The 60,948-nt window shown below is 39.2% G+C and overlaps 3 protein-coding genes and 1 non-coding gene across 5 annotated transcripts in view; 3 read left to right on the top strand and 1 right to left on the bottom strand.

Moving 5' to 3' along the window:
* Window positions 1-5,203: 5,203 nt before the first annotated feature.
* MRPL51 (mitochondrial ribosomal protein L51) lies at window positions 5,204-9,917 on the bottom strand. 2 transcript variants are annotated; one of them, XM_087954046.1, is made up of 4 exons: window positions 9,784-9,917; window positions 7,510-7,708; window positions 6,155-6,262; window positions 5,204-5,720 (listed from the first exon to the last, which is right to left on the bottom strand). In XM_087954046.1, exons 2-4 carry the CDS (start codon window positions 7,607-7,609, stop codon window positions 5,524-5,526), a joined length of 405 nt encoding a protein of 134 aa, XP_087810172.1. In that variant the 5' UTR covers window positions 7,610-7,708; window positions 9,784-9,917; the 3' UTR covers window positions 5,204-5,523. The 2 variants fall into 2 exon arrangements, with proteins under 2 accessions (XP_087810172.1, XP_026543817.1); XM_026688032.2 differs by lacking the exon at window positions 9,784-9,917 and having other exon boundaries at window positions 7,510-7,718.
* A 339-nt stretch (window positions 9,918-10,256) lies between these two features.
* NCAPD2 (non-SMC condensin I complex subunit D2) lies at window positions 10,257-43,665 on the top strand. The gene is given in 32 exon segments (XM_026688025.2): window positions 10,257-10,541; window positions 11,468-11,543; window positions 11,989-12,047; window positions 12,492-12,673; window positions 13,241-13,374; window positions 13,834-13,961; window positions 14,105-14,228; window positions 14,302-14,449; window positions 15,299-15,496; window positions 16,840-16,974; window positions 18,790-18,871; window positions 20,039-20,213; window positions 21,210-21,337; window positions 21,952-22,161; window positions 22,574-22,748; window positions 23,451-23,535; window positions 24,456-24,589; window positions 25,861-25,993; window positions 27,778-27,862; window positions 27,943-28,107; window positions 28,261-28,478; window positions 29,018-29,129; window positions 29,498-29,621; window positions 29,748-29,903; window positions 30,055-30,232; window positions 32,232-32,326; window positions 33,025-33,105; window positions 41,691-41,877; window positions 42,044-42,185; window positions 43,033-43,170; window positions 43,173-43,184; window positions 43,449-43,665. Coding segments are annotated over 32 exon segments (4,227 nt in total). The 5' UTR covers window positions 10,257-10,393; the 3' UTR covers window positions 43,529-43,665.
* Window positions 12,096-12,415, top strand: LOC113425783 (small nucleolar RNA U85). The gene has a single exon (XR_003372623.2). It is a non-coding gene; the product is annotated as a small nucleolar RNA U85 (small nucleolar RNA).
* A 13,276-nt stretch (window positions 43,666-56,941) lies between the features above and the next one.
* GAPDH (glyceraldehyde-3-phosphate dehydrogenase) overlaps window positions 56,942-60,948 on the top strand; it is a 6,313-nt gene continuing 2,306 nt past the window's right edge. The window contains exons 1-5 of the mRNA XM_087954045.1: window positions 56,942-56,994; window positions 57,671-57,716; window positions 60,066-60,165; window positions 60,332-60,438; window positions 60,537-60,627. Of these exons, the coding sequence (XP_087810171.1) occupies window positions 57,694-57,716; window positions 60,066-60,165; window positions 60,332-60,438; window positions 60,537-60,627 (321 nt within the window). The 5' untranslated portion in view covers window positions 56,942-56,994; window positions 57,671-57,693. The remainder of the gene's footprint in view (window positions 56,995-57,670; window positions 57,717-60,065; window positions 60,166-60,331; window positions 60,439-60,536; window positions 60,628-60,948) is intronic.

Raw genomic sequence — 60,948 nt, 5'->3', positions numbered from 1 at the left:
TCAAGGACAAGCCCTGATAGAGAGGACCAACTTAACGCTAAAAACAGCGTTAGAATGACATTTGATCAAAGGGAAAAGAACCCTTAGCCTCCCGGCGATGCAAGACACTTTTAATCTCTGTCTTTATACTCTCAACTTCCTCAATCTCTCCAGCACCCCTGCTATGACGGCAGCGGAGCGACATTTTTCCTCCCCCCCTTCCCCTGATTCTCCCAAACCACAGGTATACTACCGCCAACTGCCAGACCCTACTTGGAAGGGCCCTGCTGGTCTCTTCACCTGGGGTCGAGGCTACGCAGCAGTCCAACTTCCTGACAGAACTCTCTGGGTTCCTGCAAGGTGTGTCCGCCCATATCACCGTCCACAACCAGCGGAGCCATCATCCGAAAAAGATGATAACACTCTTCTTCTTCCTGCTTGGCTGTTCGCTTCGCTGGACTGATGGAACATCCACCAGCTTTAACGCCCATAGGCCATACAACATCACATGGATCATCAAGGACGCATATGGACAGGTATTGAATTCAACACACAATTATGCCAAAATTGACACTTATTTCCCACACTTACAATTTGACTTCGCTGAAATGATCGTGGGCAGAACAGCATATACAAAAAAGGACGGGGGACTCCACAACCAAGCCCAGAAGTAGTGAAAAAATTCCGCCTTTATGTCTGCCCAGGTCACGACATTTCTCCAAACCATCAACACACTTGTGGTGACCTATCGGACTACTTTTGCAAATCCTGGAGCTGTGTGTCCACTGGTCACATCTGGTGGAGCCCTCCCTACAAAAATGACTTAATCACCCTTTCTCGTTCAAGGGAGCAAATGCCTTGCGCTAGGGAAGGGGGACCACCAGGTGCCCGTTGCAACATGGTCACTGTGAGATTCACTGCAAAAGGGAAAGCATCTACATTATGGGACACTGGAGTAAAGTGGGGAGGAAGAGTGTATGACACCACGGGGTATGATTCTGGCAACATTTTTTACATACAACGACAAGTACACATACCCTCCTCTGGTCCTGTGGGACCAAGTGCCAAGGAAATTAAATCTTCCTTTCTACAACCTTTGCCAACAAGTTAATCCCTTGCTGCCACTTCTTCAATCTTCTTACAGTGTCCTGAATGCTTCCAACACTCTCATATCTAAGCATTGTTGGTTATGTTTGTCTCCCACTCCGCCATTTTATGAAGCAGTAGGATCCTCACAGGCCATAAGAAATGACACCTCGGACTCCCAATGTAGATGGCACGATAGTACCACCATCACTATCACTTCCATAATAGGCCAAGGCTGCTGTTTGGGCCACATACCTAAGAATTACTCGCAATTTTGTTTAAATGCCACCACGGGACAGTACTTATGTGATATGTACATACCTGCTCACCGACTCGACCTTAATATAGGGGATTGGACCCAGGTATTTACCACCGCAGGAGGCAATATAAACAAACGCCTCCAGGGTCAATATTTCATTCCTGGAGATGCTTCAATGTGGGCATGTTCCACGGGACTGACAGCCTGTGCCAGCGGGGATACTTTAATCAAGCAGAATTCCTTTTGTATTCAGGTACAATTGATTCCAAAAATGAATGTATATGACTCAGAAGATTTTGTTTCTCTACTAGAACCTAGACAATATAACCTTAGGGCAAAAAGAGAAGTAGTAACCGCTTTGACACTAGCTGTTCTGCTGGGGTTGGGGGCTTCTGGGGCGGCCACAGGTATAGCTGGCCTTGTTACCTCTGATCAGCATTTTCGCCACTTAAGCGCCACCATAGATGCAGACTTACGCCGCATTGAACAATCTATAGTTGCTTTACAGAACTCCCTCACCTCCTTATCTGAAGTTGTCTTACAGAATAGAAGAGGTTTAGATTTGTTGTTCCTCAAGCAGGGTGGGTTATGTGCAGCACTGAAAGAAGAATGTTGTTTTTATGCAGATAGTTCAGGAGTGGTTTTAGATTCTATGAAAGAGTTAGATAAGAGACTAAAAGAAAGGCAAAGAGAACGAGAGGCTCAACACACATGGTATCAGGGTCTGTTCAACTTCTCCCCATGGTTAACCACCTTAGTATCTGCCATTGCTGGTCCTCTTATTCTCCTACTTGTGCTCTGTACCATTGGCCCTTGTATTTTGGGCAAAGTTTTGGCCTTCTTAAAACGCAGATTAAGCCAGTTGGATTCCAACCTGTCACGAACTCAGAAACAGGTAAATACTCTCATATCCCATACACAAGAAAAGCGAGCTCTGTTAACATTCTCCTCGGATTCAGACGAAGATGAAATCATCAAAAGTGCTGGTAAGGACAAAACATGCATCCTAATGCACTTGCAAGCCTCAGACTCGGAGGAGGAGGGGGCAAGCAAGAATCACCATTAGGGCAGTGTTAATATATCACCTTCCAAATAAAATAAAGACAGAGGAGATGTTGCAATGTACAACAATAAATGGACGCTTAATGTTGCAATGGTCAACCTTGTAAAAGTGTTGGATGGACAGTCTAATGTTGCTACATGGTAAAGTGCTGACTGTGTGGAAAAAAGTTATATGGGAAAAGAAAGTAATTGGGCAGGGCTAAGAGTGGAGGTGATAAGACCCCAGCAATGGTATAGTTTTTTGCATTAGCATAATTATGTAGATTACCTTATAAGGAAAATTTCCTTGTTCCTGCTATGACGCTTGCAAGCAACCTAATAAAAGGAGGTACCTGCCTTTGTTCAAGTGCCTTCATCCCGAGTAAACATTGTGTCCGTGTGTTTATTTATTTACCATGAGAGGCCCAGGGCTCTGAACTCAGACCCTGCCGTCGCCAGGGTGCGGGCAGCAAAAAGCCACAAAAACTAATACAATATTTATCTAGGCTCTAACTACACTTGAAATTATAAATTAATTACAAGCATCCTGTTCGTTTTAATAGATGAAATGAAAATAAATTACAGAAACTTCACTGTTAAATACCATATCATTTTAAATACCTTAAGAATTTAATAACCACTGTAAGGAAGTTAAGTTGTATTAAGCAATTATGCTTGGGCAAATCAAAGATTTGCATTCTTGGTATGTAATTTAATAATGTAATAGTAATAATAGTAATGTACAATAATAATAGTAATGTAAAACAAACATGTAAATTCTGAATAAAACATGTTTCTTTAGGAAAGGCTTGTTTTAGAAAGCAAGTATATAAAATGTTTTATATTTGAATATATTATAAATACAAAATACTATGTTAAGCAATAAAACCAACCATGTTATATACCAGCGCTGGCTAACCTTTTTGGGCTCCTGTGCCAAAAATTGTATGCACGCTTGCACATGCGCACTTGCATACCAGCAGCCACAAGACAATGTGTGTGGCCCCCCCTGGGCATGCATGCACAACAACCCCCTTACCTGCACCATGCCTCACAGCTGATTTTCGGCCGGTTTGAGGCCTTTTTCGGCCTCCCAGAGGCTTGAAAAAAGACTCTGCAGGCTTTGCAGGACAAATAATAGGCTCATTTTGTCACTTCCGGTATAACAGGAAGTGATGAAACAGGCCTATTATTTGGCCTGCAAAGCCTGCAGAGGCTTTTTTCAAGCCTCTGGGAGACTGAAAAAGATCTCAAACCAGTCAAAAAATCAGCTGTGAGATGCATGCATGCATGCGCAGTGAAGTAAGTTTGCCTGCAGCTCCTGTGCTGGCACAAATGGCTCAAACCTGTGGCATGCGTACCATAGGTTCACCATCACGGTTATATACTAACTCAGCTAATAAAGGGTGAGCCCATCACTTAATTTCAGATGCATTCCTAGACAGCCAAAAACAGTGTGAATATAACATAAAAATAATGAGAAATAACACTTTGGCACTTGAAATTCTGAGACTTCTATTGTTTTTCATACTGCAGTCAACTGTAGCCTTTTGGGAAGAATTTCAGTTTCAGATATTACCAGTGTGTGGGTATAGTCAATTTGTGGAAATCACTGATATTCTTCCCAGGCAAAATACCCTTCTGAATCTTGACGTCATACAGCAGCCCCAGCATGACTTCTCTAAGGCTGTACAAGGTCTTCAAGCACCAGATTATTTTAATAAACTCTTCTGACTAGATATATATTTATAATTTTTTCCCATTTTCATTTGAAACAGAGTTTATGTCAAGGACAAGATCTTGTCAGTAGTGAAATCACAGACATATGTTCTTTGTGATGAAAGACAAGCTGCTACTCTCTGGTTTTAGAACATTAGCTTACATGTTTCTATTCTGTGTTTAAACTGTACACACACATCAGTTTTTTTATGCTGTCTCCAAAACGTATTACTTTTTTCCTACACTGATAGTTCATAATGTGGGAGTTGCCAATCTTTAAGAGTCACAGGGCTCACATTTACTTTTAAAATATTTTTGGGAAGGAACTGAAGACCATTGGAAATATAGTTGATAGTATATTGTCACTATAGTGAGTGAAGGCCAAATAGGGAATACATTTTGTTGGAACTGGTTAAGTTTTAAAGAAGAATATGAGTGCCTTAAGCATGAGACACCCACTTTGACTCTTTTATTTCTTCAAATCCTATGAAAAATGGATCTGATCTGATTAATCCTGCTTCTCCTAATCTGTTTCTTGGAAGAGTTTTGTTGTCATCTCTTATTCACTTTGACTCTCTTTCTACTCTCCCCACCCAGAGGTGATATTCAGCAGGTTCTGACCAGTTCTGGAGAACTGGTAGCGGAAATTTTGAGTAGTTTGGAGAACCAGCAAATACCACCTCTGACTGGAGTTTTTACAGTATCCTTCCCCTGCCACACCCAACAAGCCACGCCCATAGAACTGGTAGTAAAAAAAAAATTGAATATCACTACTGCCCCCACCCCAGAAAACTAAGCATCCAAACAACTTTAAAACCTACCTACTATCTGCCATTCTGGTTTTCAGCACACTAGCACCTCATAACTGAGGTAATGAAAATCTTTTTAAATAAAAAGCAGAAGAGACTGTGTGAAAAATTCGTACAAGGTATCTACTTGTGTCATGTTGAAGACCATTTGTATTTCAATTTCACTGAAATAGACCCCAAAAATTGGAAGTCAATCTCATAAAAAGAAACAAATACTATACTAAAACTCCTAAAAATATGGGTTGTGGGCATTCTACATAAACCAGTATGGAAAAAAATAAATGGTTAGATACAAAGCGGCAATACAATATAAAACGATGAAATTTATTATTTGCAATTATACGTTAGCCAGGTTGGCAAATAACCATATAATGTAACTAATTCTAAAGTACATGTGAAATCAAAATTGCTTGAAAGATACTTCTAAGAAATGACATATCGGAGCACTGAAGTATTTCAATTAAGTGAAAGAAAAATAACTTGAAATAGAAAATAATTCAAAAGATGGAACACAACAAGGATGATGTTGGATGGCTTCACAAAACCATCAGTTTCTGAGCATTAGAGCCACTAATAAATATTGTCCAGTAATCCACAATGTTTGGGGATAAATGTTACGGAGAACTTCTCTTAGCGATACAGTTTATAGCGATTATATCGCTTGTACAAGAATTTAATCCTCTTATTCAGATTATGGTAATCGTCAACAAACATTCGGTCACCCACCATCTTCTTTCTGCGAATGCATCTCTGCAGCTCATTTCCCCTCCATCCACGTAGCCATACCGGCCCCACAATCAGGTTTTTGGGGTGGGCCTTGAAATCCCCTAAGAAGAAGAACACAATAGATATATTTTAGAATTCTATTACTTCAATTTTGAAAAAGGAAGTTTCTTCAGTAATTGCCCCCCCTTTTTTTTAATCATAGAGTACTACCAACTTCAATTCAAAAGACATTCCCTTTCTAAATAAAGTAGCCATCTGAATGTTAAGCAAATAAAAATGTCTTTCTCTTCAATTTTCTTCTCAAAATCAATCACAGAGCTTTTCTCAGATTAGGAACTTCCATGACAATTTCCTTCTGCCAAGATTGGGGGAAAGGGGAGAGAAAAACAGAAAGATCTATTAAACACCTGCCAGAATCACTAAAAAAGTTTGCAGGGAACTTGAGGGATGATAGACTGCATGCATCTCTCCTATACATGCTGCTATTGGAAGACAGGTTGCTGTTAGTGATAATCTACTGTAAAGTAATATTTACCCAGAATTCCAATATTATCATAGACACCAAAGAGTGCTCGTTTCTCATTCCATCTGTCAACCACTTTTGGAGGAGGAGGCTCTTTCACCAGAAATGAGCCAGGGACTTCTAATTTAAACAAAGAAGGGGGAAAAATAGTCAATGTCACTTTAAAGATTGCTTTTGAAAATCTTATTATGACAAATCAGTTGGAGCTTTTATACAGCATATTTACAAACCAATGTTTATGTAAAATATAAAGTTAAATCATTTCTTTTAAAACCTTCTAATGGTACAATATCACTGGACAGCTTTAGAAACTAAATTTACTGGTCCTTAAACCACTAGTTACTGTATTTACAAAGAATATCTAGTCAACCATCATAAATGTAGTACAGGTAGTCCTCAGTTTATGACCAGAATTGGGGCAGAACTTCTGGCTCTAAGTGAGGCAGTTGTTAAGTGAGTCTCACCCATTTTCATGATATTTTGATTCTAGTTATTAAGTGAATAACACTGTTCTAATTAAATCTGGCTTTCCCCATTGGAACTTGGCTGGAAAAGTTGCAAGTGGTAATCATGTGACTCTGGAAGACAACAACCATCATAAATACACACTGGTGGACAAGTGTCTGAATTTTCACATGTGACCACGCTGCAACAATCCTAAGTGCAAGAACTAGCTGTAAAACACATTTTTGTCAGTGTAACTGTAAACGTGAATGGTCATAAGTTGAAGACTACCTGTACTTCAAGATTAGTTACAAAGAAGACTGCAACTAAACAACCTCTGGATCAAGTGGCCAAGCACAATACTGTACAAGGTAACAGTTTATGAACTAAAGGCAGTCCTATTCAGAACTCCTATATTAACTGAAGCTGGAAATAAGGACTGTTAGCCACATGGGTCACTTGAATTTCAGTGTCAATGATTATTTTAAGTGCAATCTTAACGTTCATTCGTGAGTGTGTGTGTGTGCACGCGCCTGAAGGAATTCAATATTTAGAACAGACTGCAATACCTGTAATGTATGAAATCCCACCCAACCACCCTAAAAGCTCCCCTTCTACCTTGTCCCCTTCTCGCTGCCTCTGAAAAAGAAGGGGAAGGCGTTATAATTAATGCATGCTCGAGATAGTAAACCAGGGGTCCCCAAACTTGGCAACTTTAAGACTTGTGGACTTCAACTCCCAGCATAGCTGGCTGGAGAATTCTGGGAGTTGAAGTCCACAAGTCTTAAAGTTGCCAAGTTTGGAGACCTCTGTAGTAGACAAAAAGAACCGGGGGCCGAGGTTTATCGCGCCAGTCGAAGCGCCAAGGCAGGGTTCAGGACGCTACGTCGCCCACACGACAGCCACCGGGTCCTTCCACCCACTTGTACTGAACAGCCGACGAGCTGTAGAGACGAGAAGGCTGCTGCTGCTGCTCGTCCATAAGCGCGGCGGGGTCGTTATCAGCCGCCACGCCGCTTCCATTGAACTTCGGCCTGACTCTTCGGCTAAGAGAGGGCAACGCAAAGGCTCCACGCAAGGCAGCCACTTCAGAAGCTTCCCAGAACACCCCGCGCCTCGCAGCTTTCGATCCGCAGGCGGAGAGGAAGGAGGAAAATCACAACCATAGAGATAAAAACAATGGAAGTTAGACGTGTCGATCAGGTCCTCAAGACAAGAATGGCTGCCTTGCATTTTTGTACACCGTTTTATTAAATACATCATTGTAGCCGATTCTTTTTTTATTCATTCCCCTCTTTTCCTTCTCCCCCAACAGCAGTTAGTTTCTCAGGGTTTTGCTCCACGGATAGGGGCTGCATCAATAAATCAGTGATTTTTAAACTTGGGAACTTTAAACAGAGAGACTCTGCTCTTCATGGCTGGCTAGGGAATTCTGGGAGTTGAAATGTACGCGTCTTGAAGTTCCCAAATTTTAAAAATACTGAACTAAATCTTCCATGTGAAACAAGATTCTTCACTGTTCTAATTAAAGTGATTACCCGGTTCAAGCTGGAATAATTTATTATTTCATCCAAGGCAGACATTGAGCACTGCCTGCAGAGATCCATGGAGAAAAATAAGGAGCTAAGTGTAATTATGTTCGTTCACTTAGAAGGAAAAGTTTATCTACCATGGAAGTTACCATGCTATAAAGTTTACTTTTAAAATGTATATAGATGTTTCACCCATTCAAATGCAACTGACCATTTCATGCACTGAGAATACAACTACTTGCCATTTGGAAATTCCATTCCCAGCAATTGCAGAGTTTATTTATTTATTTATTTATTTATTTGATTTGCCAATTGTTTACAAGATAATAAGCATAAGTGTATACATAGTTGTGAATACATGAAATGGGTACATATAAGAAAAATAAAAGAAGAATAAGAGAAACAATAGGGCAGGGACGGTAGGCACGTTGGTGCGCTTATGCATGCCCCCTACAGACCTCTTAGGAAAGGGGTGAGGTCAATAGTAAACAGTCTAAGGTTAAAGTTTTTGGGGTTTGGGGAAGAAACTACAGAGTCGGGTAGAGTATTCCAGACATTGACCACTCTATTGCTGAAGTCATATTTCCTGCAATCAAGTTTGGTGCGGTTAACATTGAGTTTGTATCTATTGTGTGCTCTTGTGTTGTTATGGTTGAAGCTGAAGTATTCATTGACAGGTAGGACATTGCAATGTATGATTTTATATACCATGCTTAAATCAGACCGAAGACGGTGTAATTCAAGGTTTTCTAGTTCTAGAATTTCAAGTCTGGTGGCATAAGGTATTCTACAACGAGTGGAGGAGTGGAGAACTCTTCTTGTGAAATATTTCTGGACTTTCTCAATTGTGCTAATATCAGATATGTAATGTGGGTTCCAGACTGATGAACTGTATTCGAGTATTGGTCTAGCAAATGTTTTGTATGCTCTGGTTAGTAGTGTGATATTACCAGAGAAAAAGCTACGTGAGGATTAGGTTAACAACTCTTAATGCCTTTTTGGCTATGTAGTTGCAGTGGGCTCTAGCACTTAGATCATTAGAGGTGAGTATTCCAAGGTCCTTTACAGAGCTTGGGTCATCAACAAGATCTTGACTATTCAGCTTGTATTTTATTTTCTGATTTTTTTTGCCAATATGTAAGACAGAGCATTTATTTGTTGAGATTTGAAGTTGCCATTTGTTTGACCATTCTGATACATAGTTGAGATCTTTTTGTAGGGTAGCAGTATTGTCTGTGGTATTGAACAGCTTTACATCATCAGCGAAAAGAACGCAATTGCTCTTAATATGATCACAGAGGTCATTTATGTAGAGTATGAAGAGAGTTGGTCCTAGAACACTGCCTTGGGGGACACCACTATTGACAGGTACAGAGTTTGATAGGACGCTCCCAATTTTGACCATTTGTTGTCTGTTTGCCAGGAATGCTTCTATCCAGTTATTCAGTTGTCCAGAGATACCATAGGATTTTATTTTTAGGAGTAGTTTGTCGTGTACTACTGAATCAAAGGCTTTACAGAAGTCTATGTAGATTGCGTCTATTGCTTTGCCCTGGTCGAGTTGTGTCGTCCATATGTTTTTGCAGTGTAAGAGTTGTACTGTACTAGTTGAAGTAATTGACAAGCTTATCTCGAACTACTGTGACTTCCAGCGTCATCACTTACCTTAAGAAATAAATGACATTGTATCTATTGAGAGCATTTAAAATTATTTCGGTAGCGGTTTTGTCAGGTTACAAAGCAAATGAAGCACTTAAGCACTTTATTTCAGACAGTATCTTGATATTGTTTTTTAAGATGGGAGCTTTCACTTTGTACCCAAAGAAATAAAAATAAAAATACAATGTACTGTAAAAAAATTCGGTCTTCAGTACAAATGTAACTCTACACTTTTTCATAGCTCTTCGCCTTCTGAAGCGCGCCTGTCCTTGCTGGACTTGATTGCGGACCACGAGAGAACGATCGACCTTTAAAGCGATTGGCTGCCGAGCTTTCAAAGAACAACCTGGTTGGGCGGGAGGACATTATTCGAATTTCTGGCGCGTCATTTTTCCTTCCCCTATTGGTCTGCAAGTGCGCGCGAGTGGTGCAGGCCAAGTTTGATTTGCACCCTCCCCCCTCGGTTCTGCCGCCGAACCGACCCCACCAGAGGTTGGGCCCGCCGGTCCTGCGTTCCAAAATCTAAGATGCTCTGAATTCTACCCGGCGCCGAGCTTCGGAGTGCGGGCGTTTGAGGCTCGATCTGCCTCCCATCAGGCTACGGATCGGGAGGGGGATGATGGCTGATCCGACTTCGCTTTCGCCTCCCTCGTGGGAGTTCCACTTGCCTCTGTCTCCGACCGACTTGCTTCGCAGCGCGGGGTCTCTGCAGTACGTGGTGCAGGAAGTGCTGCCCCTCAGACAGCTCCCGGGACAGCTGGCAGGTTGGTGGGGGAAGCGGGAAGCGGGAATGGTCCCCTGGAGATTCCTCGTGTTGGTGTGCAAGTCCGGGAAATGGGAAGGAGGAAGACGAGTAATTAATGTGAGTCGTGCCTTCCCATCAAAGCAGCGCCCGAGGCAGCCCCGATTAAATAGTGAATTCTAGGCGGTGCTATTGGGTATCCCGAAGTAATTAAGTAGGAGGTATAATTATTTCAGACATCCAGTACCAGCTATTTAGATGGTGGTGCAGTTAATGGTTATAATTCAGGGGTCTTCAAATTTGACAGCTTTTAGACTTGTGGACTTCAACTCCCAGAATTCCTCCTCCAGTCATGTTAGCTCGGGAATTCTGGGAGTTGAAGTCCACAAGTCTTAAACTTGCCAAGTTTGAAGACCCTTGGGTTACATAATAAATAGCACACTTTTAGGATGTTTTTTTTTAACCTTTTTTGAAATTATGTAACAGCATTTTATTACTCTGGTTATGTAGTGCATTTGTAATCTGCTTCAGAATGTATGGGAACTAAGCATAACAAAACAGTTCCACAAGACATGCTTTCCAGAAAATTGAAAAGACCGTAATCTCGTCAAGCTCCTCAAAGATATAAGCTAAGGTTTAATAATTGTCAAAAGCATGCAATGATGAAGCAGGTTTTTTTAAGTTGTTATGATTTATTTTTCTTTTAATGTAACTGCATACACCGCAGCAGTGTATAAACTGATTAAGCAGCAGTTCTAGTAAATTTTTCTAAGTGAGAATTAGGCATACAAGATCTGGATTAATAAAATCATGGTTCACTAATTGCAATTTGATGTCTAAATTCAAGAATTCTGAGTACCAAAAGTTTATCTGAAAATAGTTTCAAAGCTATCTTCTGCTAATTGATCTGGAGTTGGCATTTCTCACACATGGTCTTTCTTTTTGCAGTATTTCAGACAACATTCTGTACACAAGGAGCACTTGCTATCCTGCAGCATTTTGATACCCTTTTCAGTATTCTACAGTGAGTCTGCACGTTACTACTGGTATTGTTAGAGGGAGCTTTAATCTGAGGATTGAGAGTACATCATAAGAAGCCTTGTTCATAACTGTGGTAACAGCACTAAAAGAAGTAAACATGTAAAAAAAACAGAAAATGACTGGAGAATGCTTTGTGTCTTAATTAGTCATTTTGCTAAAGAAGCCATTTAATTTCCTGTACCCACATTGTTAAATGGCAGAGAGAAGGGGTTGAGACTGAAAATAATTATGTTTGATGTAAACAATTTGTAGCTGAGCTTTGGACATTGTATATGTGTTATAGGAAATTTCTTAAATGTTCCCAGAAGTTCTATTTCCAAAATTAATACAAGCTGAACAATGTACAATGATAACTTTAGATGAATAAGAATACATGGGATGCTTTGAAAAAAATGTTTGTGTTTTAACTTAATATTCATGCTTTGCAGCTACTTCAGGACTGTAGATAAGGCTGTTAAGGAAGATGCCCTAGAACTGATGGTGAAAGGTGAATACGTTCTCTTAATACTATAGAAAATACAAGTTCTTTATTGCAGCTAAATGATGATAACAAGGCAAATGTGACCTCATTGGCAGGTTGTTCCCTCAGCCTGTTCCTTTCATAATGATCTGTAATCTTGGTGGTCAATGCAGAGTAATGTGTGTTCACTGTAAGGGCAGACCAACAGGACATCCCATTCCTTCTGTCTTCCATCTTTTTGGAATGAGAGATCCATCATTTGCATAGTATTGCAGGAGGTGGTCAGAGGGGTGGATACAGGATAAGCATAGTGTGCCTGGGTAATGGGTTGCTGGGTGCTCCAGAGTTATGCTGATAGGATACTATGAGCACAAGTCTTTGGTAATCTGAAAGCTGTCCTGAAATCACATTTAGAACAAATATCTATTGAGAGCCTGTCTGAAGATGGTACCTTCTCACTTCTCCTTTTAGTTGTGACTAGTCAATCCAATGCCCTGACAACCATCCTGAATGATTCAGACCTCAGATCTTCTCTTCGGGTTCTCCATCTTAATGCTCTAAAGATGAATTGCTATATACTAGTACGGCTAGTGGAGGCGTTTGAAACAGAATCTGGCAAGACCAATCTAGTGGGATTGGAATCCAAGGGGAAGGTAGGTGGCTGGTATCTTATTTGCTAGATATTTACTTCTGGGCAGCTTTTTCCTCTTTAACCTGTTGCCCTGAAATCTGATTCATTTTAGTCTTCTCTTGAGTTAGAGGATATGCCAGTTAGAGGATATGTTATGTACCATATTGAAATTTATGTGATCTTTTAAAATATAATTTTGTATTCAGAGAGTAAAAGATAATCAAAAGCTTCTTTTTTTCTGCACTCTCTTAGCTCTTTATTAGTTTGTGTTAGTTTTTATGTTCTTAGTAATTCTAATATATAACCTATATTACATTGTGGGAATGGAAGTGTGAAATATTCCATTCTTATTTTGCTATCCCAAATATTGGCAGCTCGTCTATTCAACCTTTGAATAGGCTGTGCCTTACAGGAAGAATCTACAGGCAATCAGTTGAGAAAGTGTAAATATTTAACATAAGCAAATTTGGACACGTCCAGAGCTGAAATCAACAGAGGCAACTAATGTAATTTCTGAACATGACCTTCACGTACATAAGCTTTTGATGCATGTCTTCTCTTGAATTGATGTTCTGGATTTGTTTTGCAGAACAAGAAAAGCCATACTAAAGGCTTTGCTTGGGAGGAAGAAAGGCAGTCAATTATACAACTGCTCACACAATTACTTCAGTTGGATCTTCATCAGCTTTGGAATGGCTTGGTAGTGGAAGAAGAGTTTGTAAGGTATAGAAATGGAATGGAAAGCTTCTTTGGGCTGGAGGAAAGTGAAGGGTCAATCAGATAGGAAGAGAAGAAAATGGTATGATTCATGTGAGCCGGAAAGTAAACGTTGCTTTATTTTTAAGTGCTAAGTACATCTTCATAGGATTGTAAAAGATAAAAGGAGTCCTTGCTCTGCTAGTCGTAGCCAATTTTAGGGGGCAGTGCTCATCTCCGTTTCTAGGCCATTGAGCCAGCACTGTCCAAAGACATACTTGTTTATCTACTTGCATTTACATGCTTTCAAACTGTTAGGTTGGCAGGAACTCACTCCATCATGCAATAATAGGACTCAAACCGCTGGAGCATAGACCTTCTCTGGAGCCTTTTGAGCCACTGCGCCACTGTGATAAGATGGTAGTACATAAAATATTGCATTGCGATACCCTTTTGCTCTAACTCCTGTTTTGACTTTCTTTTCAGTTTGCTAACTGGCTGTTGCTACCGTATCCTGGAAAATCCCACCATTAGCCACCAGAAGCATCGGCCCACAAGAGACACAGTGATTCACCTACTAGGTGTTGCTCTATCTCGATATGACCATATGCTCAGTAAGTCTATTCCATTCTTTTAGCTTGGGCAGGCCAGATACTGAAATAGGTCTAATTTCTGAGCCCTAAATGGCTAATCTGAGCCATCCTAATTTCTCCCGTTACGGAAGAAGGTCTTCTCTTACCACAGTTCTCTTTGACAGGTGCCACTCTGAAAGTCACCCAGATGCTTCAGCACTTTGAACATGTAGCTTCAGTATTTGTGGAGGCTGTAACTGTGTGGATCAAGGACTATGGTATGAAGAGTATTGTGGGGGAGATACTAAGGTGAGAGAGGTTCCTTCTGTCTTCCTTACAATTCTCCGCAGCATCGATCACTGACTGTTCATTCATTGTTCAGGGAAATTGGACAGAAATGCCCCCAAGAACTGGCTCGAGAGGCTTCTGGGACGAAGAGCTATGCTGCCTTCTTGACAGAACTCACTGAACGAACCCCAGCTATTGTTCTGTCCAACATGAGTGTCCTGTTGCATCACCTGGATGGAGAGGTTGTTTCACAGACTGTATTTTCCGTATAGAAAGTATATGAGAATAAAATAAATAACATTCTATTTTTATTGGCTGTGAAGATCTTGAAAAAAGCTTAATGGCTAGCCCAGGTGTCATTCTGAACCATGTTCTAATTCTGCAGAGTTATGGAATGTGTAATGACTGAACCCGGTGCTTTCCTTTTTTTAAAAAAAAACCCTGAATCCTTCACGTGTTTGTTAACTCAAGCTTTTACAACTGATTTTGTCTTTGGGCTCTCTTGTATCTTCAGAACCATCACTTGTCCTCTCTTCCAAGTTGAATAAGCACTCGGATTTCTGCTTTTTCCCTTGTAATCCTGCTTGGCTTCTCAGGTGGATACTTCTACCTGATAACTTGTGAGAAAAAGCCTGAAAGTTTCAATGATATATTTGATTGCAAGTCTCTTGCTTGCAATGTCGAACTCTAGAACCTGTTTTTGAGTAAACATAACTTAAATCAAGATACAAGTCTACTGAAGTGATGCTGCATGTGGAACAACAGTGGCATTAAAGTCTGCCAGGCCCAGAAGCAATTATTGCAAGTATATATTTGGCTCGCCAAAAGCTCAGCATCGGTAAATTTTTACTTTTCATTGCCTTTTCTCTGTAGCACTTGGCAATTCATTATCAGTAAGTCCAGTCTAGCAGAGAGCTACTGTTGTGTAAAGAGCTTTGGGCCTGAAATTCTTACATAGATGAATCAATTAAGTCTGTTCCAAATTTAAAGCTTCTTTGGGATTTTGGCTTTCTGAGCATATCGTCTAGTTTGCAAGTTTTGGAAATGGCCAGCCCAGTTGTCATAATCTGAACCATGTTCTAATTCTGCAGAGTTATGGAATGCGTAATGCCATTTTGGCTGCTATGGCAGAGATGCTGTTGCAAGTGCTGAATGGAGAACAACTGGAGGAAGCTGCCAGAAATACAAGGGATCAGTTCTTGGATACTTTGCAGGCGCACACGTGTGATATCAGTAGCTTTGTGCGCAGTCGTGCGCTTCAGCTCTTTACCCGAATTGTGCAACAGAAAGTGAGTTTTGAAGAAAATATCAGGAGCAAACAACCACAGACCCACACTTGTAGAGTTCAAACTAGCTACTTTATTGTTCTCTTCGTATAGTTGTAAGAATCTCCCCAGATTGGTAGCTTTCCCCTGGGAAAGACCAGATAAAGCTATATGACATTCAAAGGTAGGGGGTGGAGCTGGGGAGTGTCAGACCTTGCCTCTTCTATTTACATAGGGAGGCAAGGCTAATTCCTCACTTGTTGGGGGGGGTATTTTTTTTCTATACTTTTTTTACTGCTTGTAAACCGCCTAGAGTCACTGAGAGCGAGTAGAGGCTGTATAAATTTTCTAAATAAATTATCAATAAATAAGCCCTCCTCCCATTTGGGATAGTTGTTTGCCAACAAATACTTTTTGAACTTCATTAGGGTAACTAAGATGCTACGAACGACTTGCAAATGCAACTGTTTGCCCCCAAAAATACATCATCAGCCTAAAATATAAAGTATACAATGCAGTATCTGAAGAATAAGAGTTAACATTTAAGAACTAGTTAAAATAGTAAAATTTGTAGTGGTGAAAACAACAAGAACTACATATATTCCTGCTCCTGATTATTGCAATGTGCTCTACATGGGGCTACCATTGAAGAATATTTGGAGGCTACAGTTGGTCCAGCAGTGTTGGCACATGTAACATCACTGTTATGCAAGTAAGGTGTACTTTTCAGCCTTCAGTGAGTGTAATCCTGGGATGGAGACCTTTTCATGTTTATGCAAAAGCTCTAGTGGAACAGTTGAGACTTACTTCTGAGTAAACACACCCATTTTCTGGCATCAAGGGGCCTGTTGCAGAATTATTTTTGGAAGTTCCAGCTCCCAGGGAGGATAGCACTGGTTTTGCTCCTCTTACCTGATGTCAGAAACATTCCAAAACACTATTACCTTTTTGTAAATTATAACAATGTGATATTGAAAAGCTTTTTGTAGCTTTCTTGGGACTGCTTGCCTTCCATTTTCTCTGTATCCAGTATGTTCATACTTTGTGAGCAATTCATATAAGGATAACAGGGTAGTTTCACTTGCTACTTGCTACCTAACAGTTATTATCTAGCAGTGAAAATATGTTAAAACTGTTCCTTCCATATTTTTCTCTGGCAAAGCCAATCACGCTGCTAGGGAAAATGAAAGTTTGCACTGTATATCTAAGTCTTCCATATATCTCCAGATGGAAGAAAATATTTAGCACAGCCAATGTCTGAGCAGAGTTGAGAACTTGTTAGGAAGGAATACTGGTACTGCAGAAGAAATACGTCCTTACTATCATGATTGTGTCAGTGTATGAAATAGCTTCTCTTTTTGCTGTAGGCTCTGCCCTTAACTAGATTCCAAGCAGTTGTGTGCCTTGCTGTGGATCGGCTACAGGACAAAGCAGTAACAGTGGTTAAGAATGCTATCCAACTGCTCTCTGCCTTCCTTTCCAACAATCCTTTCTCTTGTAAGGTAAGCTTTATAAATCTATTTCTTGGCAAATGTTTAACTGCAGTATTTTTCATTACTCCTCACCTATTCTGCAAATGGGTTATTGCTCATCTCGTTTGCTTTAAAAAAAAAAAAAAGTATAGCCCAAAATATATTGAATACAGAAAAGCAGAATGTAGCATAGAACAAAAACAAAACATCAGTAAAAGGGTCATTGCCAGGCACAAGCAACCAGAACCACTTGTGAAAAGCCTCAGGCTGAAACTTTATTGTTTGTCATCTATGTGATAAGAATCTCATCAGACTGCTTGCCTCCCCCTGAGAATAACCAGATAAGGCTTCATAGATTCTGAGGGAAGGTCATGCTTATGGCAGCTCCAAGCCCTTGCTTGACCTCTCCCTCCAGCCTAGCTGGCAATTCCCCCACAGTCATCATGCCATCAATCGAGACATTTTGTTCCACCATAATAGCAATAGCACTTAGACTTATATACCGCTTTATAGTGCTTTACAGCCCTCTCTAACCGGTTTACAGAGTCAGCATATTGCCCCAACAATTTGGGTCCTCATTTTACCCACCTCGGAAGGATGGAAGGGCTGAGTCAACCTTGAGCCTGATGAGAATCGATCTGCCAAATTGCAGTAGTAGCAGCTTGCAGTACTGTCAGCCGGTGCTCCATTCAAAATCCAAGAAAGAAATACTTAGACTCCATAAATTAGAGAAAAGAATTCTTTTACTGAAAAATGAAGTGGTAGCATCAAATAGGATTCTGAATCTGAGAATTTAGGCGCGCAGATCACATATACAAAGTGATGAAGTTGTTCCCACCCCCCATAGTTCAAAAGATTCTTCCAATTAAAAGTTCTGAATATGATCATGTGGACATCTTCAGGTGGTGATGAGACCTCTGTCCGTTGACCTTGGCATATTTTGATAAAGGTTTGCAGCTGCGCAGAGAAAAGAAAGCTAAGCGAGAAATAGAAACCTAAAAGCAGGAATTTATACTCCCCGCCCCACTCCTCATTTACACAACACAAGAATGTAACACCTCCAGCTCTCTTCCCAGACCATATTCCCCCCCCCCCCGTTACTTATGGCAGCCAAAAGATGCAAGGCAGTAGAAAAGATGCAAAGCAGTAGATCTTGAAGGCTGACAGTACTGCACTCTAACCACTGTGCCACCAAGGCTCTAATAATACAGTTAGCCCAACTTTTTCTTTGCTAAGCAAGGTCATTAAGTGGGTCACACCCGAGATTTACGACCTTTTGCGTCGCCGTTAAGCAAATCACTGTGAACCGTGGTTGTTAAGCAAGTCTGGCTTTCCCCATTGGTTTTGCTTGTCAGAAGCCAATTGGGAAGGTTGCAAATGGTGACCACATGCATAACTACCTGCCAGTTGCCAAGTGTCTGGGTTTTGGTCACATGACTATGGGGATGCTACAACAGTTGTAAGCATGAGAACTGGGCTTTTTCAGTGCCATTGTAGCTTTGAACTGTCATTAAACAAATGGTTATAAGGATACCTGCCCCCCTTTTTCCTCTCTCATGAATAAGGTCTTTCTCATTCTAAGCAGCTGATAAAAAAGAGGAGCTTGGCTCAGATTTGTGCCTTAATTTCCCCTTTGACTGCATTCAGTATATAGGGGGCAGGATGAGCTGCTCTGGAATGGGCAGCTACCATGTTTTCTTCCAAGATGGGTTTTTAAAAGTTGACTTTTCCTTGAATTTTCTACCAGTCATCCCATAACGTTAATATATTTGGTGATAAAAGAAATAAGCTCTCAAGAGAATATGAAAGTAGAAGTATTAACGAATACACCTCTCACATTTACAGCTGAACTGCGCTGACTTAACTGAACTTCTTGAAAAGGAGAAGCAAAAACTCCAAGAAATGAAGACAGCCAGGACCCCAGTTGGTAATGGGCTTTCATCTGTGCCATAGCTTTAGGGAAGGTGGATAAGGATAGGCGTTGGTTTAAAAGGGGGGGAGAAGAATTGTGAAGTTAAACTTAGATGTAACAGGTTCTCCTGCTTTGGGGGAGGGGGTTGGTCTAGAACAGTGGTCGCCAAGCAATGGGCCAGGGACCATTGGTGGTTCGTGAGAAAATTTTGGTGGTCTGCAGAGAAATGTCACCCCCAAAACAATTAATTCAGGAACACAAGGCTGTGCCATCTGCAGGAACACAAGGCTTAGGTTGCATTGCGAACAACACGAAGTAGTAAGGGGAGGGAGAAAAGGGCAGACAGGGGGGGAACTTGCCCCACGTGCCTGGCCTGCCTACCGGGCTGCTGCTTTCTGCTTCTTTCTTCTTTTGCTTTTGGCTGCACGCAAGGAAAGCAGCAAGTCTTTCTCTCCCCAAACTCCGCCAGAAATGAGTCTTTGGTACCCTGCAAGGCATTCTGCTCCAAGAGGCTGCGCCAGCAAAGACTCATTTCTGGCGGAGTTTGGGGGAGAGAAAGAAAGACTTCTGCTGCTTCTCCTGCTTTCCTTGCATGAAGCCAAAAGTCTCTCTCTCCCCCTGAGAACGGAGCTGGAGATGATATCCTGCGATCCCAAATGAAGAATGATCGATTGGTAGGAAAACAGGGTGGGGAATTTTCCTGCAGACTTTTGGGGGGATTTTCCCAGGGTCTCTGGTCTGCGGGATTTAAAATTATGAGTTTGGTGGTCCTTGAGGTCTAAAAGGTTGGCGACCCCGGACTAGAAGACCTACAAGGTCCCTTCGAACTCTATTAATCTGTTAATAGGACTCATGATAGCTCAACCTCCTGTAGTTCTATCTCCAAGAGCTACTATATCTAAAAGGATGCCTCATAGCCATGCTTGGACCACCAGTCCTTATGCCTCACTATCCTATGTTCTTCCTCTTTGCTCTCTCAGGACTACTTAGCACCTGTATTTCATGGTAATCAGTTTGTCTCAGTGAACAGATAGCTTTAGGGACCAGATGTTTTAGCCTGGAAGCAGTTAAATAGGGATAGTTTGAATACCATGTTTCTTGATGCTCCAGTATTCATTTGTAAGTATTAACAATCACAGTAGGAATGGGAAACTGTAGCTGATCCTTCCATTCACCTCACAGAGGCCGTGATTTCCCCTGAGGAAGAATGGGAAGCAATGCAACCAGAGCTCCAGGCCACTCTGAAGAATTGTCTAGATTCAGAGCAGTGGGAAGAAGAGGAACATGGCCTTGGGACAAGGGACCCAGCACAGCTAATCAACGATATTGTCCAGCTGTTGAGGAAATCCAATTACAAGTGAGTAAACTCCTGGGAGATGGATGCGCTTCTCTGAATGTAACACGGAGCGTTTGGAGCTTGTTAAATGTAGCCCTCTACTTACCACCACAACTGAGCCTGGAATTTGAGTTGGAATTTAAGTCATTGCGGTCATTATATGGGTCACCCAAGTATCCTGAATTGATTTTTTTTTAATGTTTTTATGACAGTCATTAAGTGAGTCACTGTAGTCATTAAGTGGACCGCATGGCCATTAAGCAAGTCCAGCATATCGAATGGGTATTTTTTTTTCCCCGTTTTCTGCTGGAAAACAGCAAAAATGAATTGCAAATCATGATCACATGACCATGGAATGCTGCAGTTGGTCATAAATGCGAGCCATAAGTGCCCAAAGGAGGCCTTAGCTGGCCATACCTTTGAGGACAGGTTATTGAGTGCATTGTAACTTTAAATAGTTGTTAAGCGACCAGTCATTAAGTAAGGGCTACCTGTATAGTTATTAAGTGAATACTTTTGAGTTACACTACACTTTTTTTCTTTTTTTAATAAAGTTTATTGAACTTTTATTACATTAAAAACATAAAAATATATCACTCAATAACAGCAATTTGTAGTGCTTATCTTATAACGATAATTTGTGCATTATTTACAGGTATTAATTTATGCATAATTACGTTCTTATTTTATCTGTTACTTATATTTAATAACTACCTATCTTTAATCTATCTCTGTTCTATCCAGTTACACCATTGTTCCCACACCTTATAAAATATCGAAGCCTCTTTATCTTTTACACTTTTTGTGTGGATGCACAAAAAGGAGTGGTAAACCAACCGATACACTGTCTGTAAATTTATGAAGGATGATGTTTTTATGTTATGTTTTATGTTTATGTGTTTTTTGTTTGTTGTTAAAATTAATAAAACTTTTACTTAAAAAAAAGAAGAAGAAGATGAATGTGTAAGAAATAGCTAAATAAAGTTTGACTTTACTGTGTTGTATTTCCTAATATAGGAATGCCATCTGTCTGACACGAGAAGGTGTGCGCCAATTCCAAGGGTTGGATCCCTTCTCCAACAGCCCAGGAACAAAGGATGATGAGAAAAACGTTATCTTGAATGTACTGAGAACATTATATCTTGGTAATCGTCTGATGCTGCTCCAGTTAATTTACTGTTTGGTTGATTCTAGAAGATTCCAGTATGAACGAAGTGGATAGGAAAATCTAATTTTTTTAAAAAAGATGCATAGAAGTTTGCAGAGCTAAATTGTCCCTCTTTCCCTTTATTGGACCCAAGCATTATTTTTGGAATGCCTCATATCACTTCTCGTTTAAAATATTTACCTTGGAAACTTCCAATACTGAAAGAAAAGAACATTCCTAGACTGATAAATTTTGCACAACCCTTCCGTCCCACATTAGATGCTCCTTTAGAGAAACTATTTTTTAATAATAAAAGAGAAGATACACTGCTGAGGGTTGAACTGTGAAGTTCTTGGTGCTCTTAGCTTGATTCTTTGCTTTCAGATATTTCATTACCCAACTAGGTCAGATTATCGGTGTGTCTTGATGATCTTACCTAGTTGGCTAATGAAATGTCTGCAAGGAAACAAGCATATTCAGAGAACACTAAGAACATCACATTTTATTGCAATAGAGAATGAAAGTTCACTCATAGCAATATAAGCCTTTATGTTGTTAGTCATACCTTGAGTTTGGGATTTGATGTATTCAACCCTTGTTTCTGCCGTGCAGATACTAAAATTACAGTTGGTGTCCAAGGATCCACAGATGATGATAACAGTACAGGGAATGAAAAGCAAACTGAGGAAGTCCCTCTGCCAGCGGCGTTAGTAAAACAAGAGATGCTGGTGCAATACTTACAGGATGCCTACAACTTTTCTGCAAAAATCACTGAAGCCTTAAGCATGGTCTCTAAGCTCATGTATGAAAGATCAGTATCTGGTAGGTATAATTATGCTTCTCTTCTTTCGTTTATGTTTACCATGTGGTCATGTGCCATAAAGTTTGGGTTAAGTCCTCATGTCTGGAATAAGATAGGTCCGAAAACTTGGAGCGTTAGTTATTTGGAACATTTCTGAAACGATTTTGGAGAGTTAGAGGGAGCCCTAGATCCACAGCTCATGACACAGGAAAAAATAGTTCCTTGATTCTACTCACCAGAATTTAGTTCCCCAATTCACAACCATGTATCTGAGAACCATGGTAGATTAAATAGCTGCTAGCCTAACTTTAGATTAATCACTATTTAACATGAGCTTAAGAAGGAAAAACAGCTGAAACCTTGATAGAGTGGCCTGGTGTCTGAATTGAAGCTGCAACCATCAGTCTTCTCCTTCCTATTCTCTCTTTTCAGTGGCCCAAGAAGCTATTGAGTTCTTTGTTATAGTTTCTCAGTTTGGCGTACCTCAGGCTGTGTTTGGAGTCCGTCGCATGCTCCCCCTGATATGGTCTAAGGAACCTGGAGTCAGAGAAGCCGTGTTGGATGCCTATAGGAGACTCTACCTGAATCAAAATGGTGGCTCTGAAAGGTGTGGCTTTACCCATTCCTCTCCATCGCAGCAGAAAGGCAGGACACAAATTTTATACAGATAGTCCTCGACTTACGACCACAATTGAGCCCAAAATTGCTGTTGCTGACTGAGACATTTGTTAAGTGAGTTTTACCCCGTTTTATGACTTTTCTTGCCACGGTTGTTGAATGAATCACTGCCGTTGTTAAGTTAGTAACATGGTGGTTAAGTAAATTTGACTTCCCCATTGGCTTTGCTTGTCAGGTGGTCACATGACCACAGGGCATTGCAACCATCATAAATATGAGTCAGTTAAATTTTGATTGCATGACCATGGGGTTACTGCAATCGTCAGTGTGAAAAACGGTCATAAGTCACTTTTTTCTATGCTGTTGTAACTTTGAACAGTCACTAAATAAACTTGTAAGTCGAGGACTACCCGCACCAAATCTTAACTACAAAGCTCACTATTCAACATAGTCGAATCTAAGCTTTATCTTGGCTGACTTTCTCATTTGAAATGTGCTGCACAGAAACAGATTATGATCCCACAAAACCAAGGCAGGCAGACCAAATGAAGAATAGCTAATCGGAAGTCTCTGCATGCCTTACACCTAGGAATGAACCTGGCTACACCCAGCTAATTTTTGGGTAGAATAATGCCATGATGACAGAATTAATAGAATTAACTCTACCTTTTCCTGCTTATTTTCTACACAGGACTCAAGCCCAGAATTTGATCCTCTCTCTCTCTCTTCTAATAGTTGATGCATCATTGGGGACAATTAAGTGCCTTGAAGAAATTGTGAGTGTGCATTCTCTTATATAAAAAGCCATCTAGTTGCATTTGATTTGATCCTTTGGAGAATATTAGAAGCATAATCTCTGCTCCCAAACTACCATCCGGATTATCTTTCTAAATTTTTATTTTATCACTTTAATTTTTAGATTTTTGCAATGCCTGAGGTACTTAACTCAAACACAGATGTCACTAGGGCCTTTCTAATGTTTTCAGAATTAATTAAATCAGAAAATTGCTACTTTAATTGATGATGGTACGTTGAATGTTTTAAGGAGACATGAGACTAGAATATAAAATATTATTAGACCGTATTAGTGGTTATTTGGATCAGGATGATAAACTAGAGAAATCTTTATTTGATCTGGGATTTGCATCTGCTGTTCTAGTTTTATTTGTGTTAGAATAAAGATATCATCCCCAATCTCATTTCTACATTAAAATTTTAAAAAAAGGAGCAAACATTTGCTTCTCTGGTAAACCCTTGGTATGTTCTTATCAACATAGTCCTGTCCCTTCATCTACTGAATGGATGAATTTATCCTACATGAATGAAGCTCTCCATACGCTCTAAATCAGGGGTGTCCAACCTTGGCAACTTTAAGACTTGTGGACTTCAACTCCCAGCAAAGCTGGCTGAGGAATTCTGGGAGTTGAAGTCCACAAGTCTTAAAGTTGCCAAGGTTGGACACCCCTGCTCTAAATCTCTACAAAAGGGGGAAAAGTCAAATTTCTGCTCAATCCTACTAGTTCTGGTGCAATACCTTTTATGGCCACCTGATTGCTATCTTGAAAAAAAAGAGTAGCAGAGCCTGCAAAGTGCCAGAGATAGCTTTAGGGTTTGAGTTTGGGGATGGGGGTTGACTCTTATTTCAGCTTTAAAAACTGCCTGGTTTCATTTCCTGACTGACTTTGTCGTTTCTTAGATCTCAGAGTTTGTGCAAAAGGATGAAATAAAACCTATTGTGATTCAACTGCTCTGGGAACAATTTACTGAGAAATTGCAGTGTTCAAAATTGGAACGCCATGCTGCTATTATGCTTCTAGGAATGATGGCACAGTGAGTTGTTAGCTGTTTCTATATGGCTAATATATTTAGAAGATTCAGTATAATAATTGTATTTGTATGCGACGTATTCTAAAGAATCTGGCTCCCTGCTTCTTCCTGGGAAGCTTCAAGAAAGTTTTCTTGGTATCTAGTTGATCTCTCCCAGCTGTTCAATTTATGAAATAGCAGTTTACAATCTGATGATACATATGTGGGTAAGACAAAGTCACAAGGAAATTAGATCATTTGTTGAAAAACAAACACATGAGAAAAGGTAAATGTCTCTTAGTAAATAAGATTTTCCCAATCGGTATTATTGTTCTTTTGTAGTGGAATCTTAGCATTCTGTTGTCAAGTACTTATTGAGTTCAGATCCTGTGCAACCTGCCCCTTCCTTCTGAAGCTCAACCTGCCAGTTTTTCTGAAAGCAGGTGGAGGGAGGGCAGGCCCAAAATTAAAGCCCCCTCCCCTCCAAAAATGTGGGAGTGGTGCTTAAGTGCCTATCACAGTTATTTTATTTCAACAATATGACATGTTTTGAAAAAGACTTCTTCATCAAGAGTATTCCGTGTTTATTAATCAAACAATCACGAGTATTTTCCAAAATACATTAGCCCAACAATCAAATGTTGACTGGTACTTGGCTATCCCCTCTTTTTGCTTTTCTTTTTGAAAGAGAAATATTTTCCTCTCCCTTTTGGTTTTTACAATTCCCCAACAAGGATAGTAAATTCTCAACGTTAATTGTTGCATGTGCATTGTATTGTGGCCCTGTGATGAAGTCATTTGTTTTTAGATGTTTTGTTACATAATTTTTGCTGCTTTCTCAAGATTTAAAGTTTCAGTGATTTAATCTGTGCTTCATTTGACAACTTTTAGTCCTGGACTGAATGGTTTTGATACCTTCTAGCCTTATAACTTGCCTCGCCCCCCCAGCCACAAAGGTCTAGCATCAAGCTTGTTGAACATTTCTTGGGAACTTTATAGAATATTATTGGCCTAATAAAAAATACTGTGCTAGTATAAATGTTACCATTTTTCATGTCAGCTACCTTATGTTGTATTCTTAATTTCAGCAACCCAGTGAAATCATTTATTTACATTATCTGTAAATAATTGATGTATAATTCATTATAATTGTGCATAATTCATTATAAGAAACTAGTATTGGTCCATTGTTTCTCTGAGACAACTACTATAGGTTTTTGCTTTGGTCTTTCTTAAGGTCCTTGGAGATTTTTATAATGTTTGGATCTAATTGGGGATTTTTCTGCCCTCAATAGAGGGAAGCCGGAGATTGTGGGAAGTAACCTGGATCTTTTAATCTCTGTGGGATTAGATGAGAGAGTCCAGGAAGATTATCGTCTTGCCCAGGAAGTGTGCAATGCTATCTCCAAAATTGCCAAAAGCCAGAAGGTCAGAATGATGAGGATAATATTTTATTTTATTGATTTATTTCATGGATTGATAAAAACTGATAACACAAATGCCAGTTTTCAACCCTGAGAATAACTCCAAGGGCAGAAAACTGTTTAATAGGATTCACTGATATCTGCCTTGAACACTGCTGTGGCTATAGTTTGTAATCCTATGCTGTAAACCAGGGGTGTCCAACCTTGGCAACTTTAAGACTTGTGGACTTCAACTCCCAGAATTCCTCAGCCAGCAAAGGAATTCTGGGAGTTGAAGTCCACAAGTCTTAAAGTTGCCAAGGTTGGACACCCCTGCTGTAAACACATGGCCAGTTTTATACAAGATTACATTAACTAATTATATAGTTTTATTGGCTGTTTCAATGTACCATATCAAGGTGAGAATCCAGTTTTCACTATATGCTTATCCTTCTTTGGAGCTATTAAATGTGTTGCAAAACATTAAAATAAATTTCCACATTCAGGGTAAAGAATCCCATAGTACTGTAAAGAAAATTTAGTGGCCCTAAAAACAGACAAAAGAACAATACTATACTTTCATGATGGAAGTTTCGAAGCGCTTGGTGAAAGAATCAGAGGAAGCATCACTGTTGCCTGGAGACACCTAGTTGGGAACTCCTTTCATGTCCCTTTTAAGTTGCCCACCCAAGTGGTACCCACCTATTTGCAGTCGCCTGCTTTTGAACTGCTAGGTCGGCAGGATCTGGAGCATGTGACAAGAGCTCACCCTGTCCTGTGGCAGCAACTGGATCTTGAACGCGAGCCTGTCGATGGTCAGCCCAGCGTCCTAGCCTCATGAGCCACTACATTCCTATGACAAAAGAATTATAGCAAGTTCAGTGTTTGAGTGTGTGTGTGTGTGAGAGAGAGAGAGAGAAGTAAAAAAGCCAATTTAATTATGAAGAGAAAATAAAGTATGCATCAAATATGATAAGTATATAAAAGACAGCAGTGCTGCAGGAATCTCTGAATAATATTTGTGGCTAGAAAATTGCCTTCTTTTATTAGAGGGGAACCTAGCAGGGTAGAGGAAAGCAAAGGCCGTTCCAAAATATTTTATACCAAAAGTGTTTGTATTCATTTTGGGATAACTGACTGGATTTGAGAACATACTTCAATGAGTTAGAAATACTTCTCTTTCACTCTTTTACTGATGCAGTGGGGAATAAGACGTTTGATAGAATGAAGTCATTTGGGCAGAATGTTTAAAGAAGACATTTAGGGATTTTGCTTGAAAAGAAGGCAAGATGACTCTGTGATTATCCTAGGCAAAGAGCTTTTGAGGATGACCAGACTTCATTTTAGCAAAATTGCCTGAACTTTGAAACGGCAGACTTTCCTATTTACTTTACTTCCCAATTCAAATTTAAAGAAAATTTAAAGGGTACAAAAATGTGGGTATATATAATCTAAAATTAATTTATAATTTCCCCTTTCTTTTGATTTAATGCAAATGTTAAGATCAGTTAAAAGGTATTACTTTAGGCTACTTTTATAGTACTCGCCTTCAGGCTTGATCTGTAGTTTTACATTTGTTAACAAGGGGATCCGTTTAAAAAATGTGATAATTAATATTCTTCCAAGAGTTCATGTATATATGCAGAATTATAAGTTCAAAAATAGGATCTTCTCTAATTAGTGATGGAGCATCTTTCAATATATAGGAATTAAAAATGAAGTAAGAAAGTACAAAGTAGTTTTGGTTTCAGTAAAGAAAACCAAAAACATTCTGCTAGATATGACTAATGTTTTGCTCTTTTCTCACAGTCTGACCTTGGGAAAAACGCTACTCCCTTCCGACTTCCACAGTCACACTTACTTTTCAAGCGCCTGCATGAGGTCATCACTGTGGGTGAGTTGGTGAAACTGAGAGGAAGGTAGGCATAGCTACAAGTGTGCTATTTGGTCTGATTGTAGGCCTTTCCCCCCTAGGTTTTACTCATTCAAGTGCACATTGGATTCCCTTTACTGAGAGAGCAGTTGCCCTTATCTACCTGTTGGCAGAAGGACCTGAGGAAATATGTGCTCAGATCTTGCAGTCTTGTAGCCAACAAGCCCTGGAAAAGTTGCAGGAGTTTAGTACAGCAGCTGAGGCAGGTGAGTTGAAGACAGGTGTGTGCTCTGCTTTTGGCAAAGTCTGCTTGGAATTACTTGAGGCAGGTGACTTAGAAAGGGCGTGGCTAGAGAGGGCAGCAAGAGAAAAGAAGAAAAAGGGATAAATGTACCATTAAAAAAATGTCTGCTCTCCAGAGTTTGGATCGTCTTCCGATGAAGCAACTGGTGATTCGAACATGATTGATATCATTCTGTTAACACATTTGGTCTCCCTTGCGGGGGATGTGGCCTTGCAGCAGCTTGTACACCTGGAGTTATCTATAAGCAATGAGCTACGCAGGCGCCGTGTCCTTGGGGAAGAACGAGACACAAAGGAACAGGCTGCCAGCACTGTAAAAGTCCAGAATAGCAAGGTGAGGGCTGGAATTCTTCTTGTTTCCATGTCTACTTGACTTTGGTTATTTCAATGGCTCGCCATCAGATCATGTTACTCATCTGATTCTTAAACGCTACAGATTTCCATAATTTGGGACAGGGGCCTTTGCTGAGCATATCCCTCTGTAGCAGTTCCCAACTGTGGAGTAGTGGTATAGCAGTAGCACTTAGACTTATATACCGTTTCAGTGCTTTACAGCCCTCTCCAAGCGGTTTACAGAGTCAGTATATTGCCCCCAGCAATCCGGGTCCACATTTTACTGACCTCAGAAGGATGGAAGGCTGAATCAACCTTGAGCCTGGTGAGATTCGATCTGCCAAATTGCAGGCAGTCAGCAGAAGTAGCCTGCAGTACTGCATTCTAACCACTGTGCCACCTCGGCTTCTTTTTTCAATGGCATACATTGGAAAAAAAACCTTCACAAGTGCCTTCAGCCTTTTCTTACTCTTAAGACTGCCTTGCTCCATGGAGGGACAGAACAGTGCTAGCTTTCAGTGATTTCTTCCTTCTGCACAGTGTACTGGGAATGACACCACCATGGAGGAAGACCTAGGCTTGGTTGGCGCTTCTGCTGAAGATACAGAAATGGAACTCATCCGTACCATTTGTGAGACAGAGCTCTTGGATGGTAAATACCGAAGCTGAGTAGATTCCCCCCCCCTTCTTATTGATGAATTTTGTAATTGTTTTTTTGTGGTCTACTGGATAAGAAATCGAACCACCCACATATGCCCAAATCCCTAGCTTTCAGTATACTGAAATAATATTTAAAAATTTCAGAGGCAGAGTGTTATTGAATATTTCTCTCCTGCTGTGCATGTTGGTCAGTGGCTGAAGCATGCCCTATCATGGGCCACTTTAAATGAATTATCTTATTACAATTGTTTCTTTATGCTTGCCTAAAGTATGTATATATTTTGCATGCCTGAGGATTTTTACTTGTACTCTGTACAAGTTTAACGTTCCCTAGAATGATCAGTTTTCTTGCCTTTATAGGAAAACAGCTGCTTTCAGCCTTTGTTCCTCTTGTAGTCAAGATTTGCAACAGTCCAGGACTCTATAGTGATCCAGCACTCTCAGCAGCTGCCGCTTTGGCCCTGGGAAAATTCTGTATGATCAGGTAGGGTCTATGAGGGATATTTCTTCCAAATCCTTTTTGCTTTATGTACCGCTTTATGTTTCTTCCTACAGTGGGAAGTCTTCCAACTGATGAACTGAAGTTTACCCACTTTTCATTCCCATGCAGTACAGAATTTTGTGACTCACATTTGCGGCTCTTCTTCACAATGATGGAGAAAGCCACACTGTCCAGTGTACGTGCAAACCTCATCGTTGCAGCTGGAGACCTGGCCATCCGCTTTCCCAACTTGGTGGAACCTTGGACGCCCCACCTCTATGCCAGGTAATTCTTTGGCGGCAAGGTCTCTGGTCTGGAAGGGGTGAAGAAATACGCTAGCCAGCTGGATGTGGTATAAAGACATTTCCAGCAACTGAAGCCTTCAAAAGGTCTGATGATGGCATACCTCATGATGTCACTTGATTTTGCTTCTTAGGCTGCGGGATCCTTGTCCACGTGTCAGACGGACAGCTGCTATGGTGATGACTCACCTGATCCTAAAAGACATGGTGAAGGTGAAGGGGCAAGTGAGTGAGATGGCAGCTCTTCTCATTGACCCCGAAGATGAGATTGTTCATCTGGCTCGGAATTTTTTCACTGAACTGTCTAACAAAGTAAGGAAAGAGGCCTAATGCTAAACTCTCAGAAATACAAAATCTACATTTCTTATTTCTATGCTGCTATATTTCAAATAATGCTTTATAGACTACCTAACTGAAGCACGGTTGCCATTTAAATGTCCAAAATAGAAGCTTGAGATGCTCTCAATATTATGGAGCAGGCTGTAGCTGTTTGAGACGAGTCAACCAGATAAGCAAAAATACAAAAGGAATTTAATCACAAGAGGATACTACATCAAATGTGGAAGTTTTATGTTAAATTGAATCACAGTCTTGGTTTAATTTAATTAGTCCTATTTGTTTTCAGCAAATAATTTTAGAGAAGTATAAGCCCAGTTTTCACTAAGTGGAAAAAACGTGTGGTTTTACAGCCACATTTGTGCACCTGTTACTAATGATACATATCGTGTCTATATTCCCCATCATTCTGTTCTCTTTTAGCATATGAGGACTGGAAATTCTGGGAGACGCCAAAGTTAAGACATAGGTCTAGGGAGAGCAATGGTTTATTTTATTATTTATTTATTTATTAGATTTGTTTTCCACCCATCTCACTTTGAGGCAACTCTGAATTGCTTACAATAAAAAACCAGTAAAATCATGAAGAATAAATATTTCTAATAACAGTAAAAGTTACAATTAAAAACAGTAAAAATTACAATTAAAAACAATGGCATTCTTCTAGTCCTGAGACACATATATTAAATTAGTTAGAGAGCCTCAAACTACATATGTATTATAATGTTTCTCCAGTTATGTATCTATACCTGTGATTTTTAACATTCTTAACATTATTCATAGTTTACTTACTTTTCATCATTTTAACATTCTTAACATTAGTAGCATGCACTACAATCCCACCCTTTAATATACAATTATTCTCCTACAGAACTCTAAAATATTCTCATCGTTCCCTCACTTCAGTTTTATCCCAACTAATTTCATTGCTTTTATTTTTAATTGTTTATACTTTGCTGAAAGCCCTTTAAGGAGTAAACTTCTTTTTCATGAAAATAATTCCTTTCAAGACACCCTTTATTTTTTCTTTTAAACTTTTCTCATCTTGTTGGCTGTATTTGCAAATTAAAACTACAGCCTCTTCCAATTTAGTCAAGCATACATTTTCATACAATCCATTAATTTTAACTCTACAAATGTCTGTGGTATAAAGTTCTTTTCACAAAATGTACAATAAGCACAGCTGAGTTCACTTTTACCTTAGGCAGCCTCATTCTGTTCTGTGCAAGCTAGGATCTCTACTCGGGACATACCTTCCAATCCAACGTCCTGTTGCTTGCCTTTCAGCAGCTACAAAACAGCTTGAAACACTAATCTCCATTCTGAAGAGATGTGTTCAGATTGAAAGAGACTGGTCTGCATTCTTCCACTAGCAAAATAGGGCTGGTACTCGAGTAATTTCAAACATTAGAAAGGTTTTTTTTTTCTTTACTCAGCCCTAGTATGCAGGCAACCTGTTTAATATAAGCACCATTCAATGCTTAAATCCTGACTCTCTCCACCTTGCTGATCTAGAAAAGATTGTAAGTCTCTTTGCTCATAACCAAAGCCTTTAGTGCCAGAAAAACATGAATTAGAACCAAACTGCCATGCAATGTATTTTGATGCACATCTACCAGGAAGCATTCTTAACTGAGTAGAAAACTTCAGTGTAATACACATTTTATTTAAGAGGGTAACAGCATCTTCTTACGATCATAATCATAAAAGAACAAAATGTTCCGAATGAAAACTCTGTTGGCTGACATTGATTGATCTCTCTCAAAATAGCCTTTTCCAGTTTTTTCTGTAGAAAAAGGCCTCTTTCCCTGAGTTAGAATGGAATCCAGGTATAACTTCGGGATAAATGTGTCTGGCTTGTCTTGATCTTAGCATCTGTATTTTATCCAGTATTATGTCAAATAGGTCCATCCCTGTCTCCAAGGCTGGATGGGTTCAAGAGTTTAAGAAGTTCCATTCTTTCTTTGCAATGCAGGATAATGCTGTTTATAACCTGCTCCCTGACATCATCAGCCGCCTTTCAGATGCAGACTCTGGCATAGAGGAACAGCCTTTCCATACCATTATGAGGTAGCCTTTTTTTTATTTGAGATTTTTTTTTCCCTCCTCCACACCTTTACGTGTCACATCTAAGGCACTGAGCTTCCTAAATGCCTAGAATTACTTGGCATCTAAAATGGGAGACAAAACGGTGTGTCAGATTATGGAGTACAAATTTGTTTGGTATTGTCAATGGAGATTCTCAATCATCCAGATCATGTTGTCCTAAAGGTTGTTTTCAAAAGGCAACTGCACTTTCTTATTTTTTTTCCTTGAAAATGTTTCGCTTCTTATTCAAGAAGCATCTTCTTCTGAAGCCAGTGCACTGAATTGATGAACTTTCTTAGATGAGAAGCAAAACATTTTCAAGGGGGGGAAAAACGTACAAAATCCAATTGCCTTTTGAAAAGCATTTTTGTTTTGATTATATTGAATGCCTGGAATTCTTGAGAAGGAAACAATAAAAGAAGCATTATTGCCTTTGGATATTGCTTGTGGATGACCTAGCAATGAATTTCTTGAGCTAACTAAACAAGAAATGAGATCAAGAAATTCCTTAGCTTGCCTCCTGTTTTAAGTAATAAGTGAGAAGAACAGAAAGCTGACATGTCAGAAAATCTCATAATCTTGTAATTGCAAACCAAGAGTAAAATAATATTAATACTCAAAACCTTTTTTTGTGTGTGTGTGTGTATTCCTTCCTTTTTCTTCCACACTCTGCCCCTCAGGCAACTTTTTTCTTTTATCACTAAGGATAAGCAAACGGAGAGCCTGGTAGAGAAACTTTGTCAACGATTTCGAACTGCTCGGTGAGTAAGGAATTGCTAAAGGAAGGAGCATTCTGTATGAGAAGATCTGTCAACCCTTTTGAACTTGAAATGAGAAGGTTTGGCCTCTGGAATGAGAATCCCAGTAGAACAAATGTAGAGAGAAGGGTTACAATTCTCCTCACAGTGTAAAATAATATAGAGTCACAAAAACCCAAAATTAGCCTGCAGCCGTCTAGCAGGATGCAAAAAGTGTGTCAGCGATTGTAGTTGGACAGTGGCCATGGCTTCATCTAAACCTTTGTAGGTTTAGAATGAGATCTTACCAGGTGACATTTAAGGAAGGGGACCTGGAACACTCCCACACTATGCAGTCTTATTAGACTAGCAGATACCCTTAGGGAGAGGTTGTTTCTCAAATAACCTGGCCCTATACCAGGTGTAAAGCTGATAACCAGCACCTTGGATTTGCACCTGGAAGGCAACTAGGTTGCTAGTGCAGGTCACACAGCAGTGGTGTCCATCCTGAATCCCTCTGGTTTTTGCTACCATTGATCATGGTACCTGGCTGGACTGGCTCCAGGGATTGGAAATGGGAAGCACTTTTTTTTGCTGTGGTCCCCCTCCTTTCTCTGTGGCCAGTACACAAAAGAGGTTCATTATGCTGGGGTGGAGTGTGGGGACTTCCTGGTGAACTTTCACGCCATGCCACTGGGCTGGGATAGCTGGGACTTCCAGGGGTAGCTGAGGCCAAGGCTTCTCGCTCTGCTATGGCTCAGGGGGTTTTGCAACCACCCAATAGCCTCTGAACTGTGATGTGACAAGCAGCCCAATGTGGTTGTGGGGCTATTTGCTATCCCACAAGGCACAGTATGGGGTAGCTCAAAGAGCAGGGACGATAGGTGGTTTGGGAAGTTAAAGGGGAGGAGAAGTACCTTGCCTTTGAAGAATCAATGCCCAGGACTGGGAGGAACCAAGCCTGGCTGGATCAGAATAAGTCCTCAGCTAAAAACAAGTGAGATTTGGTTAACAATAGCAACAGTGCCAGGATTACCATTGCTAGTGATGGGGGTTATGTGTCATAGAACTAAATTTATAATTGCATTGCTTAGTAATGGAAACTCCAGTCCGAATTACCATCATGACATGACTTGGGGCATTCTTCCCCACCCACCCACCCCCAGCCCTAGTGAAGCAACGTAGTAAATGGGGAGGGAGGGCAGGGGCTATATGACAATGCTCGGCTATAGGTAACCTTCATAGATATCGGGACCAGCAATTCTGTCATGTAGTTAAGTTCTTAAGCACAACATCACCAGTTCTGGCTGCAATTGTTAATTGCAACGTCATGTGATTATAATTTATTCCGGGCTTCCCCATTGACTTTGCTTGTCAGAAGCCGGTTGTGAAGGCTGCAAATGCCAATCACTTGTTCATGATTGTCGCTGCAATCATCTTATATGTGTGCCAAGTGCCCAAATCACTATCACTTGACTGAACAGTCATTGCAATGGCTGCAGCTTTGAAGATCTGTGATATGTCTCCTTTTTCAGCACCATCGTAATTCTACACAGTCAATCAGTAAGCATGAGGACTACCGTGCGATCCTGCTTATAAGGAAGCTATTTATACAATTATTAGAATCTCTACTTCCATTTATGAATGCTATTTTTATGATTTATGATATTTTTATGATTTTATGAATGCTATTTTTATAATATCAATATAAGCAAATTCGGGCATTTGTTTTCTTAATTTTAAAACCAACCATTTTTGTGCTCTGTTCACTAGCATGGTAAAACAGGTGCATGTTTCAAAACCTTGTCCCTAAGCGATTTTGTCGACGTAGCAAAGCAGTCTCTTAAAAAAGAGTGATTTGTCCAATATGAATGCTGCCCTAGAAACCGAAAAGGCAACCAACCAGCCAATAGACCAGGATGTTTTGTAACACTTTTCTTTGTCAAAGTGAATCTGTAATCCAGCCTCAGACATACATGTGCCCAGTGAGTTTTGCTACTTTACATCAAACATTTGCCCTTTTCATCATGGATTCTTCATTTCTAAGGAAAAATCTTACTGAAAACTGATCTTCCATTAATGACCCCAAATTTATATTCTATCATTACAACTACTTCTTTGCACAAATTCTTATTGAAAATAGCATAAGATCCTGATCTAGATACTTATATCTTGTTATTTCTGTGCTTTTCGTTCATTCTGTCCAACGTAGTCAACCTGTATCAGGGTTGATTTCTCTAGACCAGTTTCTCAAACGCTGTAGGATGAGTGATGTCAACTCCCAGAATACCATCACTAGCATCCTGGCAGTTGAAGTCCAATCATCTTAAAGTTGTTGGAGTTGAGTAGACAGCATTAAACAATAGCATGGATGGGTTAAGAATTGTAAACGGAGCAAACTAAATCTCAGGTGATTCTAACTATCAGAAACCAAAATATTCATCATCTCTGGGCTTTGTATTCTTGTGATTTCTACACAGTTCAGCGTTCTGGAACATGAGCTGAGCTTTGGGCAGAAAGCCTGTGTTCTAAAATCAGATCACACTGAAGTGCTCAGTTTTGGTTATGTTTTCATTAGCATTTTTTTATTTACTTCTCTACACCAGTGCTTCTATATAGCATAAAATTCTAAACAGTATGCTTTAAAAATGCATTATTTACAGCAATATGTTTCCCTTCTTTGAGACACATTTGCAGTATTTACTCTGTCTTGCAGAAAGCCACAAAGTGCTCACTCAAGTAAGTGAGCTACAGCGTTGTTGTTTTTTAAGGGTCAGCAAATCTACCTACGTACTTAATTCTGGCTTGTCTAAAACATAGTCCTTTTTAGTGCAGTTACAACCAGCACCTCAGCTCTCATTCCTGTTTTGTTTTTTAATTTGGCTACTTCCTCTCTGAAATATTTCTCTTACCAGTATATGAGCTAGAAACAAAATCTAGGATCTGAGATGGTTCTCTTAATGATGCTCTGTGTCTTTGCTTTGGCTTCTGTGCCAGTGATCAGTTGTGTCCCTCAGAAAGATCAGTTCTCTTTTGCCGCTAGGATACTTTGATCCCAGCCACATTCTGCAACTCCATGAACTCTTTTTCTCCATTTAAATGGTTTTCTTCTACATATCCAAGACTGTGCTTTGTCTGTTTGTTTACTACCCTTTTGTATGTTCTATCCAGAATTCTACTCTGTAGAAGAAACTATTTTACCATCAAGACAATTGGCAAATTATTACTGCAAATGAGTGGATTCAGATTGGTGGTGGGTCCTCATTTTAAGAATTAGCATTCTTCCGTCTTTGACTGGCATCCAAACTTTTCTTCTGCTCCCCCTGAAGAGGTAATCAAGCTACTGAATTAAGGGATCTGATTTACTGTTGCTAGGCAATAAACTCAGTCAATGTTCACTATTCTCTTAGTACTTTATAGTACCCAAGAAATATAGCAATCTGTTTCTCATTCTACATCCTTGCAATTTTATCCTACTGCAATATGTCTTTGGTCTAATTTTATTCATTTTGGGTATGCATACATACTATAATCTTATTCATTATTTGTTATTGCTATCTTTTATTTTACCTGATTGTTTATTGCCCAGTCTTAAATGGCTGGGTTAATCTAGAGATAAGTTAAATAAATAGGTTGATCACACACACATCCAGAAATTCCAAATGGTGTCAACTTCAAGCATCTTTTCTCTTCAAGTAGGAGACTGGTTTGCCACACAGGGCTTAAAAGATGCTTATTTTCATAGAATCATCAAGCATGCATCACATATTATTTTGTTTTGAATCAGATTGATTCATGGCTATACTAATATTGAATGCTAGTCTTCAAACTTGCAACTGCCCAAAGATGATCCATCAAATGTGTAAATTTCTAATCACTCGTTTCTAATCAGATGTGTGCCCGACATGGGTGGCTAGATTCTTGTTAGAAAAAAAAGATATCTCATATGATCTCTGCTTTCTGTGTTCTATTTCTGTATAATTATTACAAGTGCTGTCATATATAGAGATAATTTTGAATTCTTTTTTTTATAAAGTTTTATTTGGGTTTTCACACATACAAAATACAAGTAAAACATCTTTTTTGAAAATAGCATGGTCCCGGGTTGAACTTCTTTATACAGACACAAACTCAATTTCATGCTCCTTTTTGTGTTCTATTCCATATCTTATACTATTCTACATTTTCTATATAGTTTTTCCCCTCTTTTAATTTTCTCAATTTTATTTTGATTATCTCAATTCAAATCATTATATTTATACTTTTGTCTGTTCTGTTTCAATTTCATATTATCTTTTCTCATTAAACAGATTTTTTCTTGTAGTTACAAATTGGACTATGACACCTTTATATCTTTTAATTACATCCATTCAACTCTTATTTAAACTTCAATATATACCTTAAGGTTGTGACCTTCAATATAATACATAATACATAACTTCTGCTTGGTACATTCTTATAATACACCCTATATTCTTTTAAAAAATAAAAGGATTATAAATATATGTAATTATAAACCCTCATTCCATTCCAATTCAGTTCTATCATTAATAATCATTAAAATCTTAACATCTTTAACACTTCTTTTCAATTAAATATCATACTTCCTTAAAGACACATATAATCTCCATAATTAATTTTTCCCTTATTTCTCTTCACATATGTTTTGTAAATCATTAAATATTCATTTTGTTACATTTATTTATTGACAAGCATTCCACTGATTTACGATAGCTATTTTATCAAACATTTTAATCATACATTGTTTCATATTTTCTAAAATTATTTCTGTTTATAATATAACAATACTATCTTATGTACCTTTGCAGAATCCTTTTTTCCATTAAATTTTCACCCATTATCTCTAAATAGGCCGTTTCTCTATATTTTGTTTCTGTCCTTTATAACTTCTTTTCCTTTCTTTCTTCCCTCTCTCTTCTCCCTCCCCTTTTTACCCCCTTGTCTCTCTACTTCTAATTCTCTCTTCTGCATTTCCCTCTTCTGTTGCTTTCTGATTTTATACTTATTTTTCACTCTATTCTTTTTGGGAGTTGTTTCTCCCAATCTTAAACTTTCCATTCTCTTTCCCCCCTTTCCTTTTTTTCCCCCACCTAAGATTACTTGTTCATTAAAGATGGCTTCTTCTTTGTCCCAATCTTCTTGTTCTGCAGGCATTTCTTGTTGTTTCTCATAGTTCCAAATCTCCATTCCAAGAACTGAAATACGAATCCAAAAGAACCTCTCCTTCTTGTGCATCTTCCTTGTACTTTTTAAGTTCCATTTTCAGTTTTTCTAAAAGTGGAGCCATTTAAACAGTTTTTAAACAACCACCCAATTGATTTTAGTCATTCAAATAAAAACTGAAATACGAAGCCAAAAGAACCTCTCCCTTCTTGTGCATCTTCCTTGTACTTTTTAAGTTCCATTTTCAGTTTTTCTAAAAGTGGAGCCATTTAAACAGTTTTTAAACAACCACCCGATTGATTTTAGTCATTCAAATACAATAACCAAAAATCCAGAAATCATCAAGTAATCCAAATAGTCCCAAGTTATATCTTCTTATTTCTTTTTCCACTTTCTCTTCCTGGGGTTTTTGTTGCGATATTTCAATTAGAATGTATCTTTTGGGAGTCTTGTTGAGCTTTTGCTATTAGTTCTTTTTAATTCCAGGCAGTCTCCTCCCTTCCAGATCCTGCCCTTTTATTCTTTTTCTCTCCTTTCCTGTTTTCAAAAACTTTTGATTATCCAGAAATCTTTATTATCCCTTTGACTTTTTATTTTCAGCATTAAATGCCTATTAATGTCAAAGTGGATTTTTTTCCAATTTCTTGCTTAAGTCTCTTAGCTGTCAGTAAAGGAAAAGGAGAAAAAAAAACCAAATCTTTTCCCTTTTCTCTCTCCTTCGCAGCTTAAAAATCTTCTTAGGGAACAATGTTATTGTTTTTTTTAATAGTTTCAATTCCAGGGTACCTTATTTGTTGCTTTTGCTGTTTGATCTGGTCAACCAAAACTTTCTCTTCTTATCTTCCTCCTGCACATTCTTTTCCGGTCGAGTTCTTCTTTGTGGTGGCCATATCTGACCACCGCTACAACCGCCTTCAGGAAAGGGAGTAATGGCCAGCTGGGGAGGAGAGATGCGGCTCTCCTCAACCCTGCAGGCAGTCTTCCCCCTCTTCACCACCTCTACGGGGTGGCTTAGCCCCGAAACCAGCCGGCTCGGGGCGCTCCAGCAGCGAGCACGGATCTAAGCCTCGCAGAGACGAGGTTTTGGTCTGTCGCCAAAGAAGCTCAAACCGGAAGTCCAATTCTTTAACTCGCAACATACAATTATATCGTAAAACAGGGGTCTTCAAATTTGACAGCTTTAAGACTTGTGGACTTCAACTCCCAGAATTCCTCCTCCAGTCATGTTAGCTCAGGAATTCTGGGAGTTGAAGTCCACAAGTCTTAAACTTGCCAAGTTTGAAGACCCTTGTTGTAAAAGGTTAAAGTCTAAGAGGAATGGTCAAAATCATCACTGGGTTCTAGTATAGTATGGTTTTGGCTTCCATTACATTTGCCTTTGAGTGCAGATGTTAGGAGCCTTTGTTTGCCTTCAACCAAATGTTGCCTCTCATTTTCATCAAATTTTTTACTTCTTTTTTGTGGTGTGGTGGGGAGGGAACAAAAGGGGGGACTTAGAAGGGACTAGATTTTCCAGAATCTAATCATAAATAATTCCAGAAGTTTGAATGTGAGTTCCTCAGAAAATTTGATTATACATGTATGTCTGGTGATTCTTGAATGTCCACATTTTCTTGCATGTGCTCTTGAATGATGGTTGTAAAGGTGATGCCATACAATAGTAAAAATATATGTGCACATATCCACATGTACACACACAAGCATAAGGGAGGTAAACGCATTTGAAAATCCTTCAATAATCACAATTAATTCTTGCTTTACTGCAGCAGATTAAAAAATTATAGATCTCAGGGAGATTTATTGGGCTGTTGATGCTACCTTAATGCCTTTAAATATTCTTGCTTAACAAGAATAATAATTATGCCAGTACTATTTCCAGGAGACTAAATGTATTATTAGTGGCATTTAGATGCCTGACCCAGAGGAAACGAAAGTTTTGATGTTCCATTTTTTTAAACCAGCCCTATGAACTTGCTCTGCATATCACATGTACATCAAATCCATGATAAATAGGAAGAATGTTACTGAGGTCATTCATGCTGACATTTACACAATCCAAACAACCTTTCCTTATGGCAAATTCTTCTTTCTTATACTGCAGCATTTTAGTGGTTTAGGAATTAAAGGAGTCAGATCTGGGCCTTGGAGAGACAAATCAAATCCTAAAAGGCCTGCTAGAGAATGTTCTAGAAGGTTAATTTGCACAGGTGGAACCTCCTGTGTGTGTATACATAGAGAAATCTGTGTGTATACATAGAGAACCTCCTGTGTGTGTATACATAGAGAAACACACTTGAATAACCACTATTCAACAGCTTGTTCTCTTGAATAAATTAAGCCTGAATCACCTTGGTTTCAAAATACACTCTGAGGTCTGTTTTAGTTCTGGGCTAGTTGTTGCAAAGATCAATAAGTCTCTTCATGTCAACTTGCAGGCCAGAGAGAAAAGGTACATAGGCAGAATAAGTTTCCGTCAATCCAGAATAGAATAGGACACCACATCCCTTGTTAGTTCGGAGCTTGGAACTGGAAATTTCTTGAGCCTCATAGGGCAATTCAGAAAAGAAGTACAGTGATCTGAGATCTCCCTTTTCATCTTGGCAACCATTCTTTTTTCTTTGCCATCTAATCTTTGTCAACACTTTGAATTCCAGTAGTCATGATCAAATATTTTGCAACGTCACGCCTTCAGTAGTTACCTTCCTCTTTCACTGTCCTTTTTCTTTCCTTCCTCTTAAACAAGCTGTCAGAGTACCATACTTATCTTATTTATGAGGGAAGGAGCAGCTACATTACTTATCTTGTATAAAGGCAGATGATTTATAATTCTGAGGTTCCTTGGTTTCGTTTGGGTGATTTTCGTTTGGGTGATTTATTTTGAATCTGCAAAGAGGATCATCAATTATAGTGTTAAATATGTAATCCCAGAATCAAGGGCTCAAAACTTGAGTCAAGGATGAAGTGGAAATCAGGATCCAAGTACAACAAACCTGGCTACTTATTCTGTACAGAGAAAATATATTAATTGTGGACTCTAGAATAACGTACATCAAATATGAAACGGTTTTCTAGAGGAATTTTAAAAATCCATGACACCTATAACTGTGGCCATTGTGTAGGTATCTTCCAATGAATATCTGATTGGGCTATGCAGGAGATAAAATGCTATGCTAGATAGGTTTTAGCATTATTCAGCTGGGTTCTTTTCTTAATTAATTTACTTTTGTTGTATTATCACAGCTTAGGACACTTCTTGGGTATTGTGTGTTTTGTCCTTCCTGATATGGGGTCATAGGCATACTTTCTGTTCCAGCTCATTTTAGGAGCAACACTTCTCCCTGTTCTTCAATTTAGTGTGCACTTTGTGTTTCATCGAGAAATCAGGCCTTGACCACTGAAGCCGCATTTTTCTTCCCCTTTTTTAGAACAGAGCGCCAGCACCATGATTTGGCATACTGCCTTACCTTACTTCCTCTCACAGAACGAGGTCTCCGTAAGATGCAAGACAACTTCGACTGCTTTGCTGATAAACTCCAGGACTTGACAGTCTACAACCACTTCCTGGTTGTGTTAGGCCGGGTTCGCAGGGTGTCCACTAAGCCAGAGATGAAGGTGAAGGTCATGTTTTCCCCCAAGCTAGCAAGATAGTATATGCCCTCTTTTTTGTGTGAAGGGAAGAAAAATTAAAAATATCTCATTGCTAGATCATGGACGTGTAATAATTAATTCTATGATATACAATTTATATTTCTGCTCTGTATGGGATATCATTCCTCAGGCTCTTATTGAAGAATTTGAACAGAAGATCCAGAAGTGCCACAACAAGGGCCTGGATTCCTTCACTGAAGCTCCACAGGAGACCACACACCAAGAAGGCAGTAATATACCTGTGCTGCAATCAATAAAGAAAGTAGTGTCACGTATGTCTGCACTTTATCCTAATGCTTCGTAATTCGCATATTTCAAAAAGAATATCTGTAGCAAAAATATTATATTTGACCACTAAGTTAAGCAGTAATTTTCACTATTGACTGAAAATATTTTGTAACATTCCAGAACATGCTCTAATCTGTTATGGGATGAGGAAAAATGGTGCCCAAGTTAATGTTGAACAAAAGATGTAAGGAAGCTCCACCAAAATATACAGAGAATTCATGAAAGTGGCTTTTCAATTGCTGTAAAGCACTGTCTGGTACAGGGGTTTTCAAACTTGACAGCTTTAAGACTTGTGGACTTCAACCAGAATTCCTCCTCCAGTCATGTTAGCTCAGTAATTCTGGGAGTTGAAGTCCACAAGTCTTAAACTTGCCACGTTTGGACCCTTGGTCTAGCACATCTAATCTTCCCATCTAATTTTGCAGATACGCAGAAAAATGTGTAGCTTTCCTATGAAGGAATAAGAGCGTAACAGTCTTTTTACATGAAGATGGGAGATTTTACTTCACAATGATTTGATAGGATAATGACTACTGCATATTGTTACATTTGTCTCTCCACTGTTATACTTACTATATCAGCTATACTTACTTGTTCTTCCCATACTGAGGGGACAACAGCTGGTTGAAATACTCCTACTTTTACATTTAATTTTATATTAAACACTTCAAATCATCCGGAAACAGTATTATCTTGCTTCCTTTATAAAGAACACAAAATTTAAGCATGACTCCTGCTGACTCAGTTCTTTGGAACAATATGAGATGTGACTTGCAATGATTTGAATGTTCAGTTATTAAAGAAAAATTAAATGTTTCTTTCCTTTCTTAGGATCCTGTCGGCGACCTCTTCGGGCAGGGAACAGAAAAACTGACTCCGCCTTTATCACTCCTAATCCCCGCATTACTCGATCCAAGAGGAAGACTTCCAAACACAAAGTTCCCATTGTTTTCTCCAGTGACGAAGAGAACGCCTAGATGAAGGTGAAAATATTTTCTGTCTGAATTTAAAATACTGGACTAGTCAAAACGTATTTTGAGCTTATTTTATGGAGAGACCAGAATACAAGTATAATTTTTGTGTTAATTTCATCAACCCTATTTAAGGTCTGGATTGTTTTTTTATGACAGAGAAATTAATAAAATTAATAAATTAATATGAGCTAGTTGAATATGCTGCCTATTGCCATAAGTTTTCTGTCTATGCCAGTTCCCTGAAGGCCATCTAAGATTTCTTGCTTCTTTCAGAGCTTGATGCTGAATTGACAGCGGAGGAGACCCCCAGCAAAACAACTCCTATTTCTCGTTCGTCTCATCGCTCTCGATGATTACCTGCCTTTTTGTTGATTCTGTTGGTTAATGGGAGCAAGTTTCCCAAAATTTCAGAATGAATTGGATCCCTTTTTTATATTTGATAAAGTTACATGAGAGGGTTATCTTAGATTTCAAGGCTTAGCATTGTGACGATTGCATACTCACATGGTTGATAAATTAAAATGTGCCTTTTGGTAAATACATGCTCTGATTATTACTTTTGTATTTCGACTTAAAGGAGCATGACTGAAATTCCTACATGTACATATTAACTAGGAGATGTTTGAGAACTATAAAAATGTATCTTGATATAATGTAAGCCAGTTTCCATGTATACATTAATTAAAGAGATGCATTAGCATACATAAAGGACAGGGAATCGGAATGTTCTTTTAGGGAGTACAGTAACCAAAATGCTTTTTTTAAAAAAATAAAACCAAGTAATCAAACTGGAAAGCAAAATAGAGCAAAATGCAAGTTACTAAATAAGAAACAAAACTGATTGTAACCAATGTAAATGCAGTGCACAAAAGAGCTTTTTTTAAAATAAGAGTTCATGGCAGTTAGTGCATCTTGGCTGGATTCAAATGAAATTGAAGCAATCTATGTAGCCATCATACAGGAATCAGTCAACAAAGCAGTAATGAAAAATAAAATAAAAACAATACAAATTTAGAACTCTTGGTTTGATTTGAGTAAAAAAAAGGAGAAGTGTTCTGTCACAATCACAGCACAGATGCATTTGAATAGGAGTGGTGTTCAACCTGTGGAAGAGTTCCAGTTTCCAGATTAAAAGCTCTCTAAACAATCTGCACTGCAGAAGCAAGAAGTGGCTGTTTGAGTTCTGGGTTGCTTTGCTTATCTAAAACAGGGTTTCCCAACCGTGGCAACTTTAAGATGTTAAAATGATTGGGAAAACAAATTCAAATCAAAACATCAGTTTTGTTGCAATTACTTTAAGATGGATTTAGCCAGTGGGTTACTAAATTTGAAAATACAGTTAAACATGTATTTTACTCCATCAAAAAGAAGCAATCTTTTGGCCTGAAAGTGCCAACCATCTGAAATTGATATTTATTCATCTCAAATTATTTCCTAACCATGGGAAATCTATCATTTCTTAAAAGTTATACCTCAGAAGAACCAAAGCAACTAAACCAAAGTAAATCAAAATAGCTCAAGGTTAACTGCACCAAACTTGATTGCAGGAAATACGACTTCAGCAACAGAGTGGTCAATGTCTGGAATACTCTACCTGACTCTGTGGTTTTTTTCTCCAAACCCCAAAAACTTTAACCTTAGACTGTCTACTACTGACCTCACCCCATTCCTAAGAGGTCTGTAGGGGGCGTGCATAAAGCGCACCAACATGCTTACCATCCCTGTCCTATTGTTTATATATATATATATATATATATATATATATATATATATATATATATATATATATATATATATATATATATATATATATATATATCTTATATGTATCTATGTATTCATAACTATGTTTTTACTTATACCTATTAGCTTGTAAGTGCTTGCCTTGGAGAAACAGGAAGAAGGTGTTTCAAGCACTATAAAAGCACTTAGCACCATTCAGCTAACCAAAAACAAAGGAAAAGAAAATCTAGGATGGGAAAGGAGCCTGGATTAGACAGATAGCAGACAAGAGAGGAGGGGGAAGCTGCCAAGTTAGTTTCCAACTGTTTTTTTCCTCATTAGTTTATTTGTACCACAAAATTTCAAGATACCTATTTGTTTTGTTTATTAGATATATTCCACTTTTGCTCATGATTTCAAGGCAGCTTCTTTAGGGATTTCCCTGTACTTTATACAATAACCTGTGAAGTGGTAGACTGAAATGAGGACACCTAATCTGTGAAGGGAGTTAAATCTGCATCTCCCTAAGTCTAACCCTTGTCTAAACTTTACCCACTGTGGACTAAACAATTCTAAGAATAACCTTTAAAAGTTTATACCAGCAAAGCCACATAAAAATACTCTGGCTTTGCTGGAATAAAGATTACCTTTAAAAGAAAACTGCTTTCCCGGGACAGCAACTTGTGCACTTTTATTACATACTTGAGGTAGAAAGAATGCTAAAGAATCTTTTTTGAGTTTTCAGAATTTGGTGGCAGGATTCTTCCCCAATCCATGTTAGATGTGACTAACTTGATACCAAGAATTGGAGTAATTGAATAATGAAATCAGTCTACAATCTCGACTTGGGGACTTTTAGTTTTTTAATAACACTATACAAACATACAACCAACAGGGAAATAAAGATAAATGTGATTGCATAGTGAAGGTGGGGGGAAACTAGACACTACTGTGGTGATTACTAAATGTGACCCCCCCACACACACACCAAAAAAAGCTTATTAACAAAAAATAAGGTGGTAAACGATCCGGCCCTTTGAAACATCTTTCCCCCTGAGGAGAGACTGGCTTCTCCTGACCTTCCCCAAGGAGCCTGAAGATCCAGCAGTGCCAGCTGGCTTGAGGCTCCGATGTGGGAAGCACCACGCTGGGCTTGGTTGATACACTAATAGCAACTCTTCCCTCCCTCCCTCCGTACATTCTGCTCCTTTCCTCCCCATCTTTTAGTTTTAGTTATAATTTGTATGTTGTGATATATGTATGTATGTATAGTTTTGTTTTAATGCTGTAAGACACCTAGAGTCACCTTGTAGCATGATGGGCAGCAAACAAATTTAATAAATAAATAATCAAAAGAAATAAAAAGCTCTATAATTTAACCCATAAGCTTATCAGTGGTGAGGCTGACTTTCAATTACATTAAAGAGGCTCAAAATATATATATATCTCTCTCTCTCACACACACACACATTTGATTTGATATTGATATAGGTACACAAATGTTAAACTGCAACTTGCTATAAGAACTAAATTGCAACATATTTACATGTGGCTTATTTATTTCTAATTTTCTGGATATTAATTTTATTATTCCATTCTATTTTGTATTTTCCTCACATCAAGCATTCTCAAAGTGTGTGTTTTCCTAAGAAAACATGAGCAAATCTGAAGAGGTTCTGCATGTAAATGAAGATCAAAGGCACAACTTGGCTTTTCCTTCTGCTTGTGCCAACTGGTTATCAGCCTCTCCAAGCCATCAAGGAGGAAAGCCCAGAGCAGGGCTTCAGCTTGTAGCTGCAAGTCCTAATGGCTTATGCGCCCAAAGCCAGTGTCCCATCAGAACGGGTCCCTTTCTGCCTGGACAAAGCCAAGATTTCCGACAGCTGCCCCTATAAACAGCAAATATCAATTATTTTTAAAAAGATGGAATGAAAAACTAGAACAGCTATCTCAAAAGTATAACTTGAAGCTGACTGAGGAATTCTGGGAGGTGAAATCCACAAGTCTTAAAGTTGCTAAGGTTGGAGACCCCTGATCTAGTCTATTTTTAAAAATCTCTAGTTAATGGAGCACCCACAACCTTGAAAGATTGATTAATTTATCTCATCATTAGAAAATTTCTGTCAGAAAGCAATGATTTTAAATTGATTGATTTGATATAATTGAAACAATGATGGAATCTCTCAACTTTTTAAATCAAACATTTTATCTAGAAATAAGCAATAAGGATGGTAAAATTTAGTTATTAAAAGTAAGCCTGGTTTATTTTTTGCCCAACTTCAAAATCAACACCATCATTTTTATTTATGGAAGTCGCACACATTCAATTATCATTTTAGTCCATCCTACCCACAAACTAAATTATTTTAATGGTAAGTGCTATTAGATTTGACATGCTGCAGATGGCAGCAAAATCATATCTTAGTATCTCAAAATTACAAATTCACATTCTTACTGTTGCCAAAGAACTAATAACTGAAGACATTAAGGAATTGATGTTGACACAAATCGTTGTAGCTGCTAGTTATCTTTGGGGTCCCAAAGAAGCATCTGTAGCATTATAAAAGTAGGAATACCAACCCATTTCCCACTGTTTTTAGTAGGCTTAACAAGCAACAGTTTACAATAAGATGTAGCTGGCTCCAATTCTGCTCACTTTAAGAACATAGGATCATAGGTTTGGAAGAAACATTGGAGGTCTTCTAGTCCAGGGGTTCCCAACCCCCAGTCCGTCGACTAGTACTGGGCTATGGCATGCTAGAAACCAGACAGGGCAAAAAAGCGAAGCCCCGTCCATGGGATGCAGGCAGCACACAAAACCACACCCCTCCAGTCTGTAGAAAATCTCTCCATAGAACCAGCTCCTGGTGCTCCAAAAGGTTGGGGGCCGTAGTCCTAATCCAATCCCCTTTTACCATCCCAGTCAAACGGTTGTCTAGTCCAGGGTCTCCAACCTTGGCAACTTTAAGACTTGTGGACTTCAACTCCCAGAGTTGAAGCTGGCTGAGGAATTCTGGGAGTTGAAGTCCACAAGTCTTAAAGATGCTAAGGTTGGAGACCCCTGATCTAGTCTATTTTTAAAAATCTCTAGTAATGGAGCGCCCACAACCTTGAAAGATTGATTAATTTATCTCATCATTAGAAAATTTCTGTCAGAAAATTTCTCCTTACTTCTCTCTTTAACAAGCCTCCACCCATTATTTCTTGTCCTGCCCTCTGGTGCTTTGGAGAATAAGTCAAACCCCTCTTCTCTGTGATGGTATTGGAAGACAGTGATCATGTCCTCCCCAATCCTTCTCTCCAATACACTAGTCATACCTAGCTCTCTCAGCCATACATCATTCAATTAAATCACCAGACCCTTTATCATCTTTGTTGCTCTTCTCTGCAAACTTTCCAGGGTCTCAATATTTGCTAAACTGGGATGTCTCCCTCAATTAATAGGGAATTTTTGGACAAGTCAAAGCAACACATTCCTTTAAATGCCTCACATCCGTGGTTGTGCCTTAAGAGCAGATAGTCCATGGCAGCCCTATTTTCCAATGTGGCTGTATAAACTTGCCTGAGTTCATGATTCAGGCCAGCCAACCAGGGCTTGTGAGATGGCATTCAGGCTCTTGGCAGTGATTCAAACCAGGCTCCTAACATTGTGAGTGTTGCAAGTGGCTAATCTTATGACACTTACCAGGGAGATGGCAAGGGAGACATATTCTGCTTTGTTTAGTAGAATGGTGTGGGAGTCACAGTCGAGAGCTAGAGGTTGGAGGTCCCTTTTCTTCTGGTTTTGGATGTTATTTCATCTTTCTTGTAGGCAAATTTAGTCTTTCCAGTGGATTCAGTAAACCTTCATGAGATTCTAGCTTCAGTGCACCATCATTCAGATATTCTTCCAATGTTATTTTTTCTTCCACTATGTGGTATACGTGCAACATTCCACATCCATCTATTTTCCTCAGCAAGGAAATAGTTTGTCAATGTCAGTGCATGAATGAAGGGCATGAATCATTGTCATTATTTTTCTGGACTTCCCATCCAGGATTTTTAGTTCTGCTTGAGTCCAGCCCACATTCCAGCTATATATCTAAAGACTTGAAGGTGTTAATAATTATTATTAACATCTTAATTATTATTGCTGGCCACATAATTAGCCAGATATTTAGACTGGAATTGGCATTTTTATCCATCTATCAAGATAGTTGGGTGGCCTTATGAATTTTTACAACTAAACACACTTCAGATCTTATTTAATTATTACCTTTGTTATGTATTAGATTTGTAACAGGAGAATTAATGAAGGAAAGCAAATGATCAGACTTAGTATATGGCACAGGGCCATGTTATATAGGATCATAGAAACCTTGGGCTGGAAGGAACCTTGGAGGTCTTCTAGTGATCTAGTCCTTTTCTGTTAAACTGCTTTTCCCTAAGGACATCTGCCCATCCTACCAGGTCAGATAGAGTGGGCACACCCCTAGTCCCTTCCCCTAAATATTGTTGTCTGGCAGCCTGTCCTATGGAACATGCCCTGAAGTTGAGCAGGCCTTTACCCTCTTGGTCTTTTGTAAAGCTTTGAAGACCTGGAATTTCCCCCCAAGATTAGATAATTGCACATTAGAAGATTGACTTGGCACCAGATCTTTGTTGCTTTTAAGGTTTCAGTCTGTTCAATGTTATAGTTTTAGTATGATTTTATATGTTGTTTTAACTCTTGATTGGGAGCCACTCAGAATTGGTTAGAAAATGGACAGCTATATAAATGTTTTAAACAAACAAGCAAGCAAACAAAATTGCACTAAAAGATAAATTGTTTAGCTTTATCTTTCAGGCCAGAAAAGTGTTTACTCATACAATTTTGGCATGTAAAATTGCAGATTCAAAGCAGCCTTGCCAAGCCTTGGGAAGCATCTGCCAAAAAATCCTAGGGAAAGCCACTGCCTGTCATTCAGATCACTTAGGATCCAATGAACAGTGAACTGACCAGTCACTTGATTCTGTATAAAGCTTCTTTTCATCATATTTTTCATCAATGGGTGAAATTCAACCCAAATGAGATTTCCCCCCTCCCTTTTTTTTTTGGTCTCTTTTAGTGTATTCACTTCCTGATAGTTCTATCACAAAAAGGTAGGTTAGTTTTCTAATGCTAGTGACAGCATAAACAATGGAATACTAACATTCGATGTTCCCCTGTTATTTGTCCTCTGCCCCTGCACAGAGTCCTCACTGGCAACTGTTTGCTCATCAAACAAAATGCAATGACTGTGTAAATGATCCAAAAGCTTCAGAGTGAATTCTTCATGACCTTTCTATAGTTGAAGACTTGGTAGGGCACACAGTACATTTTGTTTGTGCAAGTTGGAAAAAGTTTCCAACTCCATCTCCTTTAAAACAGGTTCCCCACAGGGCTGTGTCCTGAGTCCATTACTGTTCACCTTGATGACCCACGACTGCAGTGGCAAATCTGCTACAAATCATATTGTGAAGTATGCGGATGACACAGCAGTGGATGACAATCCAGGATGACAATGAAAATGCTTATAGGGTAGCGGTGAAGACTCTGGTGGACTGGTGCAATAAAAGTAACCTGGTTCTAAATGTTAATAAAACAAAGGAGATCCTCATAGATTTTAGAAAGAGCTGGCATAGTCATACTCCACTCAGTATCAAGGATGCAGCTTGAGATGGTCAACAGTATTAAGTATCTGGGGGTGCAGATGTCTGAACTGGTCTCTCCACATCCTTAGTGAAGCATGAAAACCAGCTCCTGCATTTCCTGCTTTGGATGAGGAGAGCATATTTATTTATTTATTTATTTATTTATTTATTTTTGTCAATTGCTTACAAGATAATAGGTATAAGTAAAAACATAGTTATGAATACATGGATACACGTAAGAAAAATAAAAATAAAATAAAAGAAACAATAGGACAGGGACAGTAGGCACCTTGGTGCGCTTATGCAAGCCTCCTACAGACCTCTTAGGAAAGGGAAAATCTTCTCTCCATGGAACCAGCTCCTGGTGCTCCAAAATAGTAGAAAGACTAATAGTAGAAAGTCAATAGTAGAAAGTCTAGTAGGTCAATAGTAGAAAATCTAAGGTTAAAGCTTTTGGGGTTTGGGGAAGAAACCACAGAGTCAGGTAGAGTATTCCAGACATTGACCACTCTGTTTTTGAAGTCATATTTCCTGCAATCAAGTTTGGTGCGATTAACCTTGAGTTTGTATCTATTGTGTGCTCTTGTGTTGTTATGGTTGAAGCTGAAGTATTCATTGACTGGTAGGACATTGCAATGTATGGTTTTATATACTATACTTAGATCGGACTGAAAGGCGGCGTAGTTCTAGGTTTTCTAGGTCTAGAATTTTGAGTCTGGTGGCATAAGGTATTCTGCAACGAGTAGAGGAGTGGAGAACTCTTCTTGTGAAATATTTCTGGACCTTCTCAACTGTGTTAATATCAGATACGTAATGTGGGTTCCAAACTGATGAGCTGTATTTGAGTATTGGTCTAGCAAATGTTTTGTATGCTCTGGTTAGTAGTGTAATATTACCGGAGAAATAGCTACGTAAGATTAGGTTAACAACTCTCAATGCCTTTTTGGCTATGTAATTACAGTGGGCTCTAGCACTTAGATCATTAGAGATGAGTACTCCAAGGTCCTTTACAGAGTTTGGATCATCAACAAGATCTTGACTATTCAGCCTGTATTTTATTTTCTGATATATATTTTTTTGCCAATATGTAGGACAGAGCATTTATTTGTTGAGATTTGAAACTGCCATTTGTTTGACCATTCTGATACATAATCAAGGTCTTTTTGAAGGGTAGCAGTATTGTCTGTGGTGTTGAATAGCTTTACATCATCAGCGAGGAAAACGCAGTTTCTCTTGATATGATCACAGAGGTCATTTATGTAGAGTATGAAAAGAGTTGGTCCTAGAACACTGCCTTGGGGGACACCACTGTTGACAGGTACAGAATTTGATAGGACGCTCCCAATTTTGACCATTTGTTGTCTGTTTGACAGGAATGCTTCTATCCAGTTATGCAGGTGTCCAGATATACTGTAAGATTTTAGTTTTAGGAGTAGTTTGTCATGTACCACTGAATCAAAGGCTTTACAGAAGTCTATGTAGATTGCGTCTATTGCTTTGCCCTGATCGAGTTGTGTAGTCCATATGTTTTTGCAGTGTAAGAGTTGCAGATTACAGGATAGTTTTTTTCCTGAAACCAAATTGTTTATTAGAGAGTAGATTGTTTGTTTCTTAGTGGAGGATGATGGATTGGTTAATAATGGATTCCATGACTTTACAGGTGATGCAGCATAAAGAGATTGGTCTGTAATTTTCAACTAGGCTTTTTGTTCTCCTTCTGTCCTGGCCATTTTTTACAGAGGCATGACTGAGAGTGTTTTAACAAACTGCATCACTGTTTAGTTTGGCGGCTGCAGTGCCTCAGAGAGAAAGTCCCTACAGAGAGTGGTAAGGTCAGCCAAGATAATAGGAAGCTCACTTCCTGTCATTCAGGATACTGCTTATAAGCCAAGATAATAGGAAGCTCACTTCCTGTCATTCAGGATACAGCTTATAAGTACTATGTGCTTAGAGCTCAAAGCATTGTTAGAGACCCCACGCACCCACTTCACGGTCTGTTTCTGTTGCTCTCCTATGGGAGAGGTTTCAAAGTATTTCTAGCAGGACTACCAAATTCTGTAAAGTTTTGTCCCCTATGCCATCCATCTGGTGAACTTGCAAGATTCGTTTTTCTCACCATGTATATGTATACATCAGGACATGTTGTTTCTCTGTGTCATGTAATATATGTGGGTATATGCATAATTTTGTATTTATTTATTTTGTCATGCTCCATGTACACTGGAGGTGGTGACCCTTTGACAGCTGCATGCAACAAAATTTCATTTTAATGTATGCCGATTATATACATGACAATAAAGTTATTCTGATGACATAGACTGATGAGTGACATGCTGCTTGGTTACTTAATCACCCATTTCCAATGCAGAAATTATCCTATGCAGATTATGGTAACAGGGACCACCAACCCCTTGGCATTTTGTGAGCATCAAATCATAAACTAGCTGTTTGACCTTTTGATAAAGGTTGTAAACTCCACCAGGGCTAAACTTAGTCCCTAGGTTGTTCTGTAATGCAGGGAATACCGGTTGGGTGATAGGAATCAACTTACATCCTGAGCCAGATAAGCTTTCTCCAGAATCCCTTGGAATCTACTACCCTCCACTTGCTTCTCCTCAGCAGCTCCTCAGCTGTTTTCTCTCCATTTTCCATATAGCACAAGAAATAATTGAGTTTCTATTATCATGGCTAAAATATTCAAGTAATCATTCGTTTAAAAAGACCTTTCAGGTTATTCACCCATTGCTCAGAATCCTGCTTGAGAGTATAGGCACATAAGTAAGAAATTGACTAGATATTATGTGACTGGAAATTTTTAAAATGAAGGCCTTAATTTTTGCTAGCATGGTTTCATCTATTTTTAATGATAAATTTGATGATTTAGAATTCTCAAATAACATCACTGAGCAAAATCATTACTACATGTCATTTTCAAGTGAAGTACTCTTTTAAAGAGGGGTTATAAATGCCCATGATTCAAATCTATGAACACAGGCCTCACTGCATCCACATCAAATATATAAACACTGAACAACATTATCCCGGTGTACCTTAAAGTCTAAAATGTACCATTTCACATTTTATCAATGCTCATTGGCCTTGGTAAGTATCAAATAGCTTAATCCTTATACAGTTAAGATGACATCTGATCTGCAGTGCAGGCATTTATCCGAGTACCCAGAGGGTAAATAAGTAGTCCAGTTGGAGATGAATCACATTCAATTCCCTCCCTCCCGAGAACTGCTAAGTACCATTTTGAAATCAGTTATAATATGGCCCAAACAGGTCATATATAGCTCACAGAGGTGGAGATTTACTTTCTCCTATCTCTAATCTGCAAACCCATTTATAGTTGTGCACATTTCACAACAGCAGTGTATCACTATTTTTAAATTAAATATTTATATTTAATTTTGAATTATTATTAGTATTTAATTAAACATTATGAATATTAAATTAAATATTTTGAACTAGTGTTGCATATGGCAACTGTTTCCAGGATGCATACAACTTGATCTGAGGAAGAATGGCAAACAAAGTTGTAGAAAGGACAACTCAGTGTCCAAAATGTTTTATTTCAAAAGAAAACCTGATAATTTACAACGCTATATATGACTTTGCACCATATATGAAATATGGGTTTATCTTAACAACTTAACATTCTTGCAGTAAATATTTGTTAAATCCTAGTAGATCTTTAGTAGCTTAAATATAATTTATTGTAACTTTTTACTCTTAATTTAAGATTAGTTTTCAAAAGATATTAAGTTAAAATTAATGAAATATTGAAAATTGTGACCTAACTCCATAGTGCTTCTAAATTCCCTGTTTATTCACTAAATTTATTTTTCCCTTTCCTTTCCTAAAAAATATTTAATGGACATGTAATAAAAATTAATGTATTACCAGGAGAAACTTTGGCTTCTACTCATTTTGCTTGTTTGCTTTGAGGCATAATTCCCAGTGATTTGCTAGAGGGATACTCCTACCACTTACTCCTGCTTAACATAAAACATGCCTGCATCCCCCCATAGTACGATTTCTTATCGCAGCAATATACTTTCTTGGGCTATGGACTGCCGGAGGCTGCTAAGGCAATATCCATGGCCTTTGTAGCCAACTCTAATTGTATTGTGCAAAGGGGGCAAGAGTGCAGATTCAATTGATCCGCGCAGCCCAATGCAACGAGAAGGCGGGATTTCCGCTGTCACGTTCCTCCAGTAGAATTCTAGGAGGAACTTCAGTGTTTTTTTCCTTATTAGACATGCTGCTCACGCTGAAGTAGCGAAAAGGCTGGAGAAGGGAGGGACTTCGTTGGATCAATGAGTAGCCTTTGCTGGAGGAATGCAAAAAACCAGCAAGAAAAGGCCTCCGTTGGGGGGGAGGGAGAGTTGTCCTGAATAAACATGAGTAGAAGTACATTGCAATGACCATAATTAATCTGCAACTCATAAATTTATCTAGGATTTATATGGGCTGAACTATTCTCCCAAAGGTTCTTTGAAATACACATTTGCTTCTAAACACAGTAACTTTGTATTTCATGATTGAGTGTTTCCTAGGCATGTGAGGAAACAAATGAAACAAAATGTAACAGATGGCCTGATACAAGTTGTTACACTAATTTGCCTAATAATGCAACCCTTATGCAGTTACATGGAACACTTACCCAGGGCTTCTGCATTGGACCGCTTTTTAAGAGTGCTTTCTGCAGAAGTAATTTTTAGCACAGTTATAAATATATCTCCTCTTGTGAGATATACCAAAATGCAGCGTGGGGATGTAAGAGCCTCCTTCTGATAACAGATTATGCCTTGACTTGTAAAGCCAGGGCAATTCTTTTGTTTTGGGATGGGGGAAAGAGTTGGAGGGAAGGATATTCTTTTCAACTTATAATGGGTCTGTCTTGGAAGACTTATGTTTCACCTCTAACTCTGTTACTATTTCAATTATGGCACACACATTTCCTCTTTGGGCTGGGCGGGGGAAAAGGAAAAGAGACGCAACTGTAGTAATTTTGTGGTTTTTCCTACTAATCTCAGTGCAAGTAATTTTTGCAGAATTGTGCAGGGTTACAAGGCAGGTTGATTCCAATAATGAGCTAAATTACGTTGGTGAAATTACAGAATCAGAACTCTGATATCCTTCATGATTTTTCTGCACATAATACTCAGATCTAGAACAATCAAATGGTAACCAGGTATAAGCAATCAGCCAAAATGTACATGATTTAGCTTAGCCTATCACTTTACTAAAAATGGTTTATGGCTTAGATATGGGCTGTGTGAATTCAGCCATTCTGTGTTTTGAGATATTGTCCTTATACTTAAAAAAAAGGTCTTGAACCATCCATTCCCAATGCAACTGCATCTTTCCAGTTGTCTGAACTTTCCTGAGATTCAGTGATTTTGGAAGAAGCCCCAACATTTGGCTGCTAAAGATTTGCAAGCGAGAATTGATTCACAGTATTTTGATCTGTATGCCTTATTTCATTGCTTGTTTCATGAATCTTTTTTTTTTTTTGGGGGGATGATACATATCAAATCATGTTCCATAAAGGTTTACTCTTGTTATTACTGCAATTATTTAGAGTCAGACATTCCTAAGAATCTTGTGGGTTGTAGATTGTAGACTGATTTTTGCATTAAACTGCTTCTGAATATGTGGGTTCTGTTTTACGGTCACAGCTAATACAGGGATTGAACTATTGTATGAGAACAATGTTTCTTCTAATCCCAACATTCTCTCAATAGCGGTTGACTGAGTTAACAAGCAGACCATGAAAGAATGTGATTTCTTTCGTGCTAGTTTTCCTAAGCCATACTCACAGAACAAGCTGGGCTGTAATGGCTTTGGTTCCTGACTATATATTGTGTTAACTCAATCAATAGTGGGTTACAATACTTACTAGTTAAATTCAAACCACGACTTAATGGGTTGCATGAATCTGGTGATAACATGACTCGTCTTTTGAGCCTGGCAAACGCACAAGGTTTAGGAAGCCGCTTGGATTCCAAAGCACTTTGTCGAGATTGCAAAATCCCGCAGGTGCCATGAAGTAACTAATTGATAAATAAATCATCTGCCGCCCTAGCCAAAATGATCCATTTGCCATGGCGATTCGGGTCAAACAAGCGTTCTTGGGAGTTGGGGAGGCCACCGAGCGAAGAAAGATGAGGAATCGTGGCGAGGGAGAACAAAGAGTCTTTCTCCGAGCCGGATGGAAAGCAGGGCGGGAGGGAGGGAAATGACGCCGGGCTTGGGGATCTCCACTCCCGACATTAGCCTCCCCTCCGCCGCCCCCTCGCGCTCTGATTCGGTGTTGGCGCCGAAGGTCAGGCCTCGTCATTACCATACTGGCCTGTATAAAGGGTAGAGCCGAGGGGGCCTGCCTTCTCACCTCCTCACTGCAACTGCGGAGCTGAGTAAGGTCAGGACCTCTCGGGTAAGCGCTCCCTTTCAACCGGGGGTGGAGGGGTGGGTGGGTGGAGGCAGCTCCTGGTATTGCAACCTTTGCTGGGCGGTGGGCTCGAAAGACGCAAGCCAAGAACGCTGTGGTGAGGGGAGCCGCCCGAGTACCGTCCCATGCAAAAAGAGCCGGCTTCGGCCTCGTTGCTGTGAGCCGGCTGGGAAGGGGGGCGTTTATAGACCGTAGTCGGTACCGGGCGTGACTGAAGTGGAACTGTAATCTTGCATTGCGCGGGGTGGGAGCGGCAGCCGCGGAACAAGGATACACGACTGTTGCGGGCAGGGCGGGAACAAAGTTTCGAGAAAGTTTACAGGTTGCGTGGGGGGGGGGGGGGATATTCCGGAAAGACAGTTGCGCCCCCCCATGCCTCAAATTCTCGCAGGTGTGGAAGGCGTCGCGGGCCCAGCGTGCGGTTTTCCTTTCTCTTCCGTGAGGCTTCTTAATTCGCCTCCCGTCTGCCGGCCGTGAGGCGGCGAAGCTCCCTCACAAAGGGGAACAGTTTTCGCGGGCGAGGGGAAGGCGGTTGGGCGTTAGGACGGACGTTCATCGGCTCCGACATAATTGAAAGCCTGTGGTGAATATTTGGGGGTGGGGAGGAAAGGTTTGAAGTTTCTGGAACCGGCTGACGAAGTTTGCCTCCTCCTTTCTCTAGGAACGGTTTTTCCAGCAGCGAAGATGGTGAAAATTGGTATCAACGGGTGAGTCCAGAGGAGGCGGACGTGCAGCGAGTCTGCCTGTGCATGGCAGGAGAGGAGGGAGGCAGGGAGGGAAGGAGGGGCAACCCTCTCATGGGAGCTTGAATAACTTTCCGGCCAATAGGGGGACTCTGGTGTAGGGATGGCCAGCATTGCTGTCCAGCCTGAGCTTCTTTGCAGACCTTGGGAGGCTGCAGCGGGAGCTTCCAGCCCAGCATTCCTTTCCTTTCCAAGGACATCTAGAAGTCATCCCAGCCCTCCCCCTTTCCAGCAGCTGTTTCTCTCCAACAGGATCTGCTTGTGTCTTTCTTGGCACTCCTTCTGGCTCAAGTGTCACCCTGCATAAATTTTTAAGGCTGCCGTCTTTGGGCCTTTTTATTTCAACGTGCTCTGGGAGAGCCTAAGCACATGGAACAGGCTTGTGGCTGTGATGGGTACAGGAAACCCGGACTGACTCATTTTCCTAAATGCTAATTGCTGAGTCATTCCTATCAGGAAGCTACAATAGTTCTCTGATCTTCTTTATATTGCTTTTAATTCTATATATATATAGGAATATATATAATTATATATATATATATATATATATATATATATATATATATATATATATATATATATATATATATATATATATATATATATAATTATATATATATATAATTATATATATAAATAATTATATATATAATTATATATATAATTATATATATAAATAATTATATATATAATTATATATATAATTATATATATATATATATATATAATTATATATATATATATTATATATATATATATATATAATTATATATATAATATATAATTATATATATAATTATATATAATTATTTTCCTGATACTTTTACATGCTGCAAACATGGAGCATCTCATAATGTCTGCAGGGAGGATAATATATCCTCCTATCTGAAGGGCCTGTTGAGAATGTGACCTCCTTGCTCTCCTTAGCGGCCAAACACTGTAACCAGATAACTCCAGTTCAGTTTCTGAGAGCGACTGGCTCTAAAGTTAGTGTTTGACCTTTCACTAGCAGGATGGAGGGGTGTAAAGAAGGGAGTTTCAAGTAGCATTCCCTAGGAAAGATAAATGGGCAGATGCAACTCAAGTTCTGCCTCTGTGTATAAAAACTGAGAAATGAAATAACAGGAACTGATTTTTAGAGCCTGGCAGGCAAGAGAAATGATTTCTTGGCAGAGAGTTGGGTGTGTTCCTTGAAAACCTAGTTTTGAAGTTCAGAGATAAGAAACCCCGAAGCATTCTTGTTAGGTAACTCTTAAAGACTTTCCATAAGGCAGCCTTGTGCAACTGTAAAATTGTACAATCTTCAGTTCCCCTTTATGCTTTTGGTAGTCATAAAAATCTGTAATTTTGAAAGCACACTCAAACATTTTAGAGCAATCTTGCTGATTTCAGAGGGAAATCCTCCACACTGCAATCTGTATGGTAATTTCAATATGTGTTCATGCTGCAGAGAAAAAAAAAGGCGGGTGTTGGAGGAGGACCACAAGTTTGGGGGAGGGAGGGGAGTTATTCGGTTTCCTGTAAGGATGCTCTTTGTTTCAAATACAAAGCGGTCACATGATCCTCTAAAGCCACATACTGTTTTAAGGCTCTGAAGTATGTTTCTGTAATGGGGAGAGTCACATCCCTGCCATCCTGCCATCCTCTATTTTCTCATTGGCCCCTTACCTCTGCAAAGGAACTGAGAAGGATTTTCCGAGCCGTATCCTACCAGTCTTCATTCTGATATTGGTAGAGGATTGCTCTGTCAGCCTGGTGGTGAGTGTTTCCAGTTGAATTCTGTGATTTGCTGAGAGTAGGACAAGTCAAACGTGGAACTTGGGCTGTATATTCCAAAAGCAGTTACTCAGTATGTCTCTGTAGGGATGTTTTGCTGCCATTTAAAATGCCAGAGAGAAAGCTCAAATAGATATTCAGTGTTAAAGCAGAAAGTCTACCTTCAATAAATTCCTTTGCCCAGAACTAGATCAAAGGTTAGAGATTAAACCAGAAATAGGTATCGGATATCTTAAGTATTTTGTAATACAATTGTCATCCTTATTTTGCATAGCCAGTGCTAATAAACTATGTTAATGAGACTGATCTTCTGCAGGACACCATGTTATTTGTCCTAATATTTGCCAGTAAATATTTTCATGCCATCTGATTCTCAGTGATTCTAGTAGTTACTCCAATCTGTTTTTTTTCCTATCCAAAAAGGTGGCCCTTGATGCTTTCTCAAACTGCTCTTCTGTTCTTTCCTACATGTGGAGCTGAATTAGTTCTCTTAACCCATTCTGGAGATAACAGTTGTTTTTTATATTTTTCCTTTAGTTTTGGCCGTATTGGCCGTCTGGTCACCAGAGCAGCAACCAGCAATGGCAAAGTCCAAGTCGTCGCCATCAATGACCCATTCATTGATGTGAATTACATGGTAATAACCCTCTGTTGTTCTTCACGGGGCCTGAGTTTGTCTGCTTTTTAAGGCAAAGCAAGAAGTTACACTCAATCATAGAAACATTCATATGTCAACACTCCCCTCCAATATTCTAGAAATGTGTTCCAGTAAGCTACATTAATGTTGTGTGTCTTAATTTCAGGTGTACATGTTTAAATATGACTCTACTCATGGCCGCTTCCCTGGAACTGTCCATGCTGAGAATGGAAAACTTGTCATCAATGGACATGCCATCACTGTTTTCCAAGAGTGAGTAACACCCCCTCCATTCAGGTTTTCTTTACTTGTGTAGTCTATTTCTTGCTTGCGGAGTCTAAGCTTGTCCTTCTCTCTTTTCTTCTTGCCAGGCGTGATCCTGCAAACATTAAGTGGGGTGAGGCTGGTGCCGAATATGTTGTGGAATCAACTGGTGTTTTCACCACCACAGAGAAAGCTAGTGTAAGTATCTCTTACAGAAGGAGCATTGTATACATTTCTGCTGTAAAGATAGGTGTACAGTCCTGATACTGATGGAAAATTTGGATGACATCTGGATTCATAAGTGTTTTGTATTATATTTTTATGAGGGTTGCGAAGAGTGAGACATGACTTTGCAACTGAACAACAAAATTCTATTTTATATTTTTAGAATTTAATGTCTTATGTACATATGCTCAAAACACCTATCTTCTGAGGAGGAATAGATCCTTTGATGGAGTGCTATGGTGAAACAATGATTTTGGCATTTAGACATGGCTACTTTAAATTATTTATCTGCTT

The sequence above is a fragment of the Notechis scutatus genome, chromosome 2 (genome assembly GCF_049901735.1).
Source record: "Notechis scutatus isolate UNSWTSFEM ecotype Mainland chromosome 2, rNotScu1.2, whole genome shotgun sequence".
In the NCBI taxonomy this organism is placed as follows: Eukaryota; Metazoa; Chordata; class Lepidosauria; order Squamata; family Elapidae; genus Notechis; species Notechis scutatus.
The sequence above is the reverse complement of the archived record's forward strand: the minus strand, read 5'-3'. Positions and strand labels throughout refer to the sequence as shown.

Coding starts and splice junctions, on each gene's coding strand:
- MRPL51 (XM_087954046.1), bottom strand. CDS start 7,609: ATGGAAGCGGCGTGGCGGCTGATAACGACCCCGCCGCGCTTATGGACG. Junction 6,263..7,509: donor TCGTCGGCTGTTCAGTACAA/GTGGGTGGAAGG, acceptor TGTTTAAATTAG/AAGTCCCTGGCTCATTTCTG. Junction 5,721..6,154: donor TGATAATATTGGAATTCTGG/GTAAATATTACT, acceptor TCTTCTTCTTAG/GGGATTTCAAGGCCCACCCC.